This window comes from Procambarus clarkii, chromosome 1 (assembly GCF_040958095.1).
Source record: "Procambarus clarkii isolate CNS0578487 chromosome 1, FALCON_Pclarkii_2.0, whole genome shotgun sequence".
Classification (NCBI taxonomy): Eukaryota; Metazoa; Arthropoda; class Malacostraca; order Decapoda; family Cambaridae; genus Procambarus; species Procambarus clarkii.
The window spans coordinates 39,861,655-39,933,743 of NC_091150.1; the positions used below are offsets into that span (position 1 = coordinate 39,861,655).

At 41.0% G+C, this 72,089-nt stretch overlaps 1 protein-coding gene across 1 annotated transcript; it reads right to left on the reverse strand.

Moving 5' to 3' along the window:
* Window positions 1-15,258: 15,258 nt before the first annotated feature.
* Window positions 15,259-46,564, reverse strand: Irbp (Inverted repeat-binding protein). The gene is given in 14 exon segments (XM_069338434.1): window positions 15,259-15,598; window positions 17,506-17,699; window positions 20,688-20,888; window positions 25,622-25,813; window positions 26,126-26,261; window positions 26,764-26,841; window positions 29,099-29,180; window positions 31,897-32,090; window positions 36,810-36,987; window positions 37,380-37,473; window positions 41,628-41,787; window positions 41,789-41,806; window positions 44,820-45,031; window positions 46,546-46,564. Coding segments are annotated over 13 exon segments (1,839 nt in total). The 5' UTR covers window positions 45,015-45,031; window positions 46,546-46,564; the 3' UTR covers window positions 15,259-15,481.
* Window positions 46,565-72,089: the final 25,525 nt, after the last annotated feature.

Sequence of the window (72,089 nt, forward strand, 5' to 3'; positions counted from 1 at the left end):
GCCAAAATTGGGCTACTTTTTAGGCCAAAATTGGGCTACTTTCGCTACTTTTTAGGCCAAAATAGAGCTACTTTCGCCACTTTTTAGGCCAAAATTGGGCTACTTTTGCTACTTTTTAGGCCAAAATTGGGCTACTTATGCTACTTTTTAGGCCAAAATTGGGATACTTTCGCTACTTTTAGGCCAAAATTGGGCTATTTTCGCTACTTTTTGGGCCAAAATTGGGCTACTTTCGCTACTTTGTAGCCCAAAATTGCACTACTTTCGCTACTTTTTAGGGCAAAATTGGGCTACTTTCGCTACTTTTTACGGCAAAATTGGGCTACTTTCGCTACTTTTAAGGGCAAAAATTGGGCTACTTTCGCTACTTTTTAGGCCAAAATTGGGCTACTTTCGCTACTTTTTAGGCCAAAATAGGGCTACTTTTGCCACTTTTTAGGCCAAAATTGGGCTACTTTTGCTACTTTTTAGGCCAAAATTGGGCTACTTTCGCTAATTTTAGGCCAAAATTGGGCTACTTTCGTTACTTTTTAGGGCAAAATTGGGATACTTTTTAGGGCAAAATTGGGCTATTTTTTAGGCCAAAATTGGGCTACTTTCGCTAATTTTAGGCCAAAATTGGGCTACTTTCGCTACTTTTAGGCCAAAATTGGGCTGCTTTCGTTACTTTTTAGGCCAAAAATTGAGCTACTTTCGCTACTTTTTAGGCCAAAATAGGGCTACTTTTGCCACTTTTTAGGCCAAAATTGGGCTACTTTTGCTACTTTTTAGGCCAAAATTGGGCTACTTTTGCTACTTTTTAGGCCAAAATTGGGCTACTTTCGCTACTTTTAGGCCAAAGTTGGGCTATTTTCGCTACTTTTTGGGCAAAAATTCGGCTACTTTCGCTACTTTTTAGGTAAAAATTTGGCTATTTTCGCTACTTTTTAGGCCAAAATTGGGCTATTTTCGCTACTTTTTAGGCCAAAATTGTGCTACTTTGGCTAATTTTAGGCCGAAATTGGGCTACTTTCGCTACTTTTTAGGCCAAAATTGGGCTACTTTCGCTACTTTTAGGCCAAAATTGGGCTACTTTTTAGGGCAAAATTGGGCTACTTTCGCTACTTTTTAGGGCAAAATTGGGCTACCTTCGCTACTTTTTAGGCCAAAAATGGGCTACTTTCGCTACTTTTTAGGGCAAAATTGGGCTACTTTCGCTACTTTTTAGGCCAAAATTGGGCTACTTTCGCTACTTTTAGGCCAAAATTGGGCTATTTTCGCTACTTTTTAGGCCAAAATTGGGCTACTTTCGCTAATTTTTAGGGCAAAATTGGGCTACTTTCGCTACTTTTTAGGGCAAAATTGGGCTACTTTCGCTACTTTTTAGGGCAAAATTGGGCTACTTTCGCTACTTTTTAGGGCAAAATTGGGTTACCTTCGCTACTTTTTAGGGCAAAATTGGGCTACTTTTGCTACTTTTTAGGCCAAAATTGGGCTACTTTCGCTACTTTTTAGGCCAAAATTGGGCTACTTTCGCTACTTTTAGGCCAAAATTGGGGTATTTTCGCTACTTTTTAGGCCAAAATTGGGGAATTTTCGCTACTTTTTAGGCCAAAATTGGGCTACTTTTGCTACTTTTTAGGCCAAAATTGGGCTGCTTTCGCTACTTTTTAGGCCAAAATTGGGCTACTTTCGCTACTTTTAGGCCAAAATTGGGGAATTTTCGCTACTTTTTAGGGCAAAATTGGGCTACTTTTGCTACTTTTTAGCCCAAAATTGCACTACTTTCGCTACTTTTTAGGGCAAAATTGGCTACTTTTTAGGGCAAAATTGGGCTACTTTCGCTACTATTTAGGGCAAAAATTGGGCTACTTTCGCTACTTTCTAGCCCAAAATTGGGCTACTTTCGCTACTTTTAGGCCAAAATTGGGCTACTTTCGCTAATTTTTAGGCCAAAATTGGGCTACTTTCGCTACTTTTTAGGCCAAAATAGGGCTACTTTCGCCACTTTTTAGGCCAAAATTAGGCTACTTTTGCTACTTTTTAGGCCAAAATTGGGCTACTTTCGCTACTTTTTAGGCCAAAATTGGGCTATTTTCGCTACTTTTTAGGCCAAAATTGGGCTATTTTCGCTACTTTTTAGGCCAAAATTGGGCTACTTTCGCTAATTTTAGGCCAAAATTGGGTTACTTTTTAGTCCAAAATTGGGCTACTTTATAGGCCAAAATTGGGCTACTTTTGCTACTTTTTAGACCAAAATTGGGCTACTTTCGCTACTTTGTAGCCCAAAATTGCGCTACTTTTTTGGGCAAAATTGGGCTACTTTGTAGCCCAAAATTGGGCTACTTTCGCTACTTTGTAGCCCAAATTGGGCCAATTTCGCTACTTTGTAGCCCAAAATTGGGCTACTTTCGCTACTTTGTAGCCCAAAATTGGGCTACTTTCGCTACTTTGTAGCCCAAAATTGGGCTACTTTCGCTACTTTGTAGCCCAAAATTACGCTACTTTTTTGGGCAAAATTGGGCTACTTTTGCTACTTTGTAGCCCAAAATTGGGCTACTTTCGCTACTTTGTAGCCCAAAATTGGGCTACTTTTGCTGCTTTGTAACCCAAAATTGGGCTACTTTCGCTACTTTGTAGCCCAAAATTGGGCTACTTTCGCTACTTTGTAGCCCAAAATTGGGCTACTTTTGCTACTTTGTAGCCCAAAATTGGGCTACTTTCGCTACTTTTTAGGGCAAAATTGGGCTACTTTCGCTACTTTTTAGGGCAAAATTGGGCTACTTTCGCTACTTTTTAGGGAAAATTGGGCTACCTTCGCTACTTTTTAGGGCAAAATTGGGCTACTTTTGCTACTTTTTAGGCCAAAATTGGGCTAATTTTGCTACTTTGTAGCCCAAAATTGCACTACTTTCGCTACTTTTTAGGGCAAAATTGGGCTACTTTTGCTACTTTTTAGGCCAAAATTGGGCTACTTTCGCTACTATTTAGGGCAAAAATTGGGCTACTTTCGCTACTTTGCAGCCCAAAATTGGGCTACTTTAGCTACTTTTAGGCCAAAATTGGGCTACTTTCGCTAATTTTTAGGCCAAAATTGGGCTACTTTCGCTACTTTTTAGGCCAAAATAGGGCTACTTTCGCCACTTTTTAGGCCAAAATTGGGCTACTTTTGCTACTTTTTAGGCCAAAATTCGGCTACTTTCGCTACTTTTTAGGCCAAAATTGGGCTACTTTCGCTACTTTTAGGCCAAAATTCGGCTATTTTCGCTACTTTTTAGGCCAAAATTGGGCTATTTTCGCTACTTTTTAGGCCAAAATTGGGCTATTTTCGCTACTTTTTAGGCCAAAATTGGGCTATTTTCGCTACTTTTTAGGCCAAAATTGGGCTACTTTCGCTAATTTTAGGCCAAAATTGGGTTACTTTTTAGTCCAAAATTGGGCTACTTTCGCTACTTTATAGGCCAAAATTGGGCTACTTTTGCTACTTTTTAGACCAAAATTGGGCTACTTTTGCTACTTTGTAGCCCAAAATTGCGCTACTTTTTAGGGCAAAATTGGGCTACTTTTGCTACTTTGTAGCCCAAAATTGGGCTACTTTTGCTACTTTGTAGCCCAAAATTAGGCTACTTTTGCTGCTTTGTAACCCAAAATTGGGCTACTTTCGCTACTTTTAGGCCAAAATTGGGCTACTTTCGCTACTTTGTAGGCCAAAATAGGGCTACTTTCGCTACTTTTTAGGCCAAAATAGGGCTACTTTCGCTACTTTTTAGGCCAAAATTGGGCTACTTTTGCTACTTTTTAGGCCAAAACTGGGCTACTTTCGCTACTTTTTAGGCCAAAATTGGGCTACTTTTGCTACTTTTTAGGCCAAAATTGGGCTACTTTCGCTACTTTTTAGGGCAAAATTGCACTACTTTCGCTACTTTTTAGGGCAAAATTGGGCTACTTTCGCTACTTTTTAGGGCAAAATTGGGCTACTTTCGCTACTTTTTAGGGCAAAAATTGTGCTACTTTCGCTACTTTGTAGCCCAAAATTGGGCTACTTTCGCTACTTTTAGGCCAAAATTGGGCTACTTTCGCTAATTTTTAGGCCAAAATTGGGCTACTTTTGCTACTTTTTAGGCCAAAATAGGGCTACTTTTGCTACTTTTTAGGCCAAAATTGGGCTACTTTCGCTACTTTTTAGGCCAAAATTGGGCTACTTTCGCTACTTTTAGGCCAAAATTGGGCTATTTTCGCTACTTTTAGGCCAAAATTGGGCTATTTTCGCTACTTTTTAGGAAAAATTGGGCTACTTTTGCTACTTTTTAGGCCAAAATTGGGCTACTTTCGCTACTTTTTAGGCCAAAATTGGGCTACTTTCGCTACTTTTAGGCCAAAATTGGGGTATTTTCGCTACTTTTTAGGCCAAAATTGGGGAATTTTCGCTACTTTTTAGGCCAAAATTGGGCTATTTTCGCTACTTTTTAGGCCAAAATTGGGCTACTTTCGCTAATTTTAGGCCAAAATTGGGCTACTTTTTAGGCCAAAATTGGGCTACTTTCGCTACTTTTAGGCAAAATTGGGCTACTTTCGCTAATTTTAGGCCAAAATTGGGTTACTTTTTAGTCCAAAATTGGGCTACTTTCGCTACTTTATAGGCCAAAATTGGGCTACTTTTGCTACTTTTTAGACCAAAATTGGGCTACTTTCGCTACTTTGTAGCCCAAAATTGCGCTACTTTTTAGGGCAAAATTGGGCTACTTTTGCTACTTTGTAGCCCAAAATTGGGCTACTTTCGCTACTTTGTAGCCCAAAATTAGGCTACTTTTGCTGCTTTGTAACCCAAAATTGGGCTACTTTCGCTACTTTTAGGCCAAAATTGGGCTACTTTCGCTACTTTTTAGGCCAAAATTGGGCTACTTTCGCTACTTTTTAGGCCAAAATAGGGCTACTTTCGCTACTTTTTAGGCCAAAATTGGGCTACTTTTGCTACTTTTTAGGCCAAAACTGGGCTACTTTCGCTACTTTTTAGGCCAAAATTGGGCTACTTTTGCTACTTTTTAGGCCAAAATTGGGCTACTTTCGCTACTTTTTAGGGCAAAATTGCACTACTTTCGCTACTTTTTAGGGCAAAATTGGGCTACTTTCGCTACTTTTTAGGGCAAAATTGGGCTACTTTCGCTACTTTTTAGGGCAAAAATTGTGCTACTTTCGCTACTTTGTAGCCCAAAATTGGGCTACTTTCGCTACTTTTAGGCCAAAATTGGGCTACTTTCGCTAATTTTTAGGCCAAAATTGGGCTACTTTTCCTACTTTTTAGGCCAAAATAGGGCTACTTTTGCTACTTTTTAGGCCAAAATTGGGCTACTTTCGCTACTTTTTAGGCCAAAATTGGGCTACTTTCGCTACTTTTAGGCCAAAATTGGGCTATTTTCGCTACTTTTAGGCCAAAATTGGGCTATTTTCGCTACTTTTTAGGCCAAAATTGGGCTACTTTTGCTACTTTTTAGGCCAAAATTGGGCTACTTTCGCTACTTTTTAGGCCAAAATTGGGCTACTTTCGCTACTTTTAGGCCAAAATTGGGGTATTTTCGCTACTTTTTAGGCCAAAATTGGGGAATTTTCGCTACTTATTAGGCCAAAATTGGGCTATTTTCGCTACTTTTTAGGCCAAAATTGGGCTACTTTCGCTAATTTTAGGCCAAAATTGGGCTACTTTTTAGGCCAAAATTGGGCTACTTTCGCTACTTTTAGGCCAAAATTGGGCTACTTTCGCTAATTTTAGGCCAAAATTGGGTTACTTTTTAGTCCAAAATTGGGCTACTTTCGCTACTTTATAGGCCAAAATTGGGCTACTTTTGCTACTTTTTAGACCAAAATTGGGCTACTTTCGCTACTTTGTAGCCCAAAATTGCGCTACTTTTTAGGGCAAAATTGGGCTACTTTTGCTACTTTGTAGCCCAAAATTGGGCTACTTTCGCTACTTTGTAGCCCAAAATTAGGCTACTTTTGCTGCTTTGTAACCCAAAATTGGGCTACTTTCGCTACTTTTTGGCCAAAATTGGGCTACTTTCGCTACTTTTTAGGCCAAAATTGGGCTACTTTCGCTACTTTTTAGGCCAAAATAGGGCTACTTTCGCTACTTTTTAGGCCAAAATTGGGCTACTTTTGCTACTTTTTAGGCCAAAACTGGGCTACTTTCGCTACTTTTTAGGCCAAAATTGGGCTACTGTTGCTACTTTTTAGGCCAAAATTGGGCTACTTTCGCTACTTTTTAGGGCAAAATTGCACTACTTTCGCTACTTTTTAGGGCAAAATTGGGCTACTTTCGCTACTTTTTAGGGCAAAATTGGGCTACTTTCGCTACTTTTTAGGGCAAAAATTGTGCTACTTTCGCTACTTTGTAGCCCAAAATTGGGCTACTTTCGCTACTTTTAGGCCAAAATTGGGCTACTTTCGCTAATTTTTAGGCCAAAATTGGGCTACTTTTGCTACTTTTTAGGCCAAAATAGGGCTACTTTTGCTACTTTTTAGGCCAAAATTGGGCTACTTTCGCTACTTTTTAGGCCAAAATTGGGCTACTTTCGCTACTTTTAGGCCAAAATTGGGCTATTTTCGCTACTTTTAGGCCAAAATTGGGCTATTTTCGCTACTTTTTAGGCCAAAATTGGGCTACTTTTGCTACTTTTTAGGCCAAAATTGGGCTACTTTCGCTACTTTTTAGGCCAAAATTGGGCTACTTTCGCTACTTTTAGGCCAAAATTGGGGTATTTTCGCTACTTTTTAGGCCAAAATTGGGGAATTTTCGCTACTTTTTTGGCCAAAATTGGGCTATTTTCGCTACTTTTTAGGCCAAAATTGGGCTACTTTCGCTAATTTTAGGCCAAAATTGGGCTACTTTTTAGGCCAAAATTGGGCTACTTTCGCTACTTTTAGGCCAAAATTGGGCTACTTTCGCTACTTTTTAGGGCAAAATTATGCTACTTTCGCTACTTTGTAGCCCAAAATTGGGCTACTTTCGCTACTTTGTAGCCCAAAATTGGGCTACTTTCGCTACTTTGTAGCCCAAAATTGGGCTACTTTCGCTACTTTATAGCCCAAAATTGGGCTACTTTCGCTACTTTGTAGCCCAAAATTGGGCTACTTTCGCTACTTTGTAGCCCAAAATTGCGCTACTTTCGCTACTTTGTAGCCCAAAATTGCGCTACTTTCGCTACTTTTTAGGGCAAAATTGGGCTACTTTGTAGCCCAAAATTGGGCTACTTTCGCTACTTTGTAGCCCAAAATTGGGCTTCTTTCGCTACCTTGTAGCCCAAAATTGCGCTACTTTCGCTACTTTTTAGGGCAAAATTGGGCTACTTTTGCTACTTTGTAGCCCAAAATTGGGCTACTTTCGCTACTTTGTATCCCAAAATTGGGCTACTTTCGCTACTTTGTAGCCCAAATTGGGCTAATTTCGCTACTTTGTAGCCCAAAATTGGGCTACTTTCACTACTTTGTAGCCCAAAATTGGGCTACTTTCGCTACTTTATAGCCCAAAATTGGGCTACTTTCGCTACTTTGTAGCCCAAAATTGGGCTACTTTCGCTACTTTGTAGCCCAAAATTGCGCTACTTTCGCTACTTTGTAGCCCAAAATTGCGCTACTTTCGCTACTTTTTAGGGCAAAATTGGGCTACTTTCGCTACTTTGTAGCCCAAAATTGGGCTACTTTTGCTACTTTGTAGCCCAAATTGGGCTAATTTCGCTACTTTGTAGCCCAAAATTGGGCTACTTTCGCTACTTTGTAGCCCAAAATTGGGCTACTTTCGCTACTTTGAAGCCCAAAATTGGGCTACTTTCGCTACTTTGTAGCCCAAAATTGGGCTACTTTCGCTACCTTGTAGCCCAAAATTGCGCTACTTTCGCTACTTTTTAGGGCAAAATTGGGCTACTTTTGCTACTTTGTAGCCCAAAATTGGGCTACTTTCGCTACTTTGTAGCCCAAAATTGGGCTACTTTCGCTACTTTGTTGCCCAAAATTGGGCTACTTTTGCTGCTTTGTAACCCAAAATTGGGCTACTTTCGCTACTTTGAAGCCCAAAATTGGGCTACTTTCGCTACTTTGTAGCCTAAAATTGGGCTACTTTCGCTACTTTGTAGCCCAAAATTGGGCTACTTTCGCTACTTTGTACCCTAAAATTGGGCTACTTTTGCTACTTTGTAGCCCAAAATTGGTCTACTTTGTAGCCCAATTTTGGGCTACAAAGTAGCGAAAGTAGCCCAATTTTGGGCTACAAAGTAGCGAAAGTAGCCCAATTTTAGGGTACAAAGTAGCGAAAGTAGCCCAATTTTGGGCTACAAAGTAGCGAAAGTAGCCCAATTTTTGCGCTAAAAAGTAGCGAAAGTAGCCCAATTTTGCCCTAAAAAGTAGCGAAAGTAGCCCAATTTTGCCCTAAAAAGTAGCGAAAGTAGCGCAATTTGGGCTACAAAGTAGCGAAAGTAGCGCAATTTGGGGCTACAAAGTAGCAAAAGTAGCCCAATTTTGGCCTTAAAAGTAGAGAAAGTAGTCAAATTTTGTCCTAAAAAGTAGCGAAAGTAGCCCAATTTGCCCTAAAAAGTAGCGAAAGTAGCCCAATTTTGCCCTAAAAAGTAGCGAAAATAGCCCAATTTTGGCCTAAAAGTTGCGAAAGTAGCCCAATTTTGGCCAAAAAAGTAGCGAAAGTAGCCCAATTTTGGCCTAAAAGTAGCGAAAGTAGCCCAATTTTGGCCTAAAAAGTAGCGAAAGTAGCCCAATTTTGGCCTGAACAGTAGCGAAAGTAGTCCTATTTTGGCCTAAAAAGTAGAGAAAGTAGCCAAATTTTTGTCTAAAAAGTAGCAAAAGTAGGCTAATTTTAGCCTATAAAGTAGCAAAAGTAGCCCAATTTTGCCCTAAAAAGTAGCGAAAGTAGCCCAATTTTGCCCTAAAAAGTAGCGAAAGTAGCCCAATTTTGGCCTAAAAAGTAGCAAAAGTAGCCCAATTTTGCCCTAAAAAGTAGCGAAAGTAGCCCAATTTTGCCCTAAAAAGTAGCGAAAGTAGCCCAATTTTGGCCTAAAAAGTAGCGAAAGTAGCCCAATTTTGGTCTAGAAAGTAGCGAAAATAGCCCAATTTTGGCCTAAAAGTAGCGAAAGTAGCTTAATTTTGGCATAAAAGTAGCGAAAGTAGCCAAATTTTTGCCTAAAAAGTAGCAAAAGTAGCCCAATTTTGGCCTAAAAAGTAGCTAAAGTAGCCCTATTTTGGCCTAAAAAGTAGCGAAAGTAGCCCAATTTTGGCCTAAAAAGTAGCGAAAGTAGCCCAATTTTGGCCTAAAAGTAGCGAAAGTAGCCCAATTTTGGCCTAAAAAGTAGCGAAAGTAGCCCAGTTTTGGCCTAAAAAGTAGCAAAAGTAGCCCAATTTTGGCCTAAAAAGTAGCGAAAGTAGCCCTATTTTGGCCTAAAAAGTAGCGAAAGTAGCCCAATTTTGGCCTAAAAAGTAGCGAAAGTAGCCCAATTTTGGCCTAAAAGTAGCGAAAGTAGGCCAATTTTGGCCTAAAAAGTAGCGGAAATATCCCAATTTTGGCTTAAATAGTAGCGAAAGTAGCCCAATTTTGGCCTAAAAAGTAGCGAAAGTAGCCCAATTTTGGCCTAAAAAGTAGTGAAAGTAGCCCAATTTTGGCCTAAAAAGTAGCAAAAGTAGCCCAATTTTGACCTAAAAAGTAGCGAAAGTAGCTCATTTTTTTACCTAAAAAGTAGCTCATTTTTTTCCTAAAAAGTAGCGAAAGTAGCCCAATTTTAGCCTAAAAAGTAGCCCAATTTTAGCCTAAAAAGTAGCGAAAGTAGTCCAATTTTGGCCTAGAAAGTAGCCCGATTTTGCCCTAAAAAGTAGCGAAAGTAGCACAATTTTGGCATAAAAAGTAGCGAAAGTAGCCCAATTTTGGCCTAAAAAGTAGCCCGATTTTGGCCTAAAAAGTAGCGAAAGTAGCCAAATTTTATCCTAAAAAGTAGCGAAAGTAGCCCAATTTTGGCCTAAAAAGTAGCGAAAGTAGCCCTATTTTGGCCTAAAAAGTAGCCCAATTTTGGCCTAAAAAGTAGCGAAAGTAGCCCAATTTTGGCCTAAAAGTAGCGAAAGTAGCCCAATTTTGGCCTAAAAAGTAGCGAAAGTAGCCCAATTTTGGCCTAAAAGTAGCCCAATTTTGGCCTAAAAAGTAGCGAAAGTAGCCCAATTTTGGCCTAAAAGTAGCGAAAGTAGCCCAATTTTGGCCTAAAAAGTAGCGAAAGTAGCCCAATTTTGGCCTAAAGAGTAGCGAAAATAGCCCAATTTTGGCCTAAAAGTAGCGAAAGTAGCCCAATTTTGGCCTAAATGTATTGAAAGTAGCCCAATTTTGCCCTAAAAGTAGCAAAAGTACCCCAATTTTGGCCTAAAAAGTAGCAAAAGTAGCCCAATTTTGGCCTAAAAAGTAGCGAAAGTAGCCCTATTTTGGCCTAAAAAGTAGCGAAAGTAGCCCAATTTTGGCCTAAAAAGTAGCGAAAGTAGCCCAATTTTGGCCTAAAAAGTAGCAAAAGTAGCCGAATTTTGACCTAAAAAGTAGCGAAAGTAGCTCATTTTTTTCTAAAAAGTAGCCCAATTTTAGCCTAAAAAGTAGCGAAAGTAGCCCAATTTTAGCCTAAAAAGTAGCAAAAGTAGCCCAATTTTGACCTAGAAAGTAGCCCAATTTTGGCTTAAAAAGTAGCGAAAGTAGCCCAATTTTGACCTAGAAAGTAGCCCAATTTTGGGCTACAAAGTAGCGAAAGTAGCCGAATTTTGAGCTACAAAGTAGCGAAAGTAGCCCAATTTTGGGCTACAAAGTAGCGAAAGTAGCCCTATTTTGGGCTACAAAGTAGCGAAAGTGGGCAAAAAGAAACAAAAAGTAGTAGCAGTAGCGAAAGTAGAAACAAAGTAGCGAAAAGAAACTTTTTTTGGGCTACAAAGTAGTGAAAGTAGCCCAATTTTTGGGCTACAAAGTAGCCCAATTTTGGGCTACAAAGTAGTGAAAGTAGCCCAATTTTGGGCTACAAAGAAGCGAAAATAGCCCAATTTTGGCCTAAAAAGTAGCGAAAGTAGCCCAATTTTGGCCTAAAAAGTAGCGAAACTAGCCCAATTTTGGCCTAAAAAGTAGCGAAAGTAGCCCAATTTTGGGCTACAAAGTAGCGAAAGTAGCCCAATTTTGGCCTAAAAGTAGCGAAAGTAGCCCAATTTTGGCCTAAAAGTAGCGAAAGTAGCCCAATTTTGGCCTAAAAAGTAGCAAAAGTAGCCCAATTTTGGCCTAAACAGTAGCGAAAGTAGCCCTATTTTGGCCTAAAAAGTAGAGAAAGTAGCCAAATTTTTGTCTAAAAAGTAGCAAAAGTAGGCTAATTTTAGCCTATAAAGTAGCGAAAGTAGCCCAATTTTGCCCTAAAAAGTAGCAAAAGTAGCCCAATTTTGCCCTAAAAAGTAGCGAAAGTAGCCCAATTTTGGCCTAAAAAGTAGCAAAAGTAGCCCAATTTTGCCCTAAAAAGTAGCGAAAGTAGCCCAATTTTGCCCTAAAAAGTAGCGAAAGTAGCCTAATTTTGGCCTAAAAGTAGCAAAAGTAGCCCAATTTTGGCCTAAAAAGGAGCGAAAGTAGCCCAATTTTGGCCTAAAATTAGCGAAAGTAGCCCAATTTTGGCCTAAAAAGTAGCGAAAATAGCCCACTTTTGGCCTAAAAAGTAGCGAAAGTAGCCCAATTTTGGTCTAGAAAGTAGCGAAAATAGCCCAATTTTGGCCTAAAAGTAGCGAAAGTAGCTTAATTTTGGCATAAAAGTAGCGAAAGTAGCCCAATTTTTGCCTAAAAAGTAGCAAAAGTAGCCCAATTTTGGCCTAAAAAAGTAGCTAAAGTAGCCCTATTTTGGCCTAAAAATGTAGCGAAAGTAGCCCAATTTTGGCCTAAAAAGTAGCGAAAGTAGCCCAATTTTGGCCTAAAAGTAGCGAAAGTAGCCCAATTTTGGCCTAAAAAGTAGCGAAAGTAGCCCAATTTTGGCCTAAAAAGTAGCAAAAGTAGCCCAATTTTGGCCTAAAAAGTAGCAAAAGTAGCCCTATTTTGGCCTAAAAAGTAGCGAAAGTAGCCCAATTTTGGCCTAAAAAGTAGCGAAAGTAGCCCAATTTTGGCCTAAAAGTAGCGAAAGTAGGCCAATTTTGGCCTAAAAAGTAGCGGAAATATCCCAATTTTGGCTTAAAAAGTAGCGAAAGTAGCCCAATTTTGGCCTAAAAAGTAGCGAAAGTAGCCCAATTTTGGCCTAAAATGTAGTGAAAGTAGCCCAATTTTGGCCTAAAAAGTAGCCCAATTTTGACCTAAAAAGTAGCGAAAGTAGCTCATTTTTTGACCTAAAAAGTAGCTCATTTTTTTCCTAAAAAGTAGCGAAAGTAGCCCAATTTTAGCCTAAAAAGTAGCCCAATTTTAGCCTAAAAAGTAGCGAAAGTAGCCCAATTTTGGCCTAGAAAGTAGCCCGATTTTGCCCTAAAAAGTAGCGAAAGTAGCCCAATTTTGGCCTAAAAGTAGCGAAAGTAGCCCAATTTTGGCCTAAAAAGTAGCGAAAGTAGCCCAATTTTGGCCTAAAAGTAGCCCAATTTTGGCCTAAAAAGTAGCGAAAGTAGGCTAATTTTGGCCTAAAAGTAGCGAAAAGTAACCCAATTTTGGCCTAAAAAGTAGCGAAAGTAGCCAAATTTTGGCCTAAAAGTAGCGAAAGTAGCCCAATTTTGGCCTAAAAAGTAGCGAAAGTAGCCCAATTTTGGCCTAAAGAGTAGCGAAAATAGCCCAATTTTGGCCTAAAAGTAGCAAAAGTAGCCCAATTTTGGCCTAAAAGTAGCGAAAGTAGCCCAATTTTGGCCTAAAAAGTAGCGAAAGTAGCCCAATTTTGGCCTAAAAAGTAGCAAAAAAGTACCCCAATTTTGGCCTAAAAAGTAGCGAAAGTAGCTCTATTTTGGCCTAAAAAGTAGCGAAATGTAGCCCAATTTTGGCCTAAAAAGTAGCGAAAGTAGCCCAATTTTGGCCTAAAAGTAGCGAAAGTAGCCCAATTTTGGCCTAAAAAAGTAGCGGAAATATCCCAATTTTGGCTTAAAAAGTAGCGAAAGTAGCCCAATTTTGGCCTAAAAAGTAGCGAAAGTAGCCCAATTTTGGCCTAAAAAGTAGCGAAAGTAGCCCAATTTTGGCCTAAAAGTAGCGAAAGTAGCCCAATTTTGGCCTAAAAGTAGCCCAATTTTGGCCTAAAAAGTAGTGAAAGTAGCCCAATTTTGGGCTACAAAGTAGCGAAAATAGCCCAATTTTGGCCTAAAAAGTAGCGAAAGTAGCCCAATTTTGGCCTAAAAAGTAGCGAAACTAGCCCAATTTTGGCCTAAAAAGTAGCGAAAGTAGCCCAATTTTGGGCTACACAGTAGCGAAAATAGCTCAATTTTGGCCTAAAAAGTAGCGAAACTAGCCCAATTTTGGCCTAAAATGTAGCGAAACTAGCCCAATTTTGGCCTAAAAAGTAGCGAAAGTAGCCCAATTTTGGGCTACAAAGTAGCGAAAGTAGCCCTAATTTTGGGCTACAAAGTAGTGAAAGTAGCCCAATTTTGGGCTAAAAGTAGCGAAAGTAGCCCAATTTTGGGCTACAAAGTAGCAAAAATAGCCCAATTTTGGCCTAAAAAGTAGCGAAAGTAGCCCAATTTTGGCCTATAAAGTTGCGAAAGTAGCCCAATATTGGCCTAAAAAGTAGCCCAATTTTGGGCTACAAAGTAGCGAAAGTAGCCAATTTTGGCCTATAAAGTTGCGAAAGTAGCCCAATTTTGGCCTAAAAAGTAGCCCAATTTTGGGCTACAAAGTAGCGAAAGTAGCCCAATTTTGGGCTACAAAGCGAAAGTAGCCCAATTTTGGGCTACAAAGTAGCGAAAGTAGCCCAATTTTGGGCTACAAAGTATCGAAAGTAGCCCAATTTTGGGCTACAAAGTAGCGAAAGCCCAACTTTGAGCTACAAAGTAGTGAAAGTAGCCCAATTTTGGGCTACAAAGTAGCGAAAGTAGCCCAATTTTGCCCTAAAAAGTAGCGAAAGTAGCCCAATTTTGGCATAAAAAGTAGCGAAAGTCGCCCAATTTTGACAGGATCACAAGTCCAGCGTGCTGTCCGCTCGGCCAACCGGCTCCCCTGAAGGCGATGGACAGGACTGAAATACCATAGTGATTATCAAGACTTACGGTTGCCTTTCCTCTTGTAGATGTGAACTATGCTGGAATATTTTAAACTGTTGTGCATCCTTCCCTTCATTCCACATGGACTGGAAGAGCTTTGTCAGTTTCTGCATCATGGTTGACCCGCCTGTTTTGTACACTTCAGCATTTTTACTCAATTTTTCCAGAGGCCAAGCCTGGCCTCAGGCGAAGTAGAACAACTCTCAGAACCCCATCAAACAGGTAGAGTATCTGATCCTGGCCATTTGCCACAGGAAAACTGCTTGATGGCCTTCCTGACTTTTTTTGTGGAAGGTTTATTAAGATCTTGGTTGATCTTCACTCGAGGTAGGTAAGCAATGGCCTTATCGTTGATTGCGGCAGGGTAGTTAAGGACCTGATCAAAGTATTCAACCCATCTGTCCAAGATCTGCTTCTTCTGCCAGCAGTTGAGGCCCATCTGCACTGAAGGGAAGCAGAGCTAGAGGACTGTGGTCCATAAATAAGACTGATCAATACAACCTCACAGGATTGAAATCCAAGGTACACTAGTCACTGAAGAAAATCGCGCAATTTTTGGCCTTTACCTGCGAAAATCGCGTGGTTTTTGGCCGGTAGCGGCGAAAACCGCGCGATTTTTGGCCTGGTAGCGGCGAAAATCGCGCAATTTTTGCCAGCCAGCTGCGAAAATCGCACGGTTTTTGGCCGCTAGCGGCGAAAATCGCACGATTTTTGACCGATAGCGGCAAAAATAGCCCCTTTTTTGGCCGCTAGCGGCGAAAGTCGGTCGATTTTTGCCGCTAGCGGCCAAAAACCGCGCGATTTTCGCTGCTAGCGGCCAAAAACCGTGCAATTTTCGCAGCTAGCGGCCAAAAATCTCGCGATTTTCGCCGGTAGCGAAATTGTATGTCTCGGAGACTGGTTGACTTATATCAAATTTATTGATATCACACAGGATGTAGTGTGAATCTTGTTTGCTCTACTTCTTTGTATCCATTTTAAACATTAACGTAGCTACACTTATTTTATTATTAAGGCAACATACATACCTAATAACAAAGTTCCCACTGTCATGGGATGGAGAAGTAAGGTTATACAACTTCATCTTTATAAAACTTTATTTTACATGCTTAATGGAAAAAAGTAAATTTGTACAAATTTTTTTTTTTGTGTTACAAAACTCACATTTATAACAAACTTTTGTTGGCAAGTTCATGTTATTAGCACAGAAAACCGTCTTCTTGCTATCTGCCAAGAACACTAAATTTATGCAGCACAATGAAATACAAATTATTTACTTTCTGCATGAGAATTCTGTTGGTGGTTATTACTGACCAACTTCATCCAAGACATCTTGAACAAGTTGAGCTTTCTTCTTGCCAGAAACTCTCACACCTCGCTCTTGCAACCATTTCTTGAGAATCTCCATGGTCAGTTTGTCAGCCTGTTAAAAAAATATATGATTATAGAATAATTAAAGCAAGTAATTATCAAAAGGCTCCAAGCTAGGGAGACTATGCAGCACCATCAGTGGTGCATGCACTAAATATCACTGATGATGCCAATACGAGAACAAAATTGCACAAGGAAAGTGATACCTTTGATATCAGATTCACCAAGAATTCTATCCAGGGACATTAAGAAAGCAAAACAGGTGATCCTCCTGAAAATCGAGATATTCCACAAGGAGGTGCATGAATATTTCATGTAAAATCTAAAATTTATTTTTTTTTTAATTTTGAATTTCAAAATTCCAACAAAATCAAAATACTCTACAAAACTATTGGGAAATTTTATTCTAGGAAAAATTTTGGGATTTTCTTGAAATTTTGCAAAATTAAAAAAAAGAATGGACAAGAAAAATTGTACATGCCCAACAAAAAAATTTAGGAACAATAAAAAAAATCTAGGATTCCTGTAAAAACCTAAGAAAATTTTATGATTTTCTTGTAAACCTCCAAAATAAATTGAATCTGGGGATTTCTGACGAAGCCCAGGGAAGTCCTCACTACCTGATGTTATAATGGAAGGGGACTCTCTTTCCAAACAGAAACTTCTCCTCACTGTCTTGTATACGCCAACAGGAGTCATCAGTAAAGGTAAGTAATAACTTGTACATAATTTTGTAGTGAAGATTTGGATGAATTAGGTATAAAATTTACCTTGAAGTTAATTTTTTGGAGAGTCAGGAACGGATTAATTCATTTCCCATTATTTCTTAGGGGGAAATTTGCTTTGGTTTACAAATTTTTGGGTTACGAACTGTCTCCAGGAATAGATTAAATTTGTAAACTGAGATACCCCTGTATCTACTTAGATTCCTGTGCACAAGGATATCTGGAATATTAATTGGAGTGGAATGCTCAGCTCAGTTGTACATTCTCACAGCTCCATCAGGTCCAACTGCCTTATTTCTTCCTAGCCTCTCAAGTAATTTTTCTACCTCTTCTTGAGATACCTCTATGAATTTGTTGACTAGTTGTTGACCCTGTTACAATGAGGCCCCTTATTTGTCATCTAGTTCCTCCTTTGTCCATGTGTTGCTTGCTGGTGAGCTGTATGCATTTATGATTATCAGTTTATCATCCCGATTCCAAACCTACAATGCCATTATGTCAACTTCTCGAGGGTTTTCGATTATTAACTCTCTCACCTTCAAGTGTTCTTTCACCACCACAGCCACTCTTCTCCCCTTCCTAGTTTTTCTTTCACTTCTTAAAACTCAGTAGCCCCTTAGTAATACAACCTCATTTAAAATATTTTCTTCAAGTTTCATCTGTTAGTGTGACAATATTTGGGACCTTAAGCTGACATATCTTTTAGCTCCAGTATTTATTATCTCACTCCATCAATGATGGTATAAAAAAAAAATTCAGGAACATGTTCCCTTTTCCTTTGTATTTTACTCCCCCTTCCTCTAGTGATTTTGTTGCTTTGTTTTGTGTACCATTTTCACTAGTTTTTCTGTCCCTAACACTTGTAGAAACAAAGAATTTCTTTCTTCTTCATTTCTATTCCCATTTAGACATTTCGCTTCATTGAGGTTTATTTTCAGCTTTTCTCTGTCTCCCTTTGAGAGGTCTTGTCTTATTGACCAAAGTTTGCCATCCTCATCACTGCAATTTCCTGGCATTTCTAAGCATTTCCGTCATATGTTTCACTCCATTAAATATCACCCTTAAGGGGCGATACTTGTCTCTCTCATATTTTCCTATCCTAAAATCACTAACATTTGTGTTTTTGTTTGTTTTTATTAATTATCCTTGTGGGTTTCCAATACTATTTTCCCATGCACACCTGGATGTAGAGATTTTGTACAGCTTAGCTGTTTAAGGGTTAAGCAACACTTACCTTGCCGGCCTTGGCCATGGCTTCAACATCAACACTTGCTGGATCAGATTTAACTCTCTTTTGTGCTGCACTGGAGCTTGCAGCTGGCCGTTTCTTGGCAGATTGAGCTGGATCGTATGAAGAAGGATAAACAAGATCTTGAAGAGACTTTAGTAATGATCCAGCTTTCTTCTGTATGCGTTCATTGTCGGGTACTTGTTAAGGAAGACAAATTATATCAATTAATGGATATAAGCACTGCAGCAAATTTAAAATAAAATTTGTAGACAACTATATTAAATTTAAAATTCCATACTAAGAATCAATTTAGACTGAAGTAGTTTTTTATTTAAGAATACCTATAGTTATTATACTGAATATACAATACTGTACTGTATATTAAATCGCCTATATTTTTGTTATGTATTTATTTACCAACTTTCATTAAATTTCACATGCATTTTGAAGTTATTTTCATTATACTGCATTTCTTACTAATTCGTGCTTAGATAGCTTCGATAGGTTCATTTGGTGAGAATAATGTTGTAAAGAAAATATTTGCTAATCAGCCACTTTTTAATGAGAAATATCATGTCATCAAACACCACCACACACCACTCTTGACTTCTACATGCACCCTCAGTAATTACAGCATTTCCAATGCACAAACCCATCCAAGCACACACTTGCGCCGCTCACATTCACGGTCACTCCAGGAACACACTGGCACATTTGTGGCAAATTATGTTTAATTTCTTACTGTAGTAACTGTTGGTTTTGGCTAAATGATGTAACATCTTTTGGCTGATGATGATGTTGACACACTTAGAAATAAACTCCACACAATTGTTTTTCAATCTTTTTAATCACTGAAATATACTCACTGATCCATATATCTTTGAATATATAAAGTACTATTTTAACACTTTCCTGGATTTTCCACTTGGAATTACGGGCGTTTTGCTTAACCGCTTGTCGGATCACAAGGTAAATTTACGGACCGTGTTTTATATTGGGTATTTACTACTCGATCGACTTGGGGTTTGTATGAATATGTTTGCCAATAAATTTTCGTTTTCTCTAATAGGCACAATGCCTATTTGAGAAAACGGCAATGTATTGTAACTTAGAGGAGAGACTATTGAGTTGGTGACACAACGAGGGTAATTGCCCACTTCACACACCCTTGTGTTGGCCGCGATCATGATTCTACATTTATATGCATATGTCTGTGTAGAGAATTTTATTCCGAACACTATACAAACAAAAAAAAAGGTGTGAATCAAGTATAAACTTGAAAAAACATGAGCAAAGTAAAAACTTTTTACGCTCACGGGTACAAACACGCGTAAGATTCGCGTAAGATTTTATTCGCCGCAAATTTATTTGACGCTCTGTTGGCCAATTCTACCCATGTTCTTATAGAACTTTCTATTGCGAACACATTGCTATAAAAATGAAATACGTAGCTCAAGAAATATTGTCAGGACAGTGAAATAAGTATAAACTTTCAAAGCGCTGCATCACAACAGTGTCGTCGCTGCTGAAATCACGGCTAACGCTTCGCCCAGTTCCCACACTCGTGCGGGTCACCCGATACCATAATTAGACATTGGTAGGCATGTGTCTGGGTGGGGAATTTTATTGCGAGTTCAGTGATATCAAAATAAGCGCTGTAGGATGACTGTGAGGCTGGCAACAAACGAAAGAGTATGAACATTTACTTCCTGTTTGGGTGTCACGGCGAGTCATTTTCGTGTTTATTTACTTCGTGGTGGGATAGCAAATGCTTTGGTGACATTTTATGCATATGATCTTGTAGAGAATTTTATTGCCAACGCATTGATACCAAAATGAAAAACGTAGCTCGAGAATTGATGTTAGGAGCGTGAAAAGATTATACACTTTTTTGTGTTTACGCTCGAGCGCCCAGAACGCCGCGCGCACAACCCGCTTTATTTTCAGCAAGTGCCGCGCGCACTAAAGTGTTAAACTGCCTTCACTATCAACAATTTCCAAAGTCAGAATATGGATATATATATGTATTGGTGATTACAGCGTGGTTAAAAGTATAAAGATCAGCTAATACCAGTGACTTGTAGATTTGATCTGCTTTAAGTTTATCTGGATTGTAGCTGATGTTTCATGACCCCCCCCTCCCCCCCAAGCATCTCTCAATCTCCACCGGTGAAGGAGGCCAATGGTGCATCTGATCAAACAAACATTTTCTCCCCCCCTTGGTACTAAATGAAACAGACTGATGTCCAGTGACACCCACAGTCACTCTAGGGACATACTGGTACATTCTCACACCTACAGTCACTCCAGGGACACACTGGTACATTCTTTCACAGTCACTCCATGAAAATATTTGGTACTCTCCCTATCACTCTGTAAGTGTTGTGGAAAGCATTGACCTAGGGAGGGCAAAAATTGTGTCACAACAAATCCAATAACAACTGCCCACTTAACAAATACTGAGCAAGGTAAATTCAATGGCCATAATTCGCCTTTACGAGATGATGACGTCAAATATGGATCCATATATTGGTTTCAAAACTGGCTGTTAAACCCATAGGAACAATAAGTCAGAGGTCATTTTTGCTCCACTTCATTAGTTTCTATACATAGCCCTATTCTAAAGAAAATATTTAATAGAAACATTTCCCTTCCCAATCACATATCCACCAAGAAATTCCAATTTACACTCGATACACTCCAACAATCCAGCATTCATTCTCCACCTCGGATATTCATGCCCTCCAGCACAATTTTCTTACCAACTTTTAGTTTTCCATCCCCTTATTGTTTTCCTTTAATAATCCCACTAAATACTGGAGTTATATATAACTCCGTATATGTACTTACAAACATGTGCAGTATATCTTCATATCTTACACTCAGTCCAAGATATTCGTGAATTAACACAGCCATAACCCGATACATATAACACACATAACCTCCTTCTCTAGTATGGATAAAGATACCATTTCATCTTTACCATCATCATTTTCATTCATTCCTCACCACACAACTAGCCCTCCTCAAATCCTCCCACCACATTTTTTTTCTATTTTCCCATTTAAATTTACATTAAAATGTCTCAAACATATTTATCTTAACATTTATATTATTTACTTGTTTCAAATACCCGGAAACACTTCCAACACAGTAGTAAAGACAAAAAGTACCATTCAACTCACCGGTGTAATCCACCACAGGGTCTAATTGTGATCTGTTAAGGGCCAAGGCTTCAATGTTGCGCCAGTGGGTTTGAATATCAGGATTATCAAAGTTCTCTGGTGCGTACTTGAAGTGCAATTTCTTGATAACAGCTTTGGCTGCATCTACTTGGTCTGGAGTTGCTCGAGTTGAATTCTCCAGTTGTATGTTGCGGAAATCATCTGTTAAAGTCAATTACTGAATGTAATGAAACTCCCTTTTCAGGGAGGCTTCAGTAGATTCCTGGTGCACTGGCTCTGGTACCAGAGAGATATCTACAAAACTACCAGGGTTTTGGACTTGCCAAGGCCTACTAAACACCAACACACAATGTCTGGTGTGTTCTTAGAAGCAAGGGGAGCATGGGATTCCAAAATCAATCCAAATTCAAAAGTACAGGCACAGCAAAACAAAACTATTTATCTCAATTAGAGAGAAAAGATGGAAATAAAGGATATGATAGTTTGCTTAATGTCAACAAACCATGTGCTAGTACTGTACCAAAATGCACCACTAACTTGGGTCACCATGGGGAGATCCAGTGTGCTGGCCGCCTTCCTCACGTGCCACTCCCCAGGTGCACACACAAGAAAGGTTAAACAAATGCAGGTATAGGGAGCTAGTGAGACCACACAGAAAAAATAAAGATGGTTTAATTCAATTTGACAATATTTCCATGCTGGCCCTCCATAGCTCCCCAGTGCATACTCAATGGCACCTCTGAGAGGAAACAATCTTCTTCAGGCTGAAATAAATAGATTAATAAAGGAACAAACAGAAGAGGGGGCTCACATCGCATTGATACATCATGATAGTTTGATTACACTGTGTGTATTCATCCTATTCTTACTTCATTCATCCTATTCTTCCCTCTTCCTTACATTCATCCTATTCTTCCCTCTTCCTTATATTCATCCTATTCTTCCCTCTTCCTTATATTCATCCTATTCTTCCCTCTTCCTTACATTCATCCTATTCTTCCCTCTTCCTTACATTCATCCTATTCTTCCCTCTTCCTTACATTCATCCTATTCTTCCCTCTTCCTTACATTCATCCTATTCTTCCCTCTTCCTTATATTCATCCTATTCTTCCTTCTTCCTTACATTCATCCTATTTTCATCACTTGCTTCAAACTATCAACCAATTAGCTTAACGTCTATTGTGAGAAAGTTGCATTGAATCAATAATTGCAAATACCATTATTCATCTTCATCTTGAAAAACATAGATTAATAAATGATTCACAACATTGTTTTACTAATGGCTGTTCATGTTTAACAAATTTGCTATCATTTTATTCCAGCATAGTTGAGGCAGTTGATAGTGGTAAAGTTTGTGATGTTGTGTACCTTGACTTTAGCAAAGCTTTTGATACAGTACCACATGAAAGACTGATTAAGAAGATAGATGCTTATGGTATTGGGGGGTGCTATATTAAGTTGGATTAGGGCATGGCTACACCAAAGGAAACAAGTTAGTATAAATGGGGTTAAGTCAGAGTGGGAAAATGTTGTAAGTGGAGTGCCTCAAGGGTCTGTCCTGGATCCCCTGTTATTCATAATATATATATAAATTATTTAGATTCAGGTTTGAGCAGCAATATTTGCAAATTTGCCAATGATACAAAAATCAGGAGGGAAAATAAACATGGAAAAAAATTCAAGAAGATCTAAATAGGGTTTTGAAATGGTCAAAAGATTGCCAGATGCAGTTTAACACTTTGCCTGGCCCAGCACATGAGCCCCAGCCTTCCCCAAGGTCAGCCAGGCATTTTCCCGGGAGCAGCGCACCTGCACTAAAATGCATCTCTCTTTTCAGTTTTATCACCTCAATTTTCATGTTACATCCTTGATTTTGGTATCAAATTGTTCGGAATAAAATTCTCTAAAGGGATATATGCATACAAGGTAAAAAAGCCCAGTGTGCCACCTGCAGCAAACCCAAAAATCGGTCGAACGTTACCTTTGAGCATGTAATAGAATTATAATGTGTATACTTTTTTCAGTTTTATCACCTCAAGTTTCGTGCTACGTCGTTCATTTTGGTATCAAACTGTTTGCAATCGAAAGGCGCACATTGTAGAACTAGTCCCATAATAATCGCACAATAAATGGAATTTTCACAAATATTTTAATTTTGGATGCTCACCACTACACAAGTATTTATTCTCTTTCCAGCTTTCTGACCTCAATTTTTGTGCTGTGTCGTTCATTTTAGTATCAAATTGTTTGCAATCGACAGGCGCGCATAGGCCAACAATTGACTAGTCCCATAATGATTCTAAGAAAAATTGGAATTTTAACAAACTATTTTAATTTGGGACACAATGTGCGTCCCCACCCAAGATCTGCAGATTTATTTAGGAACGTAATATGCCTCTCCGGCCAGGCAATGCGTTTGCTAATTAATATTAATATACATTAAAATTAACTGTATAGTTAGACAAAAGTTAGGTTAGCTGTTTAAGTTCTGTTGGCGATTACTTGTATTTGAAGTAAGTGGGTGAAGCATTTGCAGAGCTGCAACTTGAACAGAAGTCATAAGCGAGGCACTGTTCGAGAAATGTTCAAATGTCATCAGTTGTGAGTCATGTGTAAACAGTTTTTCATTCATAAACGGGGGTTTGGTAGCTAGATTAACGAGCATTTGGCCTTTGTTGACGAAGACAGGCAGCCCTCCTTACCCTCGACCAGGCATCAGTTTGTTGTCCTTAGGCTCCAGACTAAAGATTGCTAACAGGGAAGCTGGCAGCTCCTGAAGGTGCTGCCTCCTGGTGGTTGCTGGGAATAACTAGAGAAGGTTTCGATCTAACTACTGAGTGGATAGTTTACAGAGTTGTTTGCTGCTTTGCTTCTCATATTGTCTGTGAATCTTGCAGTTGTCTGTTATGCTTTTCTCAGCCTACTTTGTGTTTGTTTATTTGACAAAGGTGATCATAAGAATCCCGTTGCTCTCTGCACTTTTGTGAGGGGGAGGACCAGGTTTTGTCCTCTGGTGTCCAATATGCAAATAAGGACTCCCTGGGGTTGATGTGATTCATTTGTGTGGAGTTACCTCAGTGAAGCTTGCTACAAGGAAAGATAACACATACTGAAACACTGAATTGAAAAATTAAGAAAATGATAACCTAATATAAGTTACATACTAGCAACTAAACATTAGCAGATTGGAAGGAAGGTATATCCGGGTAGAAATATCTATAACATCTAGGGCTGTATTATTGTATATCTATATTATTGATAACAACTTTAACCTTTAGACAGCGGCTCTGGAGAAATTGTCATACCCGCATACGCACAAAAAAAAAAAAAAAAAAAAAAAAAAAAAAAAAATTATTATAGAATTATTAATTTGTATGCAGAATATAATAAAAACATGACAATACGTGAATATTTATGGTTTCACTGGGTGAACGCATTCTGTAAAGTCTGCATCTGGCGCTTATCAACGCCTGGTGCTCAATTTTGCTAACGCTTATTGATTTATTCTCTGACATTTCACCGATTGTTTTATCACTTGTTTTTCTTTACTTACATCCACAGAGAGCTTTTATATCCATATTTTCATCACACATGTAACACCCAGACCATAATTGCTTAAATCATCACATGATGATGACTGCATTACTCCCTAGTAACATTCATAACGATAACCATATTTGTACCATGAAATGGTAGTAGGATTTTTTCATGGGTCAAGGTAAACTCCATTACATCCACACAGACCTATTGTATCCATATTTGAATTATACATGTAAAAACCTAAGACCATAATTTTTTAAATCTTCATATGCTGATAACCGTATTACCCTGTGAATCAACAATTGATGATAACTGCAGTCTAAGGGTTAATGCCACTTATCTCTGCCAGGCTGTTTTATTTATGCCACCAATGAATAAATTCTAGGCCCAATTTGGAGGGGTCAGGGGCAGAGCACATCAAGTCACTCATGTCTGCTCTGTGATGGATGCTGCAACAGTCTGGGCAGACCTACTATTGCATTTTTTTTTTTTTTTTTTTTTTGCAGGGAAATTCCTGCACAGGCCCTAAGCCTTTGGATTGGCCCACTTAGTGTTGCTTGTTTCTGTTTTACTTAGGCAGAGTATGAGTATTTATGACTCGTATGGTCGCTTCAGTAAGATTTTGCCTTATGTGTTTAACAACAACTTCTGCTCTGTTGAATCTAAGTTGAAATCTTATTGGGTTTATAACTGTGCACTGTGTTAGACAATGTTCCAGTGGTCTGTTGGGCATTATCCACAGTGCTGACATTTCCTCTCATCTTCTGGAACCTGTAAGTCTATTTCTCATGCACATGGGTATCCAAGCCTGATGCGATGTAAGTGTACTTCTGTTAGTTCTACTGCTCCCTTTCATCACAGTAAGTGGTTCGTAGTTGGTAGAATTCTTGCACCAACCTGCAGATCCTGATGTTGCAACTGCTGTGTTGTGGTCACTGTACATCTTCTGCATTGCTCTACATGTATTTCTAATTACTTTCTTAATCTGTGATAGACTCTGTGGTATATAAATGTCTACATTTCTTCACTTAGTTGCAAGTTTTGCAGCTTCATCTGCAATGTCATTTCCTATTATTCCCACATGACTTGGCAACCAATTGATAAGTACCAGACGGCCTTGACGTTTGAGTGTTTGCATTAATGATATAACATTTGTTATCAGATGGATGTTGTCATGTATATGTTCTTGTTGCAAAGTTTCAATGGCAGTTCTCGAATCTGTGCATTATTTTGACAACTTCATACTTGGACATGGTAGTGATGCATGATAAAAATTAAAGCATGGACAAACATGTTACAGTACTTCACACACAAAAAAAAAAAAGAAGCATGACAGCTGGTCCTAAGTCAGGGTAAGCATGAAAAGAATGACTGAAAATACAGATTACTTTACCAGCAAATGGCAAGTGGCAGGCAATAAACCCTGGAGGAGTGACTTGACTATTCTTCTCATCCCGCTGCTCTCCCTGGGGAATCAATGCTGCCCACGACACTGAGGCACCTTGACGTGGCACTAATCGCACAATTGCTGCCATATTCCGTACTCGACAGCGATTCAACAGAGCTGCAAACATTTTGTTGCTACCTGTACAAGTAAAATAGGATTATGTTTCATTGCACTAAAATATTTTCAGCACATCTCATTTCAACAATTGTCCGTGAATACAAATTATTTTTTAATTCATCGCTTTTCAATTTCCTCTGTAATCACTCTCACCTTTACTTGTTCTCACACACAAAATAAATATACTATCACTATATACACTACCAGAATAATTCAATATTCAGGCCACTTTGAGAAACTGATCTTTTACAAGAATCAATTAATGACATTGAAAATGCAGCATTAAAGTAAACTAGTGTGGGAACTTACATACTCAGCAACTCTTCAATTTACCTTGAACTGACTTTTCATCTGGGTATATGAAATTAGCAGGTCTGATGTGAAAATATGGCTTGATGCTGCTGATTGGCTTGAAGCCCAAGAGCTGCATTCCTGGATCGTAGACCTTACTAAGACTGCGAACCTCATCCTGAGTGATTGAAAGACAATGAAAGGAAGGATGAATACATATTAGATGAAGAACAATTAATAATTTAAATATAATAAATTGCATTAAATACTACAGAAAACAATAACAATTTGAAAATATTTGTAGAATTCACAAAAATTATGAACACATAAATATTGAGGATGTATGATGAAATCAAACCCATGCCCCTAGTCACCTCGGGCATGCACACTTTATTGTGATTTTCACTGTGTATTGACAGAACTGGGAGATAATGTGCATAACTGAACACCAATGCATGGGCAAAATTGTCATTAAAACATGGATTATGGTGCCGGCTGGTGCCTTCCAACTCAAGCAGTATTTCTGGTCGGGATACTTTTAACCCCACCAGTCCAGTCAACAGTGTGTGTACCCTGAGGTGCTGAGGAGCGCAGGTTCAATCCCCCATCATACGGACCTCAATATGCATTCATAGATTCATCATGTTATTGTGATATAGTGCAAAAATTTATTTACTTGCCATTGTAAACTTTATCTGTCGTCCGCCATATGTCTGATATTTCACATAATCAGATGGCATCAGCAACTCTCCAGTATCCTGAAACATGTTGCAAGTTTTAAAGACTTATTATGCTAATACTGTACTACACAACCATAATGATAAAGCAAACCAAGATACTGTATATGTAAAAAAAAAAAACGTACGTGAACAGATATGTGGGAACCAATATGACCTTGACCTGCTTTCCATTTGGGATATTTAATACATACATGATCATCACAGTATTAATAATCATCATTAATACATTATATGATCATTATCATATCAATAATGTAAATTAAAAAATGTGTGTCTGGCATTTTAATAAACTTGGTATGATAGCGGAGGGTCTCCAGGAATAGGAGACTATACACAGACTATATAATGCCTTAATGCCTGTTGCAGTCCAGAAATGCCAAAGAGGCACCTAAGTACACAATATATTTAGGTTTTGGAGGTACCCTGGAGGCCTAGCAGGATTGGCAATATAGGTGGCCTTTGATTAGTGAGGGGGGCTACAGGCCTCTAAATGTCATTCAAATCAAAGACAATGTAAATCAATGCAACTCACCCATACAAGAAAAGACACCACAGGAATGCAAAGGTATCTGACATATGGGACACTGAATGAAACTATGAGACAAACTACCAGCCATGATAGAAAAGTGAACTAAGAACCAAGTATCCTGTGACACAAGGGTAGAAGCCTATACTGTGCCTACAGCCACAGGGGAAGCTCAAACCTCCGCAAGCAAGATGAGACCAACTAGGCAAGCACAAACCTACGAAAAACTACTAATGACACAACTGCAGGTACGAGGGAAGCTCACAACATCTCACTTACCTTCCCACCCAGCATACATATCCACACGATACATGCCTATACAATTCGTGATGACAGAGTTACCGGTAAGAACAATGGATCATAATCTAAACGAAAAATGCCAAAAGAAATGTGAAAGGAATGAGAACTGACATCCACTCAGCAGCCATTTGCAATGAGTCAATGACAACCAATCAGAGCGCCGTGATGGAGTGCCACAACCGGGTGTGCCGCTCTGGTGGCCAGTTGCGTCAACACATAACATCACATCTAGAAATATAAGATTCACATCCTGTATAGCAATACACTTGTCCGAAAATAGAAACTAAACTGCTGACCTGAAAAGAGGAAAGAGGGCAGGTACCAAAACCATATTAAAAGAACGTTCAAGAAATAAACAATGAAATAAACGAAAATAGTCATGGGTTGTACTTTTTTTGTTTAGTTACAAAACACCCCAGTAAAAGAAGGGTGTGCCAAGTTGGCTGGAGAAGAAATAACAAGGAAGACATCCTGAGAAAAGGGGAAGCGAGGACAGTTCAGTACTAGGCATTAACTATCCAGGAAAAGGCAAGACAGAAAGAAAATTACAATGGCAACCAACACAGAACAAACACAGAGGAGAAATAAGCAAGTGGAAGGCCTGCCAAGTCACCATATACTGCTGCCCCAAAGATAGGTGCAAATAAAACATCAAAAGGTCTGTTACCAGACTCTCCTACAAGTGACAGGACACAATAGTTAGAAACTCCATGCAGTGAAGTTTGATGGAATGCCAAGACCACCGCAATACCAGCTGGAGACATAGGCACAGCAACAACAGAACCGACTGAGGAAGAGTCGAGAGATGCCGGCTTGACATCCTAAACCAATCCCAGCCAAGCCAGAACCTGAGAAGGCACAAACTGGGACATGTGCAAGTTGACCAAAAGGCAAAGAACTAGATTCCTGGACAGCAAACAACCCTGATGACCGGGGCCCCAATTAGCCAGCTGTTAAGGTAGGCCAGTGCAAAACGCCCCAGATAAAGATCTGAAAAACCAAGGCATCCTGGAACAAGGTGTTGTGAAAGGTGTTCAGAAGTCCCTTCACTCCAACAATTCTGGGATGTACTACAAGAGAGCTGATGCAAGAAACCATGCTCACTGCCATACCTAGGAAAATGCTGAGACTACTTACTATATACTGTACTGTACTTAACTACTTATAATGCTTATGTACTTTCTTTATAAGCTGTCGTAATGCAAATATTTGACACAATAAACCTCTTCTACGGCAGAAGCCATCTTGATCATTACTAATTTCTCATAAATTATATTTATAATATTAGAAGGAATTATATATTAATTACATTAAACAAATTCAGTTTGAGATGATAAAATCTTTTGTGTTAAGCACAATAAAATGTACAGAAAGAAACTTTACTAATCCTCAAGACTAACATATTTTACATACTCTGCATGAATGGCATTAGACTACAGCAGTACATACCTCTAAATACTCCTTCTTCATGTACCTCAATTCTTCATTGGAGATCTTCCACAACTTCAGCTTGTAGGGTTTGCTCACCTTCCTGAATAATTAAAACGAAGCATTGATGTAATGAAAATGGGTGGCCCATGGGAGCTTCCCGGTGCATTAGTCTTTGGTACCACACAGATACTCAATACTACTAGGCCTCTGAGCTTGCATAGGCCTAACAAATATCAGGAACAGAATTTGGTGCTCATAGAAGTGAGGAGAGCATGGGGCCAGATTGTCCTAAAACCATGAAAAAGTGCCTAGAAAGTACTGTTGAAGTAAAACAAACCATGCACTGTATTAGAAACAGAAATGATAGAAAACAAAGTAAATAGATCACAAAGGCAAGATATATCAATGAGAAACTTATTTTGGGGCAATGAGGCGACTTGGGTCGGCATTCTGGTGATTTCCAAACACCTGCTTTAACCCAATCAGCCACGATAGGACAAAAGCCTAGTGTGGCTGAGTGAGTTAAGGCAGGTGTCTGGGAATCACTAGTGCCAGGTTCAAGTCACCTCATTAAACAAATGGTTTTCTCATTGATATATCATGCCATTGTGATTTTTTGTGAATCTGATGGGGGGCTGCGAGGGTGTGAATGCCATTACCCACAGGTCAGAGTGCAAGCGGGTCTATCATAAAATCCTGGTTGGGCACTAGTTTAGGGACATCCATGAACCTCCCAGTGAATTCAATAGAGTTCTGGATAGGCTTTTGTCCTATTGTAGTGGTCTCAGAACCAGACCCCAGGCATCCCCAGTGAAAAAGGAAGGTAACGACCAAAATTAGATCACCCACCTGCCAACTAAAGGTATATGGGATAAGAAGTCAAACTGGCCAATAAGACCAACTGAAATGGACAACCAAGACAAGCAATTTGAAAGGCAGAAGCATACACCACAAAAAATAAAACAGTGTTGAATGTCATGAGACCATTTTCTGGGTGAGCTGCTGCTTCCTGAAGCTCTCTGGAATATGTGCTATATTAGTTTGGGGTCATCAGTCACAGGAGTCCTTATGCCTACTGGGGACCACGAGCCAGAACCTGACCCCCTCTCAGAGAGGTGCAGGAAGCAATGGTCTATGACCACTTTACATTTAAATTATGTCATACTTGTCATCAACCGGGGAAGGACCCAGAAAGGTAGGCGAATCAAAACAGACCACTGTCTGGTTAACCTGTGCAATCTACATCCTAAAAAACCAAAATAACTCCCCTAGAAAGAAACCCAACATGCAACACTTCATGCAAAAAGTACTCTCACTTGTCACTCCTGCTCATTAGCACTACCCTCCAACCCTCCACTGTTAAGGGGAAAGGGGGAGCCGGCAACCAACCACTCCAGTTCTTGAATGATGAAAACAGCCGACTGGAGGGAGGGAGGGTGTCAGAGAGCCTTTTTGACAACAAGAAATGTAGCCAAAAGCTGCCGCGAGATCAGCATACATGGCACGGAGGTAAACCGCAGGCTGGCTAGACTTTATGACATCGCAGACAACCTGAGACACACGAGCCCTTGAAAAGGGAACCAAGGAAATCGGATCCACCCTGAGAGCATCCACCGTCCCAGAACCAGTGGCCCTTAGGTAGCGGTGTAAAGTCGCCACCGATCATAACACGTGACATGCCCATGGCCTAACCTACCAAGCATCCATAACCAACGGATCCTTTCGGAAACCAGCCACCTCATATTTTGCCATAAAAGAAGAAGGCTGCAAAAGAACAAAACGACGACCAGGACCAAACAAACAGAACCCAAGACATCGGAGGAGAGCATGAAGCTCTCCAACCAAACACCCAAAGGCCAAGGCCAACTAAAGAAGGCCTTCCAAATGCAATCCCGAACCGAAGGGGCCACAACAAAGCGAGGAGAAGAAAGAGATAAAAGAACTCGATCCAAAGACCAAGAATGCTCAGGCGGCACATGAGCAGGCCACAGGTGAAAAATACACAAGAAAGCTAGCGGAACGGAGCGGAAGTAAAATCTACCCCAAAGGCAAGAAGTAGCTCCACCAATGCCGGGCGATACGAAGCGACAGTATTAAGCATGAGATGCCGATCCAGAAAAAGCCAAGAAAAAAAGGACAAAACAATCTGGTCCGAAATCGACCAAAACCAACGAAGAGAAAGAAAATGATGAAAATATCGCCAAGAAACTACATACAGTCGCTGAGAAAAAGACTGCAGGTGAGACACGATCAAAGAAGCCACCCGATCACCATGTAAATGGCGATACACGCTTGTCAGAAAGACCAGACATGTAGTGCGGAGCAGTAAGGCAAACGAGTAAGGTACCTCACAGGCCCGACCTACTGAAAGAGGCGGAGCCGCAAAAAAATGCCCAGGTTAGGACACCAAACAAGCAGCGCCTGAAACCAAGGCTGGGCTGGCCACTATGGAGCCAGGAGCCACTAACCCACCGATATGAATCCAGTCAAAACGAAAATGAAAACAAAAAACCTAACCCTTACATCCTAATTGCATACTACAAGGTCTGAGTACATACTGTACTCAAACCTTGATAAAGCACTCAGGAGAGCAAAAAACTTGGTTTTATTTCTTTGCACAAATTTTGCAAATACACAAGTGTGGATTTTTATCCTACCACAATTATTATTAATACCACAATTATTATTATTAACATCACAATTATTATTAACGAATAAAATAATTTAAATGCAGAATTCTTAGGTAAGTAATCCATTATAACAGAAATAGCAAGTCAATTGTACAATATTTCAATACAAAATAGCAATGTTCTCACCTAACAGTCGTGTAGATACCAACCGACATCTCCACCCCTGGAGCCAAAGTAAACATAACTCTTCCAGTGGTACGTTGTTTGTGATCAAGCCGTCTCATTCTCTCCATCAACTCTTCAAATCGACTTGTGGGATCTGCCAGAGTAATACTTTCTTGTGAATTATCATCTTCACTTTCATCAAGTTTTACCAGGTCCTGTTGAAGATAGAAATTGCAATATTCTCTAATAATTAATGTAATTAATTTTTTTTAAATCTTTCACATAAAATCCAGGTTTTGAATGCATGCACAATATAGTATATGAAAATTTATCTATGTACAAGACACTGGTTGTTCCTTAAGGAAAAATTCTACTGTTTACATGGATAGGATCACGCTCAGTTAGGGCAGGTAGACGACATTCTGAACCAGCACAGAAGGAATATTTTTAAACCAGTGCTGCCAAGTTCATTTCTTGTACTTTAAACTTAAAACCCATTTTAAGTGCTTCTTGGCATCACAGACAATCAAAATTCATGTTAACTCTCACTTGGAACATATAATCATTTACTATAAAAAGGGTGCCCTAACTCAAACCTACTTTCTTTTGCACCTAGCCTTAAAAGAAACTCTGACCAAAAGGGAGAATGGACAGGAGGGAGTGACCAAGAACAAACTGAAAAAACAAACTAAATGAAGTCGAGTTGGAACCTGGAGCTGGAACCTGGACTGACACTAATACGGTCTTGGAACAGAATCTCCATTGACCAAGATGAGAGAAAGACAGAATAACAGAAATCATCAGAAAGGCAAAACCGACTCCGAACCTGGAACTTGGAAATACACCTGGAGGAAGGGAAGGAGGTATCAAAAACAAACAGGGGGAGATAAAACCAAATAAGTCTACCAAGAAAAAAATAATCTCTGGCCTAGATGTAACAAGGCACAAAAGAAGAAGACAGGGCAAAGCCAGGACCTCCTCAAACAAACATCCCCCCCCACACATAAGACAAAACAAAAAACTTAAATGAACCTCTGATGGCAAAGGTGCCTGATAAGGAGGGCCAGAGATTAACCCTACAACCCTCCCTCAGCTCAACATTGGGAAGCAGAAAGGCAAGAAGCACCATGCACAGGGGCCACGAACTTCACTTAACCCACCAAAGGTGAGACCTCTGAAACACACAAACCAAGGAGCATCCAGTGCAAAGGTACACTTCAAGGCCATTGTCAATACCACTGAGGTAACAACCCCATCTGCTGCCACCACTAGCACATCAACCAGTGAAATGCAGAGATGCATGAACCACAGGTGCCAACCATTACAGAAAGCCAACCAAAAATGGAGAACTCTAAATATTGGCCAGAGCAGGTAGGCACAAAGGAGGAAGGTATTCAGAATGCACTCAATAACAAAAGCAAGCCCCTTAGCAGCTAGTGAGCATAACACCAGGGGATGGCAAGGCAAGAAGGCCCACAAAACAATGAGCTATCAAGAGACAGGTGGAGGCACCATAGCTGCCAAATCAAGGGCAGAAGTTGGCAGCCAATGCCACAAGGGCATATATTTTACTGCATCCCCAATAGGAGCAGAGCCCTCAACAGTTCACATGGGGAGTGGGGGAGCTAGGAAGAGGGTGGCCCTGCATCAACAGGCAGAAAGGCAGCAGCCACTGCAAATTGCAGATTCAGGTATGGAGTCTGGCGAGGAAGCAAAACAAACCATCCAACAATGCAGATACGACTAAGTATTTCTACAGGGATGAAGGATACTGGTTACCAGGCCTGTCACACAGCCAGGCACCAGAGAAATGCCTCTGGTATGCAAACCCTGAATTACAAGAGTGAATACTTTGTGATGCTAGGTGTATAAAGCTGCCGATAAGAACAATCATGTGCACTACACAAGTGCACCTCTCACAGAAAGTAGAAGACCCCATCATGAACAAAGAGCACAGCCAGGTGCAATTACAACACACAGTTAACTTACTAGACTCTCCATCAAAAATCATCACAGTGGAGAACAAGTCCCATGCACTACCCAGATTATATGTGACTCAGGAGAAGGTCAATACACACAGAGAAGGAACTGAAACCCCTCAGAGCAAATGTCTCTGGCAGGACAGGGAAAAACAAGGCAACTACCAAGGAAAATACCCGTGGCTCACAGATGAAGCAAAATATAAAGATAGGCAAACACAATGTGGGTAGCATAAAACACAATCATGCAGTATTTAGGAAACAACAATAAAGAAATATCTCAAATCGGTCCTTGAAAGTGCCCACTTGACTTTTCCTATCATTGCATAATGTACTGTCATCAAAGCTGCAATTTTCCTTGACTTGACATTGTTACCGCATCATTCACAGTCCAATGTTCTGCCATGATTGATCTGAAGAGATCCAGCTCTACACACTTGACATAGGCCTAACTACATGTCAAATAAGGCCGAAATACAGCAGGATCTCAAAGTGACAGTGATAAGAGCAATGAAGGTATTGGTAGTGGAGTCCATGTGGGTGGAGATACATCTATTATGCTGAATATACCAGTGGGATAAGACTGACTTGTACAACTGTAATCAGTGAATACCATGTTGAATACTTCCTTCCCCCCCCCCTCCCCACTGGGGGGTACATGATTAACAGAACTTGTTTGCTATCTAAGAGCTCTACCATCCCACAGTTCACTGTCAGTCTTGCTCTACAAGGGTTCCTCATAACACAATCTGCTAATCAACTCTCAAACTGGTCCTCAACTGGTGCCGGGTTAACATAGGCAAAGTGTTAAGAATCGGTGATCAAGTGTCCCTCCCTCCCTCCCTGACCGTGGCTTAAATTCAGGCCTTGTTCGGTTTCAAAGTAGGCAGGATGAGTGAGTTAATTACTATACCATAGACACAAGCTACTCCTGTAAGGATCTAATCTACAACAGGTGTATTTATTAATGAACTTCACAGCTGGAAGCCTCACTAAACCAGTGTACAGGTGAAAATATCCAAAATGTGTGCAATGATATTCAATACCAAAGAACAGTTTACATAATCAACTCTTAAAGAGTATACATATATACATACAGAGTATTATACAGCTATCTACCCATCACTTTCTATAGTGTAACAGCCTATAGTCTTCCAACCTATAATTTGTATTTAAAATCCTTCAGATAGCCCACAAGGTATATTTTAAGACAGACAGGAATACAATGAGCCACTTGACGCTCAGCTTCACTCACATCATTAAATTTTTCAGTTTCACTCTGTGTACAAATGTTTCAGCCTAATATAGTAAAAAGAACACACAACAGGAGTGAACATGCTCTGCAACACTTCACAATCAGATCTGATCCCATACAGTACTCCCACCTGTCTACAATGTATTCTAAGCTACCTGTCCATTTTAGAGTTGTCTCATATCAAATAAACTGTCTTTCCAACTCTGACAGCTGTCCACTACTAAAAGCAACTTTACCCAGTCTCTTGAACACATTTCTTTTTCATAAATTTTACTGCATTTAGAATAACTCCCATTTTTTATATAAGTACTATTATAGCATTAAATTAGTTTATGGCAAAGTATTTCAATCATTTTGACATCTTTGTTAACTGTATTACTGCAACTACCATATTGCTGTTTTGTAACTGATACTACATTTCTAACTTTATATGTTACTTGATATTTTACACCACACACGTACCTTTTGCAGGAACCACAACAACTATCACTTACGCTTACAGTGACTGAATCCTAGAACTTATTGGAAAACACTAGTTCTGCAGACCCAGCTGACTGTGACAATGCATTTTGATAGTGACAGTGTGTTTACCAGTATGTATGCTGCACTGCTCTTGAGGCTAATAGGGTCCTGTAGCACTTGCACGAGACACTGCGTATTAGTGGCTTTAAGCAGAGTATATACTAGCTTTATCTAGAAATCCAACATTCTGTTTGTAATTCATTTTCTATGTATGTACTTTTACCTGAATAAACATTATTATTATTATTATTATTATTATTATTATTATTATTATTATTATTATTATACAGTATTACTATTATAATTATTATTATTATTAAATTAGTCTACAACCTCAACTCACAAGCAAAGGACACAGGTTCAATTCCTGGGCAGGACAAATGATTGAACACATTTCCTTTCACCTGATGCCTGTTTCCTTTCACCTGTTCACCTAGCACTAAATTAGGTACCGGGGAGTCAGTAGCTGGCTTAGGGGGGCCTCAAAAAGCCTCAATACAGGCTTCTTGTTTTTGACAGTGGAAATTAAATAAATTATTTAACCAAATAACTCATTATTACCCTTTTTACTCTGTCCTCCTCCTACTTTCTAGCTTATCACTCCTGAATCCTTGGTAAGGCAAGCTTTAATCATGAACAATCTTGATTCACAGTACAATAAATAAACTTTAACATTGCTTAACCACCGTGCTGCGCAGAGTTGTGCTATTTTGTTTTTAATTAGGCTATAATTTAATGTTTTTTAATGTTTTCATCACTGTTTTGAAATGAAAATGGTTGAGTTTGGAAACATTTTGACTAACTTTACCTGAACATTTATAAAAACAAATTAATTGCACTATGAAGTTTTTGCTGAAACCAGGTGCGCAGTGCGGTGGTTAACTGTCGAATGGCTAGTTTAACCATCAAACAACTGAAGTAATGGCAATTTGAACACTAACTTCAAACTAAATTTTATGCTTTCTAAATGTTTCTTAATATCTATAAGCTAACTGAAATATCTGGGGAGAAAGTCTACATGAAACTACATTACTCTATTAAGAATAGTGGAATGTTGAGACAGAACAAAAAGCAAAATACTGTACATTATATAGATATTTATAAATGATGCAGTTTTTTTAAATACACTCATCATGTCTTTTACCCAAGTAAAAATAGTCTAAAATTAATTATCTCACCTTATAAAATTTATTTACATCAAAAGTTTCTCCCATGTGTAGAATTTCTAGTACAATTCCTGCTTCTTTCAAGTCTTGAGCTTTACGTCGTGCTTGCCTTTGCTTCTGATCATCACCAGCATGAGGATTATCTCGGCAAGTGAAAAGCATGATGCTCTGCCCAGCTAGTCGACTTGTGCTGTAAAGAACATCATACACTTTTCTTATGGTTCAAAATGAGGTAATGAATAACTCGATGCATTCACTGCTTACAGAAAAAGAACCTGAACATTAATATTAAGTTATACAATTTGCATTTTAATTAATTACAATTAATACCTCTTCCCAACTGTACAACTAATTACAGCTAATACTTCTTCCCAACCTGCTAGAATATGGTCAAGTGAGGTGTGTACCGGTAATATAACCAGTCAACAGCGAATCATCATATTTACATGCCCGTGCCCTTCTTGGGTGGCCTAATCTTGATCAATCAATCAATCAACACCAGTCTAACTCCAAGTGGTTCAATGCTACCGAGGGGTCTATCCCAGAATTAATACTGTCTAAGCAAACTGATCACAACAATACCATTTACTGAAGACACTTTGGCAGACCCTGAGAGCATCATGCAGACTGGCATCAGTGCTGTGTCCATAGTCCTTTTCAAATTTTTGGTTGTTCACTGAAAACATGAATATAATTATGGTACCTATTTAGATCATTGATAGTTACTTAATCAAATAGTCAGGCTAAAATGGGACAAAGCAAAAACAAATGAGGTGACTGGAATGTTGAATGGAACAATGCAGCCAAATAGAGGAAATGCAAGAAAAGATCCACACCCATCCATCCATCCATCCATCTGACCATTCACATGAAGATCTCTTCACATAATTGTTCAACCGACTAATGAATTCACATGTATAAGTTAAGAACTGAACTATATTCTTAAGCAAAATTCAGCATTGACCCCCTTTTTTTGACCTAGTGATGGATATTTACCCGATTTACCAGAGTGCCACTAACACTAATGGCTTCAACAAGGACAGGAAGCCAGTGGCTTGTTGAAGGTCCCCCCCCCCATTTGCCTTTATGATCCTCTCCATGTGGATTTTAAACCTAAGAGTGTTTTGGCATTTGCAGCTTCAGAAGGAAGGCAGTTCCATGGGTTTATAACCCTGTGAGTGAAAAAGTTCTCTTGTTCTCAGTCCTACATTGAGGTTTTATTGAGCTTGAAACCATTGCTCCTTGTTTATGTTACATCTGATCTTTAGAAGACGTTGTCAGGATCAACACCCTCCAACTTGTTCAGTATTTTAAAAGTTTCAATGAGATCAGCCCTGTCATGTCTGGTTTGCAGGCAAGGTTTGCATGTTGCTAGGCCTGTGGCCCTCAACCATTCTTGATACAAGAGATGACTTCAGCTCTGGAATGACATTTGTTGCCCCAGTGTTGTACTTTCTCCAGAGCAGCTATGTCCTTCTGAAGATGAGGTTTCCATGCTTGGAAACAGTAATCCAAATGGGGGCATACCAGAGATTTACACAGTTGAATCGCTACATTTTTTCCATAAATTCAATGGTACGCTTGATTATTAGAGAGAGTTTGGTTAGCCTTTCTGACTGCTGCTCCTACCTGTTGTACAACTTTCAGCTAGTGGTGGATTTTGACTCCCGGGTCCTTTTTTTTTCATCAACCTGCTGTAATGTAATGGTAGGTAGTTGTAGATCCGGTAGTTGTGGCACAGGTTGTTATGCCCCACATGCAAGTTTGCATTTGTCAGTACAGTATTAAAAAGCATTTGCCAGTCTTCTGACTATTTGTGGAGTTCATGTAGATCTCTTAGTAAGGCTTCAATATCATTATCATTTCCCACTTTACCATAAATCTTTGTCATCTGCAAGTGTGATGTTGTGGGTTGTAATATTCTCATCTCTGTCATTAATGTATATGACAAAAAGGGTTGGCCCCAAAATGGACCCTTGAGGTACCCTACTTACCACATTTCTCCATTCAGATTCGTTCCTGTTTAACACTACCCTTTGTTTTCTTTGTTTCAACCATCGTAATTGGAGATGTGGTTATAAGCCAACTGGCTGATCATGTTCCATGGATAGCATTATATATATAAATTTTATTTATTCGAATAGGCCCTAGTCCCCTAACTGGCCCACTAAGTGTTACTCATTTCAATCTTAGTAATGGCATTGGATAAGTGTTTATATATTGTAAGATGGCTTCAGTAAGATTAATGTCCAATGTGTTTAACAACTTCTTTTGTGCTGTTAAATCTCTGTGGTGATCTCATTTGGTTTGTATCTCTGCAACGTGTTTGATAATTTTCCTGTGGCCTGTTAGTTAGTTTAGTTCATTTATTATGCACCCCATACCCATCTTGTGGGCGGCAGTGGAAACGGGTTACAGAGGCACATAATGGGCTCAGGGACTGAACCCCACAGTTTATTTAGCTAAGCAAGTTACTATCTTGATGAGCTAGTTACAAAATTCAATATAAGTCATCACATCAACAATGGGCCTGTGAGTACTGTACTGACATTTAATCTCTTCTTCTGGAATCTGTAAACATACTTCCCATGAACATGGGTATCCAAGCCTGATGCAGATTAGGTGCACTTTTGTTCTTCTATTGTTCCCTTTCTTCAAAATATGTGGTTCACATTTAGTTGAATTATTGTACCAACCTGCAAATCATGATGCTCCAGTTACTGTGTTATACTCACCCAAACATCTTCTGCATTGCTTTATCTCTAATTATTTTCTTAATAGACTCTGTAGTATCCCAATGTTTACATTATCTCTCTTAGTTGCAAGTTTTGCATCTTCATCTTCATTGTCATTCTCAGGTATTCCTACACAACTTGACACCCAGTTGATAAATATTTGATGACCTTGAGATTTGAGTGCTTGAGTTAATGCTATAACATTTGTAGTCAGATAGATGTTGTCACATAAGTGCTCTAGTTTCAAAGGTTTTAATGGTAGCTTGCAAATATGTACCATATGTATGATTGTGTGTTATCAGTGTTCACCAAGAGCAGTTCCGAAGTCTTTTGAATGGCTAGCAACCATATTTGAGTCGCCATCTACCTTTTACACTTTCCCGCCTTAACTGCAACTGCAAACTCTTGTCTCACCTGGTTTACTGATCTATCTGCAAAGCATGTGGAGCTGTCAGATGCAAAGTTTGGTTCTACTGTATATTCATCTGTACAATAATACATAGCAGATGAGGGTTAGTCAGACTATTTTTTCCCCCCTTGAAAAGCTGTAATCTTAATGTCTGCTGGCAATGATACAAGTGTATTTTTTGCTAAGAATATTCCTGCATGGGCCCCAAGTCTCTGGCTAGCCCACTAAGTTAACTCGTTTCTCATTTCAGTCTTACTTATGCTGTGGATGGCAACAGACAGAACAGAGAGGGGTGAACAGAACAGGGTCATAAATGAATATTTATATTTTAAGGTTTCTCACTTTAAATATTACTGTACTATGAATGTTGTTCATAATAATTACCCATATATTAAACAAAAAATTAAAATACGTCCAAGTGGTTGGTGCAGGAAAGGTGCCCACCGTTGGAGCACCATTTCCACAGCCCCTGAAACACTCTGAACAATACTGCCTACTTCTGTGTTGGCCTAGTCAAATGTTGGCTATTAGTCAACACTTGACATCAGTTAAGATTCAATTTGTTCTGTTCTTGCAAGGAAATGTACCTTGTTAAATATTATATTATTGATTTTTTACAGGTTTAAGATCATACATGTAAGGATTGAGAGCTAAGGCACGTGCATTTCCCCGCATGTCCTGTAAAGGTAGTGAAGCAGCAGGTATTGGCATGTGACTGCTTAGTGATATCACTGATATAAGAACTTCGGTATTCAAACAGTTGAATGAAAATTAAAAACATCAAATGATGTTACTCAGTAGTCTGTGCACCAACAGCATATTATGTTACTTGAATTTCAAGAGTTATGTTCCTTCTCAATCAAGCACCAGCCATATGACAACATGCAAACATTTGAAAGGAACCGCATACATCAATCAAATAGTAAAATTAGGGTAAGCTAAGTTATATTATATTATATTATATCATATCATATATATATTTTATATATATATATATATATATATATATATATATATATATATATATATATATATATATATATATATATATATATATATATATATATATATATATATATATATATATATATATATATATATATATATATATATATATATATATATATATATATATATATATATATATATATATATATATATATATATATGATAAGGCTGCCCTTTTCACTATGTATGAGGTCAATTTTTCTTTATTGGAGTTAAAATTAACGTAGATATATGACCGAACCTAACCAACCCTACCTAACCTAACCTAACCTATCTTTATAGGTAAGGTTAGGTTAGGTAGCCAAAAAAAGCTAGGTTAGGTTAGGTAGGTTAGGTAGACGAAAAAACATTAATTCATGAAAACTTGGCTTATTAGGCAAATCAGGCCTTGCATAGTAGGCTGAGAAGTGAGTTCTGGCTACTAGGTACGACAGACATATATATATATATATATATATATATATATATATATATATATATATATATATATATATATATATATATATATATATATATATATATAAATATATAAACCCAATTACAACACTTGTAACATTAAGCACAGCACTACATACAACCATTTAGCAGTTTAAGTAGTTAATCAATTGTGAGTTATATATATATATATATATATATATATATATAATTATAAACAATAGCATACCTCAGTTCACTTACTTCCTAACAAGTTTTCCAGCATTAGGATTTTTTCTGAACCTGGACGTTCTAACTCCTGTAATATATACACATGGGCAAAGTCGATGTGATTCTTGGTCTCCCTTGTGTTGAACAGTACTACAGCAGCCAGATCTTGATCACTCGAAATGATTTTACGCAATCAATGTAGCATGAGCTGCCTGTTGGTGCATAAAGCATGTGAAGCTTAAAACCAAGAAAATTTGGGAAAATATAAAATTTTATGTTGATTTTAATGGATGTAAATCCAGCTTTGAATGTAATAAAATGTTTCTTTCAGGTGGGTGACTCAATGTGTCCTCGAACTACACTTAATGACCAAGCCTTGAGGAACACACCACTCCTCTGAAAACCCCTAAATATGTACCAGGCATTAGGGGGCTAGATTCATGAAGCAGTTACACAAACACTTACGAACCTGTCCTCCTCTTCTCAATCTTTGGCAGCTTTGTTTACAATTATTAAACAGTTAATGAGACACAAAGCACCAGGAGGCTGTTTATAACAATAACAATTGATTGGGAAGTTTTCATGCTTGTAAACTGTTTAATAAATGTAACCAAAGCTGTCAAAGATTGAGGAAAGATGTTCACGTCCGTAAGTACTTGCGGAATTGCCAGTCAACTGCTTGGAAAAATTTGTAATTGTGAAAATAATGCAAACATTTGTTACTGCTAGTAAATTCCCACCATAATATTGAATTGAAATTGAAATAAGTTTATTGAGGTAAAATACACACAAAGGGATGAAGTAGCTCAAGCTATTCTCACCCCATTCAGTACAACGTGTTAATACATACATAGACACACATCACAAATAAACATATTACCAAACATTCTGAGAGATAAACATATACATTTCCTCCTTCACAAGTACTGTAGTATGTTATCAGACGTACACACAAATACTTTTATGACCTAGGTATACTGTATAGACAATTTGCAAGACACATGCAGATAATTCAACAAAATATTACAATCTTGGTGCAAAATTCTTATATCTCTCAAGAATATCATCAACCTTTCCGTTGTGACACATCCAGGCTATTTGTTCAGGAACAGTCCTTATCTCAGTGTTTCTATATACATTAATCAACGGACAATCAAGAACATAATGGGCCAGGGTGTGAGACCTTAACATACCACATAGTTTACACTTCGTGTCATTATCATGAATATCTATCCCATATTCCCAGTAATATTTGTACCCAAGCCTGAGCCGCATGTACACAGGGTCACTCCAAGCATTTCTCCTTTTACCATAAGTGAAATGGGTGTTTTGACTCACATACATGTAGTGTTGCATGGTTTGACTTCTCTCATACATTATCTCTCTCCTCTCCACTCCCGCCTGTGCCTGAATATTTCTGATTTTGCTTCTTATTTGTCTCATTGTGAATTCACATTCAATGTCAACTTGTGGTTTTGATGTAGCACGTTTGGCCAAGTCATCCGCCACCTCGTTGAGCACTATTCCAACATGAGATGGAATCCACATGAATTTCACACTATAACCTTTCAGCTGTATCTCAGTTATTCTTCTCTTACAGTCCTCAACTATAGACATGAAGACTGGGTTTCGACTGTTTAAGGACTCCAGTGTTCCTCGGCTATCGACAAATACAAAAACATTTTTGTCGTCATGACGTACTTCCTCCAAACACGCCAGAATGGCCTGCAGTTCAGCTTGTGTGGATGATATATAATTACTAAGCCGGAGTTCAATTATCCTGTCCACAGTCCCAAACTCCGTATATTCCCTTATTAGCACACCACACCCTGCCCTGCCATCCTCCGCCACCGACCCGTCGCAATATACATGTAAACTGTTGCCTCTTGGTAACCGAGATATCATGCTTCCATACAAACACCGTAATTGTCCCGGTTCATGATGAATCTTTTTCACCTTGAGGGGTACAATTTTGACGTCTATTTTCTGTACTTTCCAGGGAGCAGACATATTACACTGTCGAGAGGGTTTACAGCAGTCAAGTACGTCGTATTCCCTGAGGTCATGAGCTAATCCCCTCGTGTAGCGTGTCTCCCTCAGTTTCCTGGAAGTGTGTACGTCACTCAAGCAGGTCTGAACGCTCTCAAACAGCTTATCCCCTCCTTTTCTTCCGCATGAAACGAATAGATACTCTAGTGTTAATGTCACGGACTCTATCACACACACTCTGTAAATTTAATTCCATTCTCATTATTTCAATCATTGCATTTCTTTGACATCCAAGAATAATCCTCATAGCCTCGTTCTGTATCAGCTCTATTTTTTGAATTCTGCCTTGGCCTGTGTAAGACAATACGGGTGCTGCGTAGTCTATCAGGGACCGAACAGTACTTATGTATAACATCCGCAAGATAGGTACCCCAACACCATAATATGTCTAGCTGCCACCAGATAGTAGCCATGGCAACCTGGACTCAGTCAGCTAGCCAACTTTTGATGAGCCACCCTCAGAAACAACACGCTATCTCCCAAAGAGAACGAGGGAACTGCTGAATGACTCGTCAGAAAGAGGTGTTTTATTACATTCAGTCCTGTACCTCTGAGCAGCTTCCTGATGCTAAAGCACTAGGAGGCCTCAACAGAGGAAGGTAGCCATTCTGAGAAAAAAATAACAAAATAAAACAGGAAGAATGGGCCTAAGGGCAGACAACTAGGCTCACAGCCTGGAGCAGCATGGTGCAGAGTTAGCCCCAGCGACGCCAGGGTGAGGTAGCCCAGGCAACACCCAGGCAAGGCATCCCAGTCACATCCCTTATCTTAAAGTCGAAACGTAATGGAGCAGAGCATACCGGATCACACACCGGACTCATGAATGTGCTAACTGATCAGTATTCATTTTTTACATTATTTTTGTCAAGAGTTATAAATTAGGCTAAGCAGTTACTTGTTTTGGCTATCTGGTGGATCTTTTCCTCAGTTCTGTGATGAGCTTTGATCCCCAAGGCTCCTCTTTGCCTGTCTGGGCCACCAAAAACTGATTCTGACAATGGGAGGCACTCATTTATAGTGCTCCTGTGTTCCCTAAAGCTTGCTTGCTTTCAGGTTGAAGCACTGGGGATCTACTGAAGGGACCCCCCTCACAGAAAAAAAGCAAAAACAAATTTCTGTTATACAAATGCAAAATGTTAATTAAAAGGCAAACTAATGGGCAAGAAGAAAGCTTACTTTGATAGCTCGCTTAAATGGTGCTTCCTCCCCATCAACTGCAGCATCACTTGGAGCTTCAAACATCTCTTTGGCAGCATCAATCAGGAAAATAGAAGCCGTGCGACCTCCATAGACCCATGAACCTTCATCACTTCCATCTTCCCCTTCCTGATCGACCTCATCTTCACCTGCATCAAATCTCCACTCATCCATTGTCACTACCTGTTTATCTAAAACAAAATTAAACAAATTCAATAAATTGCCAAATAAATAACCAAGTGTAAAATATTTATAATAAAAATAAAATATTAGTATAGTACATACTGCATAGTTTATGGAAATATTAGTTCTTGTAGCCCCCAGGAGACACTGAACTTACCTGAATTTACCTTCACTGAAATCACAAGAGATTTTCTGGTGATCTGGTAATGCAAGATATAGGGAGTGGTTAGTTCATGTTCCTCACCAAAAGAATATCAACACAGTATTAGATGAACTCGTTGCTAATTTTTTTTTTATACACTGTAATCTTTCATATAAAATAGGTCCTGACCCTCTTGGTCTAAATGTTACAGTGAATACTGAACTAAATAAAGTCCAACTTTGGCTAACTGCTAACAAACTCACCTTTAACATTGACAAAACTTTCTATATTTTGTTTGGTAATAAATCCTCAAATGAAATTAATGTCGAATAAACATTATCCAAATTAGTAACGAAGTTGATGGTAAATTCCTTGGTGTCCTCATCGATAACAAGCTAAATTTCCAGGGACACATTCTAAATATAGCAAAAAAAGTTCCTAAAACTGTTGGCATTCTTTCTAAGATCAGATATTATGTACCTCGCCCTGCCCTGGTGACGCTCTATTACTCCCTCATCTATCCTTACCTCAACTATGGTATTTGTGCTTGGGGTTCTACTACACAAAATCATTTACGTCCTCTAATTACTCAACACAAAGCTGCTATTAGAACAATATCTAACTCTGGCCCCAGACAGCACTCTGTACCCTTATTCAAATCTCTGAATATGTTAGATATTAAATAACTGCACATCCTCTCATGTGTGCTCTATATATATTTAAAACTCTGAACTGTAATGTCAATCATGACTTTAAAAGCTTCTTAGAAGGTTGTAACAGAACCCATGAGCACCACACCAGAAACAAATACCTATTGATATTCCAAGAGTACGACTTAATCAAACTAGAAATGCTCTACAAATCAAGGGACCCAGAATGTGGAATAACCTCCCTAATCATGCCAAAGATTGTACCTTTCTCAACCAGTTTAAGATAAAAACTAAGTACTACCTAATTAACTCCCTGAAACCTACCTTACCCCTAAATGTCAACCCATGTCTTACTATTTTAAACAATACTGTTTGATGACCAACTTGTATAATTGCTATTTTCTGCCATATTTCCCCCCCCCCTTTTTTTATTTTTTAAACACGATTTATGCTTTAAAACTTAATAGTAATTGAGCTTAGTCTAAGTACCTCCCCCCCCCAACACCTTGCCCGAAACGCTATGCATACTAGTGGCTTTAGGTATTGTATGTATTACCTCTATCTTTAAATTTCAACATTATGTTCGGAACTCATCATCAATGTGTGTACCTTTACCTGAATAAAAAATCTATCAATCTAACAGATCAGGTAAGATGAAAAAAGCACATTGTAGCAAAATTTTAAATCAGCAACACAAACACGCAAGAACAAGCACAACACGCAACCAAACCTTAACTAAAGAGACAAGGAAAACTGCTGTAAACCCCCAGCAGGCCAAACCGCAGACATTCCTTACGCTGCAATTAGTATTTCTGCCGTTATTGTTGTTAAGAAGAGAGTGTTGTCTCCCCAGAAGCGCAGCGGTCCCGTCTTGGCCTGGTCGGCGCGGGAACTAACTAAACACAACCATGACAACGTTTGTTATTGTTATTGAGGCTAGTATTTATTTATTTATTTATTTATTTATTTATTTATTTATTTATTTATTTATTTATTTATTTATTTATTTATTTATATACAAGAAGGTACATTGGGTTTGTGAGAATACATAGCATAGTATTTACAATCTTGTAAAGCCACTACAGGTCCTTAATCTAACAGATAATATTTTACCTCCCCCCTGATTCCATGTATGATTAACCATCCTGTGAGATGGGGAATATTAGTTGAACTTAGATAAAAGATGAGTAGATAAAACAAATCTAGCTATGTGTAATCTTTCATGTAATAGAACCCATAATCACGACACCTGAAATAAATATCTCATTGATATCCCCAGAGTCAAATTTAATCTGTGTAAACACTCTATACAAATAAAGGGACCTAGTCTATGGAACTCACCTCCCTAACGAATTGAAAAGCTGTCCAATTTTTGCCTTAATTTAAAAATAAAACCAAAATGTACCTAATTTCGTCTTCATTGTTTCCTACCTTTTGCTTTAAGCTCGTACTGTATCTAATGCTACCCTAATCCCTCCAATATATGTACCTAAGCCATACAACTTCACCATTGTAATCATTACTATCTTCTTGTATCATGGTTGTTATATTGAACGCATATGTTACTGCATTATACCTTTAAGTAATCCTCAAATTTTGTCACAATGTACCTGTTGATAACCCTCAAATTTTACTTTAATGTGCCTACTAATCTTTGATACATTTTCTTACAATATACCTGTTAAAAAAATAAATTTTACTAAAAATTACCTCCTTAAAATTATATGTTAGAGTAAGAACCTGCCCGAAACGCTATGCGTGTTAGTGGCTTTACACCAATGTAAAAACATCAATGCTATGTACTCTCATAAACTCAATGTACCTTCTTGTATATATATGAATAAATAAATAAATAAAATAAATATAGAATAGGGTAGCAGCACATTACTGTGTATACCTAAGCCTGTATTACTTGCAGGAGTATGGCTGCAGGTAATGAATCCCACAATGGTGAACATTCCAGTTGTAAGCTATGTGAACAAGAGCTGGGACGGACTCTCCTACACTATATATATATATATATATATATATATATATATATATATATATATATATATATATATATATATATATATATATATATATATATATATATATATATATATTTTGAGATATATACAAGAGTTGTTACATTCTTGTACAGCCACTGCCACTAGTACGCGTAGCGTTTCGGGCAGGTCCCTGGAATACGATCCCCTGCCGCGAAGAATCGTTTTTTCATAATTTTTCATTATAAAGTACACATTTTACTGTTGCGTTAAACAGAGGCTACAGTTAAGGAATTGCGCCCAGTAAATCCTCCCCGGCCAGGATACGAACCCATGACAAAGCGCTCGCGGGACGCCAGGCGAGTGTCTTACTACTACACCACGGAGACTATCTGTGATTACCATGTTATAAATGACTACAGACCAAATGGTATGAGGTACTTTGAACTCTCTAATTACTTCATACACTCAGGAATATTGGAAGATATTCTTGTGCAGGTGCCCAGATTTTGCTAGAGCTTTCGAGAAGGTACCACATGAAAGACTGTCAAGGAAATTACAGGCCCATGGAATAAGTGGTAACATATTAGAATTGATCAAACAATTGTTGAAGGAAAGGAAACAAAGGGTCGTGCTAAATGAAAACGAATCTGAATGGAGAAATGTGATAAGTAGGATGCCACGCTAACTAGCTCATCAAGATTGTAACTTGCTTAGCTAAATGAATTGTGGGGTTCAGTCCCTGAGCCCATTATGTGCCTCTGTAACCCTTTCCACTACCGCCCACAGGATGGGTATGGGGTGCATAATAAATGAGCTAAACTAAACTAAACGCTAAGGGTACATTTTGAGACCTACCCTTTTTGTCATATACTGCACATCAATAACATAGATGAGAATATTACAAACCCACATCATAAAATTTTCAGACGACACAGAGATTTATGGTAAAGTGGGAAATGATAATGATATTGAAGCCTTACAAAGAGATCTACATGAACTCCACAAATGGTCACAAGACTGGCAAATGCTTTTTAATATTGACAAATGCAAGATCAAACATGTGGGGCATAACAACCCACGCCACGACTCCCCAAAAAATAGTATTACATTACAACAGATTGATGAAGAAAAGGAGCTTGGAGTCAAAATCTTCCACTCATTAAAAATTACACAACAGGTAGAAGCAGCGGTCAGAAAAGCTAACCAAACCATTAGGATAATGAAGCGTACTTTTGACTATATGGAAAAGAAGGTAATAGGTTCAACTGTATAAATCTCTGGTGCGTCCCCATTTGGATTACTGTTTCCAAGCATGGAAATCCAAGCATAATTTAAGAAGAAGGTTATTGTGGTTAACAGTGACAAAAACCTTATGTAAGTCAACAAATAACCCAACATGTTAGCAGACTTCTAGATGTTACCACTGCTAGGCTTAGGCTCGGCTACAAGTACCTCTGGGAGTTTGTAACATCTGCTGATGTAGATTTGACTAAATGTAAACTCTGTCAGCAGAACTATTCGCATACTTTGCGTCATTATATAATGAAATGTGAAAAAATTGCGGAATTTAGAGATAACACCATCAATGTTGTCCAAGAAATGTGTAAGTACTTCATTCATAATGATGTGCTGCCCGAAATTTTAGCGAAGTATCCAAAATTTGCTTACTGTAGGTAATGCATGCACATGACTGTAAAGCTGCCGCCCAGTTGGGTGGGTGTGGAGCACATGACTGTTAAGCTGCCGCCCAGTTGGGTGGGTGTGGAGCACATGACTGTAAAGCTGCCGCCCAGTTGGGTGGGTGTGGAGCACATGACTGTTAAGCTGCCGCCCAGTTGGGTGGGTGTGGAGCACATGACTGTAAAGCTGCCGCCCAGTTGGGTGGGTGTGCAGCAAGACTAGTGACTCACTATAGATGTAAAGTGCCTCGTATAGTGACTGTTGTGAGCCTCTTGTAATGTCACTTGTGACACAAAGATTATTGATGTGTGTAATTGTGTGGGTGATGAGATATGTATGTGTATGTATATGTGTATACGTATATATATATATATGTACATGTATGTATGAGGGTGTGTACATGTGTATACAACATTGATAATTTTGTAACTAGCGTCAAATATTGTTATTTGCTTAGCTAAACGAACTAGAGGGTTCAGTTCCTGAACCGATTATGTGCCTCTGTAATCCTTTACACCACCGCCCACGGGATGGGTATGGGGTGCATAATAAAGAAAGAAATTGAGGGAACTCATTTAATTATTTATTTATTTATTTATTTATTTATTTATATACAAGAAGGTACATTGGGGATTAACAGAGAACATAGAAATTGAGTTGATTTTACAGTGGGAGAACAGCTGAATAACCAGAATACAAATTATAGTCTCATCTAACGACCAATGTGTACTATAGCTCTGCCTTTCCATTCAAAAGGTTTTAATTTTATTTTTTTAAATTGTCATCTTGTTATTGTCACTTTTTTCTTGTGTTTTACTATATTTTTTATATACTCCATACTCCCTTATTCCATTTGAACACTGACTTTGCCTGTGTCCTCTAGTGTAAACTTTATCATTCAGTGTACCTGAGTGTACCTCTAGCTAATCTACCTCATTTTGTTTTAGTGTAACTTAAGTAATTAACTATATTTTAATAATAATATTATAGTAAGTTTTTGTTTTATAGAATTATTAATTGTTATTTGATTTGTATTGGTCATCTATTGAAAGTACCTTTAAGCATCCTACCTAATTTTGAGTATTATATATATAATTATATATATATATATATATATATATATATATATATATATATATATATATATATATATATATATATATATTTATATCTAGATCTTTTTATAATTGTCTTTTTTGCCTTTTTTCTATCAAATAGTCCTCTTATGCAAACTAGTATAGACCCAGACCTAAACCTCTTATCTAGTATCTATGACAATCTTCACTTTAATGATCAAAATTGCAGGTATTATACAGCACATGATGTAAATAATGTTTTAACATAATCACAATGTTTCTGTTATTAACTTGAATGTAAGATCTCTAAGCAAACACTTTGATGATGTTAGTGCCTTGATTCAAACAGTTGACAACACATTCTCTTTTATTGTGGTTACTGAAACGTGGTTAAAAGATGATACTACCCAACTCTTCAACATACCTAACTACTCAGCTATTCACAATTGTCGTCCTGTACAAAGAGGTGGTGGTACTTCTCTTTACTACCACCAAGAACTGACTTGCTTAAAATTAATAAAAACTAGAGACCCTTGTGGAGAGTATATATTTGCCTGGTTCAGAGTCAAGGGTGGCGAGGCTGTCCTGACTGTGGGAGCAGTCTACAGAGTTCCTAACACTGATGTGACTGAATTTAACTCTAACCTTAGAAATCTAATACTAGAGAACAGACTAAACAAAAACCACTTAATTATTTCTGGGGACTTTAACTTTGACCTCTGCGAGACCTCCTGCTGCTAGTTTTCTCAACTGTATGAATTCTTGCTTCCTCATACCCTTAATCACTAGACCTACTAGAATCACGGATAGTACTGCCACAGCTCTTGATCACATCTGGACCAACATAACCTCTCCGCTTACTTCAGGGATAATCACTGATAGCACTAGAGACCATTACAGTGATGGTAGACAGTAACCAGGACCACACAGTGATGGTAGACAGTAACCAGGACCACACAGTGATGGTAGACAGTAACCAGGACCACACAGTGATGGTAGACAGTAACCAGGACCACACAGTGATGGCAGACAGTAACCAGGACCACACAGTGATGCTAGACAGTAACCAGGACCACACAGTGATGGCAGACAGTAACCAGGACCACACAGTGATGGTAGGCAGTAACCAGGACCACACAGTGATGGCAGACAGTAACCAGGACCACACAGTGATGCTAGACAGTAACCAGGACCACACAGTGATGGCAGACAGTAACCAGGACCACACAGTGATGGTAGACAGTAACCAGGACCACACAGTGATGGCAGACAGTAACCAGGACCACACAGTGATGGCAGACAGTAACCAGGACCACACAGTGATGGCAGACAGTAACCAGGACCACACAGTGATGCTAGACAGTAACCAGGACCACACAGTGATGGCAGACAGTAACCAGGACCACACAGTGATGGCAGACAGTAACCAGGACCACACAGTGATGCTAGACAGTAACCAGGACCACACAGTGATGGCAGACAGTAACCAGGACCACACAGTGATGGCAGACAGTAACCAGGACCACACAGTGATGGTAGACAGTAACCAGGACCACACAGTGATGGTAGACAGTAACCAGGACCACACAGTGATGGCAGACAGTAACCAGGACCACACAGTGATGGCAGACAGTAACCAGGACCACACAGTGATGGCAGACAGTAACCAGGACCACACAGTGATGGCAGACAGTAACCAGGACCACACAGTGATGCTAGACAGTAACCAGGACCACACAGTGATGGCAGACAGTAACCAGGACCACACAGTGATGGCAGACAGTAACCAGGACCACACAGTGATGGCAGACAGTAACCAGGACCACACAGTGATGACAGACAGTAACCAGGACCACACAGTGATGGTAGACAGTAACCAGGACCACACAGTGATGGCAGACAGTAACCAGGACCACACAGTGATGGCAGACAGTAACCAGGACCACACAGTGATGCTAGACAGTAACCAGGACCACACAGTGATGGCAGACAGTAACCAGGACCACACAGTGATGGCAGACAGTAACCAGGACCACACAGTGATGGCAGACAGTAACCAGGACCACACAGTGATGGCAGACAGTAACCAGGACCACACAGTGATGGTAGACAGTAACCAGGACCACATAGCTGATGTAATAAGAGACAGGTGTCGCCCCCAGCAAGTGGTCACAGGTAATCTGGCGAGGCCGGCAGGTAATTTCGCTAATGAGGTCTCCAATTTCCTATTTCGGCGACACGACGACGGTCATATCAAACAGGTGTGACCACCCGTCTTTACCGCGTCGTGCATAGTGTTGAATAGGTTCTAGACTCTAGAACCTAACCTACAGTGCCGTCAGAGTGACGGCACTGTAGTGTACTTACCTACACTCTAGAATCTAGAGTGTAGGTAAGTACACTACAGTGCCGTCACTCTGACGTCTGTATGAATGGCCACTCACTTAAGAACTTTCGCTCTGCTCAGTGGTCAGTGCTCTCGAGTCATACCCGCCAGGTTACCCGGGTTCGATTCCCGCGGCAGGACTGAAGCGTTTGGCCTATGTTTCCTTGGACCTGATGTCGACGTTCACCTAGCAATAGGAACTCGAGAGTTAATTAAACTGTTGTGGGTTGCATCCTAGGGAGGGTCAGCCTAGGAGGTGGGGGGGGGGGGGGGTATGGCCTCGGTAAGCCTAACAGGCTTCCTGCCCGTGACTTCAGGAATAGGAAATCTTTATTTTACATTATTTTGTACACTATTATTCTAATATACTAATTAATTCATCCCAGTGCGAATTCTCTTAGTGTATCATGTATCAAATGTATTTACTTGTATACATATAATTATTATTATTATTATTTTGAACAACCAACAATCAACTACGTACGTAAGACAGGTATAGACTATATGCAAGCGCCAGCATGGAACCCCATCCTTGTAAAGCATGAAGAAGTGGATATGATATGGCTGACTGGTCTATATCATATATCATATTATGGTGTACACGGAGACCAAGGACCAGGATTCACTAAGCATTTACACAACCACTTACGAAACCATGTACATCTTTCCTCACTCATGGGGGGGAGTGTTCTTACGTTTATTAAATAGTTGATGTGCCACTAAGCGCCATGAGGTTGTTTATAACCTTAGATTATGAAGGTTGAAAGCTCATGAACGGTTTAATAAATGTAAACAAAACTGGTGATTGAGGAAAGATGTACAGGTTCCGTAAGTTGTTACGTAAATGCTTGATAATGTTGGCCCAGTACTAAAGAGAAGAGATGAAGCATGAGGACAATGAGAAAACTGGACTTAATCGCATCAGTAGCAGGAGAAATATGATTACGACATATATAATACTGAGAGGATTATACAAAGTGGATGGAGATAGTGTTTTCCAGATGAAGGGAAGGCAGGACGTGAGGACACAGAAAATGTAAATATAAATATGTCTAAGAAACACGATGACACACCAAGGAAGGTAGACATAGCCTAAAGTTCCTCTATCCTTTTGAGATGTATCTTTTTGTCGCGATAAACTTACTTGAACTTGAATTACAAAAGATAATGTGTTAAAAAAAGTGAGCACGCTTGCACCAGAAGTTGTGGATACTACTTCGATTCGAAACTTCAAGAGCAAGTATGGCTGATAATTAAGTGCTAAAGTGAACCAGGTACGATAGCTGGGAAGTAGGACTATACAGTACCATTTGGTCAGCCACACACAATGTAGTGACTGTATACCATACTGTATACCACACGTCACTGTGGCTTCACTATACTGTATACCACACGTCACTGTGGCTTCACTAAACTGTATACCACACGTCACTGTCGCTTCACTAAACTGTGAAGGCCCCTAGAGACCTCGCTCCCCCATAAACACAGGTAAACATCTCGTCACAATCAACAACCTCATGCTTCCCCGCCACCAGAACTTAACCTGCATATAACCCAGCCTGGACCCGGGGCCGTCTCTCACAAGAGGGATTACAACAGCTGCCTTACGGTAATCCACTAATCAATCCTGACCGCTACAATGCCCCGCCCTACGGCGAGGTGCAGCATGGGGGCGAGGCACAAAGGAGAGAGTTGGTCCCCACCCCAATCCTTCCTGCCCCATCAAGCAGGACCCTGGAATATAGACGTGATACTGAAGCTGTTCGAGACTAACGGGTAAACACGCTTGTGTGAGGTAAACCATGGATCTCATTCCACAGCTTTGCTCACTTGCTAATCCACGACATATTTGGTAATGCTGTTTACTGTCAGTTCATCATCCCTCCTCTTGATTTACAATGTTTTACTCACTAAATCTACATAATAACTCTTCTAGTATAATAAACCTCTTCGATATTGTCAGTACGTTTTATTACACTATTGTATTTGAAATGGTCTTACGTGATGTTGGTTATTCACAGCTGACATCAAAATTTTAACATCAAAACAAATTTCACAGTTTTGGAGACGGAAATGAATAGGCTCCAGATGTGTGAGTGGCTGGACATTCCTGTGGTATTGTCTGGGGTCACATTGTCTACTAATGCCCCCTGGCCTTTACCTGAATTTACCTGAGGGAAACAATCGCTCTAGTGGCTTCGACGAGGGGAGGAAGCTTGCGGCTTTTGTTAACTTCTAGATATACTGACGCTCATACTGTCTCTACCAACAGTGACTTCCTTATACCACACGTCACTGTCGCTTCACTATACTGTATACCACACGTCACTGTCGCTTCACTATACTGTATACCACACGTCACTGTCGCTTCACTATACTGTATACCACACGTCACTGTCGCTTCACTATACTGTATACCACACGTCACTGTTGCTTCACTATACTGTATACCACACGTCACTGTCGCTTCACTATACTGTAAACCACATGTCACTGTCGCTTCACTATACTGTATACCACACGTCACTGTCGCTTCACTATACTGTATACCACACGTCACTGTCGCTTCACTATACTGTATACCACACGTCACTGTCGCTTCACTATACTGTATACCACACGTCACTGTCGCTTCACTATACTGTATACCACACGTCACTGTTGCTTCACTATACTGTATACCACACGTCACTGTCGCTTCACTATACTGTAAACCACATGTCACTGTCGCTTCACTATACTGTATACCACACGTCACTGTCGCTTCACTATACTGTAACCACACGTCACTGTCGCTTCACTATACTGTATACCACACGTTATTACAACATTTCAACAGCTTTAAGGCCAGAATAGAAAAATAATTGATATGTCAGAATAGATAAATTATAAGGCAATAGATAGAAGGATGCTTATTAGGCGGGTCATAACGAGCTATAGAACTCGGTCCTCTGAAGTCACTGATTTGTCACTGTTGTCAGGTGTGGTGATGTCTGGTGTAGCAGTGATACCCGTGTTGATGTCTGGTGTAGCAGTGATACCCGTGTTGATGTCTGGTGTAGCAGTGATACCCGTGTTGATGTCTGGTGTAGCAGTGATACCCGTGTTGATGTCTGGTGTAGCAGTGATACCCGTGTTGATGTCTGGTGATAACTCATCACCACCGCAATGGTTGGACACCTTTAATTAGAGTCGATCAACCCATCTTTCCGCTATAATTCACAACTAATGGTTCATAATGATAAGCTAATTTGTAAGGAGGGAGAGCGCCATGTGTGTAATTACCTAAGTGTAGTTTACAGGATGAGAGCTACGCTCGTGGTGTCCCGTCTTCCCAGCACTCTTTGTCGAATAACGCTTTGAAAGTACTGACGGTTTTGGCCTCCACCACTTTCCCACCTAACTTGTTCCAACCGTCTCTTGTTCTTGACGTTGCAAATTTTAAGAATTCTTCTTCATTAATTTTGTCGATTCCCGTTACTATTTTGCAGGTAGTGATCATATCTCCTTTTTTCTTCTATCTTCTAGCTGTGTGATATTTAATACCTCTAGCTTTTCGTAGCGCTTGTTTCTCAGTTCCGGAACCCATATTGTTGCATGTCTTTGCACCTTTCTTAGCCTATTTATGTGCTTCTTGAGATATGGGCACCATACAACCGCTGCATATTCCAATTTTGGTCTCACAAACGTGAACAGTTTCTTTAATATTTCGCCATCCATGTATTTAAAAGTGATTGTATAGTTAGAAGAGAAGCCTAGGTTCCTCGCACAATGTTCTTTATGTGGGCCTCAAGCGACGAATTACTCTCCAGAACCACCCGTAGATCTCTTTCTTTATTATAATGCTTTAAAGCTTTTTCACATAATGTGTAGTGTGTGTGTGTGTGTGTGTGTGTGTGTGTGTGTGTGTGTGTGTGTGTGTGTGTGTGTGTGTGTGTGTGTGTGTGGTGGGGCTCCGTACAGCAATATTTTTAACATCCAGTGAAGCGCATCTAATTCGCATATTTTCCTAATTTCTAATAGCCTAACATTAACCTATATATCACCGATAAAATTTCCTCTTTATAAATAGGTAGCCAGCCGGTCCCAGCACAGCGAACAGAGCGGCAAGCACTACCCCAAATATTGGTCACTGATCCCCCACGGTAAAAGCAAACTGCTGACAAATTCAAGGGGAAGGGAACGGATTTATCAACATTTTTCCCCATTAATTATTGAATGCGATGAGGGATGCTTATTACTAAGCTAATGCCAGACACTTTTGCCCACGCCGGTGATTTTTAAAGGAAATATGAGATGATTAAAATCCTGTTAATACAGCCGTAAAATAAATTAATTTTGGGATGACGTTGGCAAGTTACCGTTGCCTAGGCTAACCCCCACACCTGGTTTACCGTTGTCGGGAACAGAAAGCTCGTACTTGGGCTTATCCCAGGGGTCCCCCTTGGCCAACTGTTCCCCACCCTTGATCAGGACGCAAGCCACAACAGTCGTGTAACTCCCGGGTACCTATATATTGCTCGCTGAAGAGATGATGTGTGACAACAACTGAACTGGTGATCTCACACACAGACCACAAACCTGAAAATGAAGAACTGACGACGTTTCTGTCCGTCCTGGACCGTTATCATGTTGTGTGATGATAGACAATTTATAAGGCAAGAGAGTGAGATAATAGTGAAAAAGTGGGATGATAGGTAAAAATTAAAAGAATAAAGTAAGATATAGGAGCGGTTAGAAGTGAGAGAAAAATATGATTAAGTTATAACTATAAGAAAAACTAAAATTAAAAAGTAAAAAATAAATAATAAAGAAAATATCAGGAGGCAAAATGGCGAAGAGACAAAGATGAAGTTCAAGTATGGATACATCGCAGTTTAGGCTATTTCTACGCTTCAGTCAAAGCCTCTTCTCAACGTAAGAGAAAGAAAGGCAAGAGAGGCTAACGCTAAGTCAGATCACGTTTATTAAGAAGGTTGGCGCATTAAAGTCTGTACTGTGAAAGGGAAGAGTCAACAGCAACAAAGCCAGGTCTAAGGGTAATGTTGAGCGTGTTGTGTATCTGAGCAGAGTCGATAAGACGGCGTCTGTGAAGAGCAGAGGTAGGAAAGATTTTTTTTAGAAGACGACCAATCTATAGGACGTTTAGAGTCCCTAACATGACAGCAGAGAACATTGTTTGTGTCTGCAGACTTAACAATCGCAGGTGAACTGAAACGTGTGCCCCAATCGTCTCTGTCCTACTGCAGCAACCACGCACCCTCTAACCCTGGGACCGCCTTGAGGTCGTAGACCACTAGAGTACAAAACTATCCCACAAACATGAAATATACTGTCCTTTTATAAGGCTAGATAATAAAATTTATTCACAATTAATACAATAGGTAGAGAGAAGGAAAACTCGTGCATGTCAACACTTTCTTTATCTTCAGATATGTGGGTCGACTGCCTGAAGGAAACTCTGTTCTTTATTATCCACGCGAGAGACTAAACTTACAATAGGAAGTTATCATGTCTGCGGAGGGTCACAGATGACCACGATAATAAGAGCGTTTACAACACCTTACAGCACACAAATTACGTCTACCTGCGAGTACTCACTACTGATGTGGAATTCCTGGCCACGGTTTTGTCCCAAGCTATCAAACAAAATAGACAGGGCCTCCTCCCCCTCCCCCCCCCCCCACCTCACACAACCATAATAAAGTTAATTTTATTTACAAATCATGATTACAAAACTCCTTCAGACACATTCAAACTCTAACACAGTGTGGCTGGTCTGTGCATATTTTACCTCATCCACAAAATACCGTCTCTAGGACGATTGTGGTGCAGTGGTAAGGACACTCAATTCACAACTGACGTTCGGACGCATTTTCTTCCACCTGATGACTCTCTTAACCTAGCAGCAAATTGGTAGCTGTAAGTCAGGCAACTGTTATAGGGGAAAGTCAATGGTTGAGTCCTACAGGAACCTCGATAAATCTAGCAAGGTTTCTGTCCCTCGACAATGGAATTCGTAAACCAAAACAGATATGCCAAAAGTGACAGCTAGCCTGTTATCCCTTTGTACGAACGGAAATATTTAGCCAAAAGAATTATAATAATAAAAAAATGAGTTCTTATGGGGAAGAGATTGGCAGCCAAAACAAAGTCACTTCAACAATGCAAACATTTTGGTAATTATTGGCAAACGACACAAAATAGTATTCAGTAAATTTCAAATCACAGTCGTTGCTTGTAACAGCTCAAGTAACCAACAAGTGTAGCAGAGAGAGACTGCTCACCCGTACCTCTCTCTGCTCCTCCAAGTGGAAAATGGATTAATAACTTGGAGTATGAGATAAGGACGCCCCGTGGGGTACCCCAAGAGGCCGCTACCGTCTGCCACACAGGAGGGCGCGCTGCCCAAGGACGATAACCACTTGGCCGCCTCAGAGTCCAAAAGAATTCGAGGACTCGTAGCGCTTGGGGATAAGGACGTTCTCCAGGCGTGGAGGACCTCCAGCTCTTGTCTGCCTTGACGTCCACGTGGGGCGAGCACTCAGTTGCCACTCACACACTCGGCAGGTGAGGCAACTCCACCTGGAAAGGCTTCGCACAGGAGGACACACTTCATGTGGAAGGACCTCGCGCATGCGTCGGACACGTGTTTACATGTGCACCACACACAGCCAGCTGTAGGTACAGCAGCCCCCACGTGCACCACACAGCCAGCTGTAGGTACATCAGGCCCCCTACACCACACACAGCCAGCTGTAGGTACAGCAGGCCCCCTACACCACACACAGCCAGCTGTAGGTACAGCAGCCCCCTGCCCCACACACAGCCAGCTGTAGGTACAGCAGGCCCCTGCCCCACACACAGCCAGCTGCAGGTACAGCAGCCCCCCTGCCCCACACACAGCCAGCTGTAGGTACAGCAGCCCCCCCTGCACCACACACAGCCAGCTGCAGGTACAGCAGCCCCCCTGCACCACACACAGCCAGCTGTAGGTACAGCAGGCCCCCTACACCACACACAGCCAGCTGTAGGTACAGCAGGCCCCCTACACCACACACAGCCAGCTGTAGGTACAGCAGGCCCCCTACACCACACACAGCCAGCTGTAGGTACAGCAGGCCCCCTACACCACACACAGCCAGCTGTAGGTACAGCAGGCCCCCTACACCACACACAGCCAGCTGTAGGTACAGCAGGCCCCCTACACCACACACAGCCAGCTGTAGGTACAGCAGGCCCCCTACACCACACACAGCCAGCTGTAGGTACAGCAGCCCCCTGCCCCACACACAGCCAGCTGTAGGTACAGCAGGCCCCTGCACCACACACAGCCAGCTGCAGGTACAGCAGCCCCCCTGCACCACACACAGCCAGCTGTAGGTACAGCAGCCCCCCTGCCCCACACACAGCCAGCTGTAGGTACAGCAGGCCCCCCCCCCTGCACCACACACAGCCAGCTGTAGGTACAGCAGGCCCCTGCATCACACACAGCCAGCTGCAGGTACAGCAGCCCCCCTGCCCCACACACAGCCAGCTGTAGGTACAGCAGCCCCCCCTGCACCACACACAGCCAGCTGCAGGTACAGCAGCCCCCCTGCACCACACACAGCCAGCTGTAGGTACAGCAGGCCCCCTACACCACACACAGCCAGCTGTAGGTACAGCAGGCCCCCTACACCACACACAGCCAGCTGTAGGTACAGCAGGCCCCCTACACCACACACAGCCAGCTGTAGGTACAGCAGGCCCCCTACACCACACACAGCCAGCTGTAGGTACAGCAGGCCCCCTACACCACACACAGCCAGCTGTAGGTACAGCAGGCCCCCTACACCACACACAGCCAGCTGTAGGTACAGCAGCCCCCTGCCCCACACACAGCCAGCTGTAGGTACAGCAGGCTCCTGCCCCACACACAGCCGGCTGCAGGTACAGCAGCCCCCCCCCTGCACCACACACAGCCAGCTGTAGGTACAGCAGCCCCCTGCACCACACACAGCCAGCTGCAGGTACAGCAGCCCCCCTGCACCACACACAGCCAGCTGTAGGTACAGCAGCCCCCCTGCCCCACACACAGCCAGCTGTAGGTACAGCAGGCCCCCCCCTGCACCACACACAGCCAGCTGTAGGTACAGCAGCCCCCCCCCTGCACCACACACAGCCAGCTGTAGGTACAGCAGCCCCTTGCCCCACACACAGCCAGCTGTAGGTACAGCAGGCCCCCTGCACCACACACAGCCAGCTGTAGGTACAGCAGCCCCCTGCACCACACACAGCCAGCTGTAGGTACAGCAGCCCCCCTGCCCCACACACAGCCAGCTGTAGGTACAGCAGGCCCCCTACACCACACACAGCCAGCTGTAGGTACAGCAGGCCCCCTGCACCACACACAGCCAGCTGTAGGTACAGCAGGCCCCCTGCACCACACACAGCCAGCTGTAGGTACAGCAGGCCCCCTACACCACACACAGCCAGCTGTAGGTACAGCAGGCCCCCTGCACCACACACAGCCAGCTGTAGGTACAGCAGGCCCCCTGCACCACACACAGCCAGCTGTAGGTACAGCAGGCCCCCTGCACCACACACAGCCAGCTGTAGGTACAGCAGGCCCCCTACACCACACACAGCCAGCTGTAGGTACAGCAGGCCCCCTGCACCACACACAGCCAGCTGTAGGTACAGCAGCCCCCCTGCACCACACACAGCCAGCTGTAGGTACAGCAGGCCCCCTGCACCACACACAGCCAGCTGTAGGTACAGCAGGCCCCCTACACCACACACAGCCAGCTGTAGGTACAGCAGGCCCCCTGCACCACACACAGCCAGCTGTAGGTACAGCAGGCCCCCTGCACCACACACAGCCAGCTGTAGGTACAGCAGGCCCCCTGCACCACACACAGCCAGCTGTAGGTACAGCAGGCCCCCTACACCACACACAGCCAGCTGTAGGTACAGCAGGCCCCCTACACCACACACAGCCAGCTGTAGGTACAGCAGGCCCCCCCCCTGCACTACACACAGCCAGCTGTAGGTACAGCAGGCCCCCTGCACCACACATTTATATTCCTCTCGCCAAGACGTGTCCTCTAGACAAATCAATTACGCCAACACACGATGCAATATATTGCAAGAGAAGTTAAATACCTCCATCTTGCAACACCGCTAATGTTAAGCTCGTTATACGCGCAATCTGGTAAAAAAGGATAAAGGAATGAATGGTGTCCGCCGCTTCAGTAGCCTCATTCACCACCAATGAAAATGTGAGATATTTGCATCGGAATTCCTCACCGACAGATGTAATCCGGACACCCCCTTCCCCCTGGGGAGCGGCCCTGGGCCTCTCCCTTTCGGGGGGAATAGGGGGCAAACTTCCCCATCTGGGGATATTTTAACCACCAGACACTTTCCTCAAGTTTCCTACGTAAGCTGACATCCGCTTAAATCTGAATGGGTGAGAGGTGATTTTAAATTTTTTCATGATGTTCTCTAGTGTAAATATCTCATTGAAAATCATATGCTGCCAGAAATCTTAGCCAAGTATGGAAACGTTTGGTCACTGTTGACGGTGTGTGAGCATGATTGAACTCTTCCCCCCCCCCCCCACTGGTAGGCAGAGTGGGGTGCTTACCTTGAGCTTACCTTGAGGTGCTTCCGGGGCTTAGCGTCCCCGCGGCCCGGTCGTCGACCAGGCCTCCTGGTTGCCGGACTGATCAACCAGGCTGTTGGACGCGGCTGCTCGCAGCCTGACGTATGAGTCACAGCCTGGTTGATCAGGTACCCCACCAAGGGTGGGGTGGAGGTATCATTGGTAAATGAAACTACATGTAACTGGCTCACCATAGATGTAAATTATTCAGCTTAAAGATTGTTGTGGTCGAGTTCTTGAACCAATTGTGCTATAAAAAGCTTAATAGTATATACACAAAACTGCACAATTAGCTTATCGAGATCGTAACTTATTCAGCGTGATGAATGGTGGGGGTTGAGTCCCTGAGCCCATTATGTGCCTCTGTAATATTTCCCACTACTGCCCACGGGATGGGAATGGCGCTGCATAATATATGAACTAAATCAAAACTGATGCTGTTTACTTGACGGAATATAACTTTTCGAATCTCTGAAAACCAGAAAACAAGGGTTACCCGCCGGTCAATAACCACTGGTGACAGTCCCCGAGCGTGGTATAAATTGACCTCAAACGACGTTGAAGAACCAACAGTAAAAGAAGCATGAAGCGTGAAGACCCCCGCTGGGGGACCCTGGGGGACCCCTGGGGGACCCATTGACATAGTCGGGGGTAAGCACACCAAGTATGTGACGCTCCCCCCCCCCCCAGCACCGGTGTTCATACAACATACCTTAAATACACACACACTCGTCTTTGTTGACCTCGGGCGTTAAGTCTTCATTTAGACACATTCTCTCCACAATATGAAGGAAGTGGTGTGTGTGTGTGTGTGTGTGTGTACTTACCTAGTTGCCTAGTTGTGCTTGCGGGGATTGAGCTCTGGCTTTTTGGTCCTGCCATTCAACTGTCAATCAACTAATGTACAGGTTCCTGAGCCTACTGGGCTCTATCATATCTACACTTGAAGCTGTGTATGGAGTCAGCCTCCACCACATCACTTCCTAATGCATTCCATTTGTCTACTACTCTGACACTGAAAAAATGATTTCTAACGTCTTTATGGCTCATTTGGGCACTCAATTTCCATGACTCCATGACCGTCAACTTGGTACCGGGTCCCCCTCCTTATAATCCTTCCCATGAGCTTTCCGGTGTGGTAGTTCCTCTGACGTAATGGTGTTGGCAAACAGAGGCGTAGATGAAAGCGAGTCCAGGGGTTCGAATCCCGTAAGCTTGAGTGGGTTGCCATCAAACACATGAAGTGTGAAGTGCGCAGCCCGCCCGGCTACAAAAGAGGCATTAGGCACTATGAATTGTACATTAGGAGCGCCCAGGAATGAGCCCGGCCGTCCGCCTCCACCTCGCACTCCCGCCTAAAATAATCTTTCTCCCAAATCAATTTTGTACCTCATTTAAGTCTCTTGTTGGACCTCGAGACGCAAATAAAAATGTATAACTTATTTTATCTTTCACTTGATATGTTCAAGATCATTATAGCAAAGGATGCGGGGAAGAATAAACAGGTTATAGAGGACTGGTGGCGGTCCCGCCGGCAGATGTCTCCACCACCGCCATGGAAAAAGTCCACCAAAGATCACTGAGCATGTAATCAGGTGTGAAATTTCTCTTTTGAAATGCAATTAATTCTTTATTCTCCAAATGTCCCTGGCTTGTCCGTCATTATTATACAATATACTCATTTGGTACGAGTCTATTATGGGAGGGGGGGGGGGGGGGAGGCCTCGGGTTGCTTCTCATTTGTCAAAACTTTTAGGTCGCTTTTGAGGTAAAATCGTGAACGGAAACGAACATTGCGAGACACAGAGACTTAAGCCGGGCTTAGGCACACACAGTTTATTCAAGGTGGAGACTTCAACGCTCTTGTAATCTTACTGGGGGTTACAGTCTCATATGGTGAGGCTCTTGTAATCTTACTGGGGGTTACAGTCTCATATGGTGAGGCTCTTGTAATCTTACTGGGGGTTACAGCCTCATATGGTGAGGCTCTTGTAATCTTACTGGGGGGTTACAGTCTCATATGGTGAGGCTCTTGTAATCTTACTGGGGGTTACAGTCTCATATGATAAGAGTAAGTAACCTGTTGTAAAAATAATTCTAACATTATTATTATTGCTACTAGCTATACTTATTTTATGATTATAATTATAATAGATTTCGTTAGTACATTATCGTGAGGCGTACATGGTATAATGTGTGGGTTACCTGCCTTGGGGGTTGTGGCTGACTGAATACCCTTGCTGGTTGGTCACTTAACTACTGTGGTGACCTTAAAGTGAGAAGTGTACACTGAGAAGTGTGGAACACTTCTGGGTGTATCCACTCTTAATAACCTCATCCAGAGACGATACACCCAGAAGTGTTCCACACTTCTCAGTGTACGTACACTCAAAGTTTACTTGGGCCCTAAACTATATTGAGGAGTTAAGTACACTTGCTGGTTAAGGTCGATAAGTGTCGCTGCCATAGTAACTCTCCCAAGGTTGACAAGCCTTCAAGATAATATAGTCATTACAAAGAGAGAGTTAGCATGCAGTATTGAAGTACAAGGACACGTTAGTATACGACATTATGTTAGTGTACGTAGTGTATGTAGTTAGTGTACGACAAATTCACATCCGTAGCCTACCTCTTCACCGTCACGACTTAATATGAAGAAGCTTACAAGGCATTGTGTAGTCTTGAGGACAAAATCACGACGTCTTGAGCCTCATAAACTAATGAGGGACCCACAGGATTCTCTTGATCAGCAGCTGAACCACTAACCTGGGTGATGGGGTTCTCCACACTGCTGCCGGCTCCTCAAGTGACCAGTAGCACACATGCACTCCAGTCCGTGTTGTGGATTACTAAAGAAGGGTGTGAGCACGGAGAGGGGTACTCTGCTCCTCGGTGTATACACACTGACAGGTTTACAGTAGTTCTGGACTATGTTTAACACTAATGGTTGGTTAGTGGGCTATTATGATGAACTTAATAACCCCTCCAGGAAAGTTTGAACATATAGTTCAGCCACAAATAGTGTTTTACTTAAAGTACCAAAAACAGTGGGAATCAGAGTTGTATTAACGAGAATTAGGCCATTGTTTTGTGCAAATCGTCATCAGGCCAGGCTCGTTAAAGCGGCAGCCATACCCCCTTCCCAGACGTATTATCAATTTTAACATACTAATAAAAATTGGTTTATCCCTATATATAAGTTAATATTATTATACATTAAATTTCTATGTATATTTAGGCGTAGGTTAGGTTAGGTGTTTAGGTTCAGTTGGTGATTATTTGTATTTGCAGTACGTGGGTGACACTTTTGTAGAGTTGCGATTCGAACACAGGTCGCCAGCGAAAAACCCTTTGGGAAGTGTTCGAACGTAATAAGTTAACTGTTTCTCATTCATAAACAAGGGGTCTGGCTGTTGGATTAACAAGCATTTGGCTTTTGTTGATGAGGACGGGTTGGTTGATGAAGATGGGCAGGTTGATGAAGACGGGCTGGTTGATGAGGACGGGTTGGTTGATGAAGATGGGCAGGTTGATGAAGACGGGCTGGTTGATGAGGACGGGTTGGTTGATGAAGATAGGCATGTTGATGAGGACGGATTGGTTGATGACGATGGACAGGTTGATGAGGACGAGCTGCACCACCTACAATTGATGACCTTCGGAACTTCTCTCCAACATTGCTTCGCTCTTTACCAATATTCGAGTCGCAGCTTTATAACTGCCTCATCCACGTATAGATGCAAATCATCGCCAACAGACCTTAAACACCTAACTCTAACCCTTGGCCTAACTATGCACATAATTCTAATATACAATTAAATGAATCTATATTTGAGAACCTACAGATCTTGAAAACACATTAACATTTATTGGCGATGCTCAATTGTCACCCTTGTGCTGACGCGTCACTGAACGTCTGCTGTTGTTACGTAGTTGGAGGAGATCTCGTACCCTCCCTGGGCCTTCCTGGCGGACCTCTCTCTTCCTTTGCTACATTAATGGGACAGGGACATCCCATGTCTCATAGAGCGTGACCTCAAGATCACAACGGACATTGAAGCCTACCATTAATTCCTCTCTGGCCACGTCATCGCTCACAGCCTCCGCCGTGCACGACCCTGAGAGCAGGGGCATCATCACGATAGCCACTGACCCGGCCCTTTCCCTCGCCTTAATTATTTTATGTACTTTCTATTTTGTACAGAAAATACAAAAATCACCCCACATAACATGTGTGATTTGCTCTTGGAAGAGTGGGTGTGGTGCGCCCGTGTCTCAAGGCGCTCGCCGCTAGTGTCCCGTGTGAACTTCATAAAGTCTTACATTCCAAAGCATTACACGACCGACTCCAAGTAACGTGGAGGCACTATCAAGCCTAACAATTTATTGTTGGGTTTAACTTTAAACAGAACATTTCCTATCAAGAAGGAAAGAAAACAGTGAGGATGTGGTAACTTCTGGCAGCCCTGACATAGGCTTCAGCGGCCTCATATCACTATTATATATTGTTGAACAGTTGTTCAATATGATGGTTCATACCGTTCATTTCGTCAGTATAGGTATAGATGCCACACCTGTGACAGGTAAAACTAGGCTTTTCTTGAAAAACAGCGCCATCTGTTGCATGTAAGAGCAACACACACACTATACTAAATATGTTATGAATTCCATTTCAATGTTTCCGATTGCATTGATAAATTGAATTTTCATAGATTTTGATTTATTTTCATTTTGATTTAATTATTTTGTGTGAATTGCATTGGAATTGAGCTGTGTTGTTTACCATATAATTCATTTCATGGGTATGGTTTATTTTTTTATTTTTTCATATTTTCTTTTCATTTTTTAACTGTTTTTCTTATATTTCAGTGATGGGAACATCAGATCACTTGATGTTCCCAATTTTCTGATGGGAACATCAGACCAGTTGGAATGCATTGGACGAGGGAGTGGGGAATGGTGGGGATGACGAGGGAACAGAAGTGAGAGATGGTGGGGAGGGCGAGGGGACAAGGGAGGGGGTAATGGTGGGAAAGGACGAGTGGACGGGGGAGTGGGGAATGGGTGGGAGGCCGAGGAGACGGGTGGGTGGGTGGGGGGGGGAGCGGTGGGGAGGACTTGGGGACTGGGAAGGTTGCTGTGGCTGGGTACTGCTAGTATATTATATATATATATCTATATAAATTAGAATGTAAATGTTCGTTTGTTCAAATTCGCTAATCTCCGAAAGTTCTTCACCGATTGCTTTGAAATTTTCACACAATGTTCCATTCGCATCCGAGCGGGTTTTATATACATACTATATAGATGTCACGTCTGTGACAGTAAAAAAAAAACATGCTTTTTTGGAAAAACTATGTTTTTCATGTGAGAGAAATCTTCGAAACCTCTTTACCGATTGCTTTGAAATTTTGACACAACGTTGCATTCGAATAGGAACGTGTTTATATATACCTACTATATACATGCCTCACCTGTGACAGGATAAAACATGTTTTTTTTTTTTTAAACAGCGCCATCTGTTGGACGTAAGAGCAACACACGCTGTAATCTCCCAAAGTTCTTCACTGATTGCTTTGAAATTCTGATACAACGTTCCATTCGAATATATGCGTCTTTTTATATATACCTACTATATAGATGCCACACCTGTGACAGGTAAAAACATGTTTAAAAAAACAGCGCCATCTTTTGCACGTAATAGCAACACACACACTATACTAAATATGTTATGAATTCCATTTCAATGTTTCCGATTGCATTGATAAATTGAATTTTCATAAATTTTGATTTATTTTCATTTTGATTTAATTATTTTGAGTGACATTGCACTGGAATTGAGCTGTGTTGTTTACTATATCATTCATTTCGTGAGTATAAGTATAGATGCCACACCTGTGACAAGTAAAAACATGATTTTTTGAAAAACAGCGCCACCTGTTGCAAGTAAGAGCAACTCACGCTATACTAAATATGTTACGATTCCATTTCAATGTTTCCAATTTCAGTGATAAATTGAATTTTCATAGATTTCAAATTATTTTCATTTTGATTTAATTATTTTGCGCGACATTGCATTGGAATTGATCTGTGTCGTTTACCATACCGTTCATTTTGTGAGTATTGTTTATTTTTTATTTCTGTCATTGTTTTTCATTTCGTTTTTTAATTGTTTTTCTTATATTTCAGTGATGGGAACATCAGATCATTTGGGAATGCATCGGATGAGGGAGTGGGGAATGGTGGGGAGGATGAAGGGACGGGAATGGGGGATGGTACTGGGGATGATGCGACAGGGGAGGGGGTAATGATGGGGAGGACGAGGGGACGAGGGGACAGGTGAATGGAGAATGGTGGGAAGGACAAGGGAACAAGAGAGGGGGGAATGGTAGGGAGGACGAGGGGGACAGTGGAGTGGGGGTTGGTGGGGAGGACATAGGGATGGGGGATGGAGGAAATGGTTGGGAGGACAAGGGGACGGGGGAGCTGCAGTGGTTCAGCAAAGCATGAACCACTGCAATGTGGGCAGGGTACAGCTAGAATATAATATATATATATATATATATATATATATATATATATATATATATATATATATATATATATATATATATATATATATATATATATATATATATATTGTCACATAAATACATAAATCCCCTGCATAGCAGGTGGAACTGCCTCTTCCACTGACCCTCTATGTCATCACACTGGAGGTCCACCTCTATGACAGCCAAGATGAGTCATTCGACCTGCCACAAGCTCCCCCCCCCCTCCACCTCGTACCACCCCAGTGCCGGGTACGGCTCGCCGGCAGGCAGAGTGCCTCTGCAAACTAGCAGTTAGCCACCTCTACCAAGCAGTTTGTTGCCTCTAACTTGCAGTTACACAGCGTCTACCCAGCTGTGGTGCAGTCGCAAACTAGCAGTTACCGCCAGCCCCTTGTAACTAATCACGTTGACACAAGACGTGACGTTATAACGAGCAGGGGTATAAATAGAACCCTGCAACCCATGGAAGCCACAGTTACAGCTCCGCTCCTGTGCCAGGTCAGTCCGCTACGGGCTCACCATAGCCCATGCTACTTGGAACAAAATGTTCCCAGTAGCTGAATCGTAAACAACAGCAACAACCATGGAAGCCAGTTTCTCTCTGGTGCTCTTGGGGTCATCATTGCTTCTTTCACCCGCCGTCTGCTACCAGCCTACGTCGGGTGTTGGATGGTGCGGTGGTGTGGTGGAGGTCTTCACCTCACCAGTATACAATACTGGTGAGCTGAAGATTAATTAATACAATACAGTATACTACTGTATTGTATTAATATTAAGGATTTAATTTCCTTGTTTTGTTTGTTCTGTTATAACAGCCAAGAGTTTGCACGAACCATTTATTATTATTATAGTAAAGTTTATTATTTGTTCATCTGGTTCTTATTTCATCCTGTCACGTCAACATAGGCAGTTTACATCTGCGATGAGTCAGTCACAGTTACTCCTGCTCCACACCCACCCAACTGGGCGGCAGCTTTACAGTCATGTGCTCCACACCCACCCAACTGGGCGGCAGCTTTACAGTCATGTGCTCCACACCCACCCAACTGGGCGGCAGCTTTACAGTCATGTGCTCCACACCCACCCAACTGGGCGGCAGCTTTACAGTCATGTGCTCCACACCCACCCAACTGGGCGGCAGCTTTACAGTCGTGTGCTCCACACCCACCCAACTGGGCGGCAGCTTTACAGTCATGTGCTCCACACCCACCCAACTGGGCGGCAGCTTTACAGTCATGTGCAGGCTGCACCTACAGTAAGCAAATTTTGGATACTTCGCTAAGATACCCGGCAGAACATCTATGAATGAAGTACTTACACATTTCTTGGACTCCATTGATGGTGTTATCTCTGAATTCCGTACATTTTTTGCATTCCATTATATAGTGACATAAGTATTATACAAATAGTTCTGCTGACAGAGTTTACATTTAGTCAAATCTACATCAGCAGATGTTACAAACTCTCAGAGATACTTGTAACCGAACCTAAGACTCGGGGAGCCGGTCGGCCGAGCGGACAGCACGCTGGACTTGTGATCCTTTGGTCCTGGGTTCGATCCCAGGCGCCGGCGAGAAACAATGGGCAGAGTTTCTTTCACCCTATGCCCCTGTTACCTAGCAGTAAAATAGGTACCTGGGTGTTAGTCAGCTGTCACGGGCTGCTTCCTGGGGGTGGAGGCCTGGTCGAGGACCGGGCCGCGGGAACACTATAAAAAGCCCAGAAGTCATCTCAAGATAACCTCAAGATAGCAGTGGTAACATCTAGAAGTCTGCTAACCTTATTGGATGACCTATAGATCATCTGTTATATATTCCTTTCGTGCCATTACCTTTTCCAAGTAACGTCTAGGTCACTATCGCTGGTATAGCCCAGATTCATGACACGCGGCTGGCTCTGCTTCTCTACCAAATCCAGGAGCTTTTATGAGTTTTGGTTTCTTTCAGATTTTCCTGAATTCCTGCTCCTCTTAGGTGGTCTTCATTGCAGGGAAATTTTGCGGGGCGAGCCGCACAAATCCCCCAGGCCGAATTCTAGAATTTGTTTTCATATCCGCGCCATTAGTAATCCTCAACCCGTCCTCTTAAAAATAACGTCACTTTTTGCTCGTATGTGCACTATGGCCAAATGTGGACGTAATTTGAAATGAAATCGACTCACAAAAGTGACGTACAGTCCCGTTTTCTGTTTGAGTCGTCCGGCCTACTCGGACAGGTTAGAAGAGGAAACTTTCAATTCACGTTCTAGAATTTGTTTTCATATCCGCAGCCATTAGTGATCCTCAATACCAGTGAATCAACTAACATCGACTAGCACTCAAGCACCCGCCTTGTATCCACTCTGCCTCCGTATTTGTAGATTTCCAAAGGCACGACCTTTATAACAGTGATCACTTTCTCATCTTTGTCTTTCACGCCGTTTCTGTCTCCTTTCGTTCTGGTGCTGGACGGGTCTTGGACAGAGATCCTGTGATACCACACACAGTAATGAGGTTCTCATTGTTACTCTCGACCACCAGGCGGCCAACACTTCCCTCGCTCCCTCCTCCCTTCTCACACCATCCTAAACAAACTGTCCTTTCAGGAAATAACGAGTGATTTAGCGCTGTCAGATGTAAGCGTGAGGACTGTAAGCCCGTGGTACGGAAGTCCGTGGTCTGGAAGCCCGTGGTCGGCAAGCCCGTGGTCTGGCAAGCCCGTGGTCTGGCAAGCCCGTGGTCTGGAAGCCCGTGGTCTGGAAGCCCGTGGTCTGGAAGCCCGTGGTCTGGAAGCCCGTGGTCTGGAAGCCCGTGGTCTGCAAGCCCGTGGTCTGCAAGCCCGTGGTCTGCAAGCCCGTGGTCTGGAAGCCCGTGGTCTGAAAGCCCGTGGTCTGAAAGCCCGTGGTCTGGAAGCCCGTGGTCTGAAAGCCCGTGGTCTGGAAGCCCGTGGTCTGGAAGCCC